The sequence below is a fragment of the Lissotriton helveticus genome, chromosome 2_1 (genome assembly GCF_964261635.1).
Source record: "Lissotriton helveticus chromosome 2_1, aLisHel1.1, whole genome shotgun sequence".
Lineage (NCBI taxonomy): Eukaryota > Metazoa > Chordata > Amphibia > Caudata > Salamandridae > Lissotriton > Lissotriton helveticus.
This window is the reverse complement of record NC_136059.1, coordinates 719962931-720035019: the sequence shown is the minus strand read 5'-3', so window position 1 is coordinate 720035019 and position 72089 is coordinate 719962931.

Here is a 72089-nt window from a genome sequence, read left to right as displayed (position 1 = left end):
TCGGCAGTTCTGGCTTCGTCATTACGAGCACTAGTAAACAAGACATTCTGGGCAATACCACCCTTGACGCAGCCCTTTATGCTACAAGATGGTGTCTTCCATTCAGAAAATATTGTTGGCAGCATTTTGAAAGGAAAGATAAACGGCCGTTCTCCTAGTGATTCTCACATTGTTACATTTATGAAGAATGTTGAAGAGTAGTATGTTGAAAATCTGAAGCCATCGTTCTACAAACTCTCAACCAGCCTTGGATGGAAAAATCCTGAAGAATGTACAAACTGAAAACCAGTTTTTGTCTACATAGCATCAGCAGCAACACTTGAGTCAGCTTTGTGTAAAGCCGCCATCTTGATCCAATCAATACCGTCCCCCTGCACACATTCAGGGACCAGGCTGCATTGCGAGGGCACCGCAAGACGTGTCTTCAGGTCAAACGGATTGTGGGACAAGGTCCAGAATGTAGAGTCACCAAAAGGCAAAAAGTTCTGCCGGACCCCGGGAGCCGGCCGCCTATGTCGGGGGCGATCTCAGGCCACACCAGGGCAACAAGACTTGGGGAGGGGGCAGGAGCCAAGCGCTCCCTCCCAGTCCACGCCACCACACCGCCCCTCGGGGGCCTCCGTCAAGCGGTTCAGGGAGGCACCGCAGGCAGCGGTTCTTCAGATCAGTGGCTCTCACCGGCAAGGCTCCCCTCCGTCAGCAGCGATCGTTGGCGCTGTGGTTGCGGCCGGAGGCCCCGCCTAGTCAACGCCCCGGCCTCTCCATGTCGTAGGCCGCAACAGTGGGCGCAACTCAGCTGGATGGCGGGTGAGACGCTGTAGCCGCAAGAGTAGGCGAAACTCAACCGGCCGAGTGAGGCACTGTGCCGCAAGAGCGGGCGGAACTCAGCTGGCCGAGCGAGACTTGGGGAAGGGGCAGGAGCCAAGCGCCCCCTCCCAGTCCGCGCCACCACACCGCCCCTTGGGGGCCTCCGTCAAGCGGTTCAGGGAGGCACCGCAGGCAGCGGTTCTTCAGATCAGTGGCTCTCACCGGCAAGGCTCCCCTCCGTCAGCAGCGATCGTTGGCGCTGTGGTTGCGGCCGGAGGCCCCGCCTAGTCAACGCCCCGGCCTCTCCATGTCGTAGGCCGCAACAGTGGGCGCAACTCAGCTGGATGGCGGGTGAGACGCTGTAGCCGCAAGAGTAGGCGAAACTCAACCGGCCGAGTGAGGCACTGTGCCGCAAGAGCGGGCGGAACTCAGCTGGCCGAGCGAGACTTGGGGAAGGGGCAGGAGCCAAGCTCCCCCTCCCAGTCCGCGCCACCACACCGCCCCTCGGGGGCCTCCGTCAAGCGGTTCAGGGAGGCACCGCAGGCAGCGGTTCTTCAGATCAGTGGCTCTCACCGGCAAGGCTCCCCTCCGTCAGCAGCGATCATTGGCGCTGTGGTTGCGGCCGGAGATCCCGCCTAGTCATTGCCCCGGCCTCTCCATGTCGCAGGCCGCAAGAGTGGGCGCAACTCAGCTGGCCGAGCGAGACTTGGGGAGGGGGCAGGAGCCAAGCGCCCCCTCCCAGTCCGCGCCACCACACCGCCCCTCGTGGGCCTCCGTCAAACGGTTCTGGGAGGCACCGCAGGCAGCGGTTCTTCAGATCACAACAGAGTCTCATGCTCGATCGATTGAGCTGGCCGAATCAGGCAACAAGAAGGTGGGGGGGGGCACCTCTTGCTCAACTACCACTTGAGGAGGTGGTACTCTCTTCCTAGGAGGTGGTGGTGGTGGTGGTGGGGATGCACCAGCTGAAGCTACAACACTTGCGATTGCTAAGTGATGAAAAAAGGTCTTCCTCTCACAAAGATGATAGTCAGAGTGAGGAAACAAGGAGGGGTTTTCATCATTTGGGACAAAAAATAGTTCTAAACCAATGAAAAGTGTTATTTTTAGGTCACATGACCTAGCCTTACATCATTAGGAACCCAAAAGTGAAATGAACCAATGAAAAGTTTTATTAACAAGTCACATGACCTGTTATGCTTACGTTACGCGCTCCGCGCCGCGCCGCGCCCCGGATCGCTTCCGGAAAGCTGCGCTTCGCACCTCGCGCATCGGAGCACTTCCGGGTGCGCTAACGCGGCTCGTCATATGACGCATTACGCGACAACGCGATATGTCGCGGTTACGCGACGCGTCACGATGTTGTTTTCTAACGCGGCAGTTACGCAAACAGAATGTTTATCGGCCGGGCATATGGAATACATACACATTCATACCATACAATCAGGGCATGTACGCTCAGTCACACCATACAATTTTTCACGTTCACAGTGATGGTCTGCACTCCATGCAATATCTCACAGCGCTTGTCTATGTCTTTCCCTACATGGAGCACGGTGCGGTCCATGTCCACTCCATTCTTCAGTCGGAACTCCGATGTAACCTACAGAGGAGAAAAGAAAGGGGGGGGATACAGCATTCAGAGGATGTCAGCGCGCGCAAACACGAAAAAGCTTCTACTTACCATGTATCAGACTAGCTGCAGGAACGTGTGATTCAACAGATCTTGGCTATCCCTTTCGCATTATTTTTCTGTGTAACATATCCTCCCCTTCTTATGATGCCAAAAAATGTTTCATTTTGTTTGTCTCTAAATTCGAGTTCCCTCTTCGTGTATTTGTTTCTCAATTAGTCTTATTTTATGGGACAAAATACCACACCTTACATTCGGCAGCTACCTTAAGCTACGGTCGACCATTTTCTAACAATTCTGGAAAAAGGGCAGGTGTGACGAATACAAATTTCAATCAATCCAAAATTCAGGCAAAGGGTCTGCATTATCTGTCTTCTATTGTTTGGGAATAACAGCCATTATTCTAAAATCCTACCAACCTAGACGATTGTTATGACGCTGATTCCATACTTCCTTATTTATTTATTTCATTTGTATAGCGCTACAGCTACCCAACAAAGGGTTTCCCGGCGCCTTCGGAAACTTTTTTTTTTGCAAAAATGTCAGTATACAAATACGGGCCTACAACCACGTGGGCCGGCCACGGAGCAAACTGGAATCGTATATGATGAGGGGACCTTTACACTGTAGAAAAACGTAACGGGCGGGCCATTAGGTTGCAGGAATTAAGGTGTCTAACAGTTGCGGAATCGGTGGACGTTAATTTTATAATGAAAGTACGACAGGACCAGTTACAATGAAATTATCTAGATATACATTTGCGGGCAAGTACCATGAGTAACGTTAATTCGATCTTTCAATAGTACAGTAATGAATAATACATCAGAACTTAATATCAATAGGGATGTGCAAATGTTCAATCAGTACCCGTCCCCGCCCGCCATGTGCTCCAAAACTGCATACATATCTCGTGATATCAAGGCTGAGCAACCAGTACACATCAAGGAGTTGCGAGTCTCATTTATACCGACGCCATTTCGGGCGAGGCCGGGCAGGTCCAGAATATAGTCAAAATGTCTCCACCAACCAGCGGTCGGAACAGAACCCCTTTCAGCAGTCCAAAAAGTTCCATTAAATGACAACAGAAGGGACAGGCAACAAGAACCATCAGTCAAAGAGGGGAGGGCAAGTTCTTCTCTACCGGGTCACGTTGGGGCTCCACCGGAACTGATCGAATTGGTAGTCTACAGTGTTTCTGGATGTTTCAGACTGAAGCTGGCGTCAGCATGAGAGCACCCCGTGGCTACGTCGTGGCCAATCCGCGAGCAATCATGGCAGTCGCTCCCCACCGGAAGTCTGCGGGAGTCGGGGGCCCCGGTGACTCTTGTAGAATCTTCAAGGCTGAGGGGACGCTTTTGGAAATGGGGCCCATGCCCTAGCAGTCAAGCGTTCGAGTTCCAGGGTTGCCCAGAGCCATCCTTGCAGGCCAGGCCCAAGTCTGTGGAGCCGACCGCCATTTCGTGAGCTCCGTTGCAGCCGCCTGTCGCTGTACCACAAGAGTGGGTGCAATTCAGCCGGATGGCGGGTGAGACGCTGTAATAGCAAGAGCAGGCGAAACTCAGGTGGCCGAGCGACGCACTGTGCCGCAAGAGCGGGCGCAATTCAGGTGGCCGAGTGAAGCGCTGGGGTGCAGCTGAGAAACCTCCACCTGGGGAGGTGGGGGAGGCTTGTTCGCGCCGCCTCTCCCTTCCAGTGCACCCCACGCCGTCTCCTGGCGCAGGTATATGTGATGGTCGGACCAGGGCACCGCAGGACGTGTCTTCAAGTCAAACGGATTGTGGGACAAGGTCCAGAATGGAAGAGTCACCAAAAGGCAAAAAGTTCCGCCGGACCCCGGGAGCCGGCCGCCTATGTCGGGGGCGATCTCAGGCCACACCAGGGCAGCAAGACTTGGGGAGGGGGCAGGAGCCAAGCGCCCCCTCCGAGTTCGCGCCACCACACCGCCCCTCGGGGGCCTCCGTCAAGCGGCTCAGGGAGGCACCGCAGGCAGCGGTTCTTCAGATCAGTGGTCTCACCGGCAAGGCTCCCCTCCGTCAGCAGCGATCGTTGGCGCTGTCGTTGCGGCCGGAGGCCCCGTCTAGTCAACGCCCCGGCCTCTCCATCTCGTAGGCCGCAGAGTAGTCGGGGAGAAATCCCGGGAACGGCGGCATGTATTTGGATCGATGTTGCAGCAGGCTGCCATGTAAATAGTTATTTAATAAAACGTTTTACCCTGTTACTTTGCTGGTGTGTTGTATATATTTATAATATTTGCATAGGGTTTGTCGTTATTTTGGGCAGGGTGGGTGGCGGAGCCGAGCTGTCTTGCAGCCATCATGGCGTCGAGCTCGGTTCCTCTCACTAGTTTCATATTTCTCATGAGGGGTTGTTCCTAATGTTTCTATTTTAGCGAGGTCAAAAAGAGATCCCATTAGTGGCCTACTGATTTTGCTTGATTCCTTTTGTTTTTTTCTAACGATTTTTCACTATCTGCAAAGACTAAACAGAGTATTGCGACTCTGTGCTTGTTTGTAAATAGAGAATGAACCAAAGAGAAGCAATTCCAAAACAGTAAATGCTTGGTTAACAATCAATCAAATGGAGAGGGAAGCAGGCACGACGGATTACAACGGGGGCAAAGGCCTGCGTTACCTACCCTTCACTATCTGCAAAGAGAGAATACTCCTAAAAGAAAAGAGGGGGGGGGGGCAGCGTTCAAAGCACATCAGCGTGCATAAACACGAAAATGTTTTTACCTTCCACGTACTTGACATTTTAAAGCTTTTGATATTTGCTAATAAAAAACCATTGAAATTCACTGAAAAAACCATAGGTTATAGACCATATATAGTTAGGAATTAGCATTTACAAAACCTTGAAAATTCACTGACAAAACCATGGGTTATAGACCATATATAGTTAGGAATTAGCATTTACAAAACCTTATTTTACTCACACAAAACCATTGAAATTCCATATATAGTTAGTTGCACTAACTATATATCGCGCACCCGCAATCCACTGCTGATGATGTCACATATTACATCATTCATGACATGGTCAGTGACATCACTGATGACATCACTGATGACATCTCAAATGAAATCACTGAACAAGCGACGTTCAGTTGCGAAACGCGTTGGTTTAATTTTTGCTATGCTGGAGTGATCACAAGGAAATAAAGAGAAGAGTGGGACAAACTTCGTGAGTGCCGACTTTTTCTTCCTTCAAGGAGATTTGTGCAATAAATTCAAGCGGGGCTCTGCTTGGTAGTCGTGCACCGGTAAAAAGAGCGCCATTGGACTGGGAAATTGAGCCGGATTTGTGAATATATATATATATATATATATCTCACAAGAAAACCTCTGACTGGGGAGCTCATGACCCTGCAGGGCGGGAGAAGCCCGGTTAAATTTTCTAGGCAAGAAACATCACACAAGAGGCCCACTCAAGGAGACAGCATGCATTTAATCAGGCAGAGTGAACAACAATTCCAACGTCCCAACTTGTTTCGGCTCAAAGCCTTGTTCACGGGCAGGAGTAACAACAAATGTCTGTGTTCACGCATATTTATGACGCGTATAGGTCACCTGACTGTTCTTGGACTACTGCACCCAGAATGCACCATACTGCACAGGTAAGTGATAGGAAAATTCCATCTGTTGTAGCTGTAAGCACGATGTACTAATCAGCATCCCGGTGCATTCACTGTAATAGGAAATGTAAAACCAAGTGGTGAGCAGACAGGGTTCCAAGTAAAAAGCCCAATGCTGAAATGACGTCCTGCTTGATGCTCGTGCTGCCGTCTCCCCAACGAATGAACGGAGAGTCATCTCCAGTCAAATCCCTTTCATGTCATCAGTGATGTCATTTGAGATGTCATCAGTGATGTCATCAGTGATGTCACTGACCATGTTATGAATGATGTATTATGTGACATCATCAGCAGTGGATTGCGGGCGCGCGAGTTATAGTGAGTACAACTAACTATAACATGGGAATTTCAATGGTTTTGTATGAGTAAAATGTTCAGCTAACTATAACTGGTGTGAAACCTATGTTTTTTTCAGTGAATTTCAAAGGATTTTTAAATGCTAATTCCTAACTATACAAGTGTCAAACCTATGGTTTTTTCAATGAATTTCAAAGGTTTTTTAAATGCAAATTCCTAACTATAACGAGTTTGAAACCTACGGTTTTTTAAGTGAATTATTAAGTTTTTTTAATAGCTAATTTTTATAGCTATTAATTATTATTATTTTTTTAATTATTCCAATATTCTATATTTTTATAATAATGTTTTTTTAATGTATTTTTCCTGTTTTTTTTATATTTAAACCCTGCAGCGCTCAGGGTATGCGCACCCGTAAACGCAGCCGTACACGTAGCGTGAGCGCTCTTCCCGCGAGCGAATTTTTTTTATGTATTTAAAGTAAATAATAATGCAAGACATTCAGTGGCATACTCATAAAAGTAGTATTTTTGATTTTTAATGACCGTATTTTACCTTTTAAACACATTTCCGAAAATCAAGCAAAACGTCATTCATTTGCGCCGTGTAAGCTCCCCCGGAAGCTCCTCCGTAAGCGCCTACGTATGTGCCGCGTAAGCGCCCCCGTAAGCGCCCTGGAGCGTGCAGCGTAAGCACGTGTCAAGCCATGTGACATTAAAACAACACTTTTGATTGTTTGATAACAGTTTTTTATCCAAATAATTTCGCAAGGGAGAGCATCAGGGACCTGGCAAGCAAACCCCCAAGAGATTGCGGCAGCACCCCTTTTTTTTTAATGAATGTGGCCTGTATAAATGAATGGATAAAATGCCTGAATGAAGGGGAGAAAGTGACTGAGGGAACAAATGACAGAAGGGGAGTGAGTGTGGGTGAGTTTATGACAGTGAGGGATGGAAGGTGAGTGAGGGTGAGTGAAGAGGGAGTGACAGAGTGAGGGGATGGAGGGACAGAGGGAGTGAGGGAAGAGGAGTGAGGAAGTGACAGGACAGAGGGAGTGAGAGAAGGAGTCAGTGAAGTGGAGTACGGTGAGAGAGGAAAGGAGATGAGTGAGGGAGCGAAGGAAGGGAAGAGAGGGGAAGGGAAGTGAAGCAGGGGGACTGAAAGAAGGTGAGTGTGGGAGGGGAGTAAGGGGAAGGGGAGTGGACATGGGGAATGAGGATAAGTGAGGGAACAGAGTAAGGGAACGGAGGTGAGGGAGGGTAAGAGAAGAGCAGTGAGGTTAAGGAAAGAGTGGTGATAGAGGGTGGATAAAGGCAAGTGAGTGTGAGACAAAGGGAGTGAGGGAGTGAGGAGACAGAGGGAGTGAAGGAAAGAGTGAGAGAAGGGGACTGAGTGAGGGAGCAAAGAAAGGTAAGTGAGGGAGTGTAGGAGAGTTAAAGGGAGTGAGAATGAGGAAATGGGACTGAGAGAGTGAGGGGATGGAGGGAGTGAGGCTAAGAGAGAGGGAGTGAGGGAAGGAGAGTGAGGATGTGAGAGGACAGAGAGACTGAGAGAAGGAGTGAGTGAAGTGGAGTAAGGCGAGTGAGGGAAGGGGAATGACTGAGGGAGCGAAGGAAGGGAATAGAGGGGAAGAGGACTGAAGCAGAGGTACTGAGAGAAGGTGAGTGGGGGATGAAAGTATAGGGAAGGGGAGTGAAGGATGGGGAATGAGGGATAGTGAGGGAACCGGAGTAAGGGAACGGGGGTGAGGGAGGGTGATAGAAGGGCAGTGAGCGTGAGTAAAGAGAAGTGAAAGAGGGTGAATAAAAGTGAGTGAGGGTAAGACAAGGGGAGTGAGGGAGTGAGGGGACAAAGGGAGTGAAGGAAGGAGTGACAGAAAGGGACTGATTGAGGGAGCCAAGAAAGGTAAGTGAGGGAGTATGGGTGAGTTATAGGGAGTGAGCGTGACGGAAGAGGAGTGAGAGAGTGAGGGGACGGAGAGAGTGAGGCTAAGAGAGAGGGAGTAAGGGAAGGGGAGTGAGGAAGTGAGAGGACAGAGGGAGCGAGAGAAAGAGTGAGTGAAGTGGAGTACGGTGAGAGAGGAAAGGAGAATGAGTGAGGGAGCGAAGGAAGGGAAGAGAGGGGAGGGAAGAAAAGCAGGGGGACTGAAAGAAGTTGAGTGTGGGAGCGGAGTGAGGGAAAGGGGAGTAAACATGGGGAATGAGAATAAGTGAGGGAAGCGGAGTAAGGGAACGGGGGTGAGGGAGGATGAGAGAAGAGTAGTGAGGTTAAGGAAAAGAGTGATGAGAAACTAAATTTTGTTTGTCAAACTTACCTTATAAGTAATGTAAACTTAATTACATTATTTTACTAAATGTAATATCTGTGGAAGAGGGAAAAAAATAAGTTATAATTTTTATAATATATATTTCAAAATACAAGAAACAAGGCAGGAGATTACAAGTCATAAAAGGGTACTAAGAGAAAAAGTAGGAGTGAAGGACACAGAAAGGGAAAGAAAAAAATGGTGAAGGACAGAGAGAGGGAAAAAGAAATAGAGGGAGAGCAAATTACTAAGAGGATAATGAGGCGGATAGATTCAGTGACACAGAGGAAGAGAGGGAGAGAGAAATGAACTGAAGGTGAGTAAGATACTAGAGGAATGTGAGTTATCAAAACTAAATGAGGGAAGGGAAGTAAGGAAAGGGGAGTGAGTGAGAGGGAAGGGGGAGTGAGTGAGGGTGCATTCACGACAATGAGGAATGGGAGGTGAGTGAGGGTGAGTGAAGGGGTGTGAGAGAGTGAGGGGACATTGGGAGTGAGACTAACAGAGAGGGAGTGAGGGAAGAGGAGTGAGGAAGTGAGAGGACAGAGGGAGTGAGAGAAGGAGTGAGTAAAGAGGAGTACGGTGAGAGAGGAAAAGAAAATGAGTGAGGGAGCAAAGGAAGGGAAGAGAGGGGAAGGGAAGTGAAGCATGGGAACTGAAAGAAGGTGAGTGTGGGAGGAAAGTGAGAGGAAGGGGAGTAAAGATGGGGAATGAGGATAGGTGAGGGAAGCGGAGTAAGGGACCGGGGATGAGGGAAGGTAAGAGAAGAGCAGTGAGGTTGAGGAAAGAGTGGTGATAGAGGGTGGATAAAGGGGAGTGAGCGTAAGACAAGGGGAGTGAGGGAGTGAGGACATAGAGGTAGTGACGGAAGGAGTGAGAGAAGGGGACTAAGTGAGGGTGCAAAGAAAGGTAAGTGAGGGAGTGTTGCTGAGTTAAAGGGAGTGAGTGTGAGGGAAGGGGGAGTGACAAAGTGAGGGGATGAGGGAGTGAGGGTAAGAGAGAGGGAGTGAGGGAAGGGGAGTTAGGATGTGAGAGGACATAGAGAGTAAGAGAAGGAGTTAGTGAAGTGGAGTAAGGTGAGTGAGGGAAGGGGAATTACTGAGGGAGCAAAGGAAGGAAAGAAGGGGAAGAGGAGTTAAGCAGAGAGACTGAGAGCTGGAAAGTGGTGAAGGGGAGAGAGGGGAAGGGGAGTGAAGGAATGGGGAATGAGGGGTAGTGAGGGAAGTGGAGTAAGGTAACGGGGCGAAGAAGGGTGAGAGAAGGGCAGTGAGGGTGAGTAAAGAGAGGTGATAGTGGGTGGATAAAGGTAAGTGAGCGTGAGACAAGGGGAGTATAATATATATTTCACTATACAAAATACAAAATAACTTGTACAACATGTTATATGGTTTATTTTTGCTGTTCTCAGAATATATTGAATTTCACTAAAAACAGTGAGTTCAATACTACTCATCATATGACAGCGGGCAAAAAAAACATAATCACAAAGATTGTGTTTAAAAAATGCATACAACATTTCAATAAATAATGTAAAACTTGGAAAAAAACATATCTTAAATGTTTTCTTCCAAATAAAAATTTCTTACGTACATATCAACAATCACAAATCAATAAAACATTAGTATGTCATTATTAAACTCTCAAAGTAAAGTAATATAGAAACATAAATTAACAACATTTACCCGAAATACTCATTTTTGATTCATTTACTTTTCCACGAGGCCAAATAGTATATGAAAAGTCCTTTTTTGGGAAATTACTTAATAGTACTTTTAAACTTCCATTTACCCGACTTTCTGAATGAAAAGCTCCAACATCTATTCGATCATCTAACAATAGTTATATTTCCACCTCTGGCTCACTCATGATCAACATTTCCTATAATACTGATATCACTCACTATGTGATACAGTTACACTACCTCTATGAGAACTACAAGTTTTTTATTATCTTGATCACTCTCACTCACAAAGTAATTTTGAACAGCAGACTAACTTTTATTAACTGCTCTAATCTTCCTAGGCCAATTACTTTTCCTAAAATTTGGGTTGTAAGAACACTAGGTAAGAATTTTGTAAGTCAGAAGGCAAACGTTGTTTGAAAGTCAATTGAGTATCGTTACAATAAGTCCAGCCATTTTGACGTTTTAAATAAGCTGTGTGCTGTGTCCTGATGTTGTAGAAGGACCATCATGGAAAATAATTGCTGCAGTTACAAAGGTTCTTCCTGAAATTGATAATTGAGAAGCCATAAAATTTTTAATTTAAGTTGTCAATTTAGTTCCATCAGGTCTACATCGTTGGAACATTAAAATTACATACTGTCCCTATCTTTGTATAAATAATGTTGATAACATTGCAGAGTTACATTGGGTACAGACCATGTTTTGATTTGCTTCTCTAACGAGATTATTGAATGACATTGATTTGGAGTCTGGTAAAGTCAAATATATAAATCTGTCAGTGTCTATTGTAGTACTACTTGAAAAGGAACAATTGTCGCAGTCATGCTGCCATTTATAAGAAAGGCCAAGAAGATTTTCAACATCTATACCTTCATCTTGCAATACAACAAGCATATACATTAGAAATTCCTGACAATCTTGCTGAATATTCTCTGAAAATTGATTTAGACCAGAACATATGTCTAAAACATTTCGAATATCAGAAACACTTTCTATTTTTGTTTTATCACTGCTACATTTCTCAAACACAGTATTCAACAAACAACAAAATCTTTGATCCCGATTTTCTACAATCTGGTCTTGTAAAGTTTGGAGAAAAAAAACATCATTAACCACTACATTAGCATAGCAGTTGACACCAGAACTGTTTTCAAACTGAAATCCAACAACATCTTCAACAGAATCCTTTTCCTTTCTGCTTACAATTACTGGTTGATCAAATTTTTTCTTTTTGCTACAACCTCGCTACATTAGCATAGCAGTTGACACCAGAACTGTTTTCAAACTGAAATCCAACAACATCTTCAACAGAATCCTTTTCTTTTCTGCTTACAATTACTGGTTCATCTAGTTTTTTTCTTTTTGCTACAACTTCGCTACAATTTTTCTCATTTCTTCTTTTTCGGCCTACCACACGCTTTTCAAAGAAAGGATATTGGGGTAAATTTGTAGCATATTCTCTTCTTAACCTATTACATTCTTTTACACAATTTAGATCTGCACTAATCTTTGTCTCATCAAAATCAATCAAGTATAATCCAGATAAAGTTCTGACTCGAGATAAAGCAACATATGCCATACCCTCCTTGAACACAGAACTTCCAATATTCACCAAAGCACTATCTACACTTAAACCTTGAGATTTATGAATAGTCACCGCATATGCCAAACAAACAGGAAACTGTTTTCTGCAGACATACAAATCTTTTACAAGCAAAAACCGAGGAGAACAACGACTCAATTGTTGTACTTCTTCAATTCCATCAAATTTAATTTTTAAAAATTCAATTTCATCTCTATTTCGGTAATTCACAAAATCAACAACATGACCCATTGCTCCATTTACTAAACCTCTTTCCACATCTAAAGTCCATCGTAAAATTATACGACAATTTAAACATGCATATAGACCCTTTTCAAAACCAGCAGTTTTAGATATTGTCTTCTCTAAAGAATCCAATTTTGATTTCAACTTTTCTGACTAAATAATAGTAGATCCTTCATGCTCTATCTTATCAATAGCTTCCAGTTTTACAATCTCTTGATTTTCTAACTTTAACATTTTGTTGTTGAAGATTGAACATTCTTGCAGAGTTGGCATCAAGCATATCACAGATTTGTTTTCAGCAATTTTAATATAAATATTCTCTGGGATAATATTTTCGTTTGGAAACAAATTTGAAAGTAATCGTGCCTGTAAAGCTTCTTTGCCATGTTCACTTACTTTTCCAATTCTTATATCTTCAAGAATATTATTATAATCTTCATCCTTTGCCTGTCGCATATTTCGAAGCAGTTCTGCATATTTAAAATATAACCATATATTAACATTTCCAATGCTCCCTAGGCACTTTCTGGTATCTTCATGCGTAAGCATTTTAAACACTGGTTGTCCTTTCACAGGAGTTAGCTGCAGTAGATCTCCAAAAACAATGATGTGTTTGCCTCCAAATAACACATCATACTCTGTTTTAAGAATTTGTTGCATTCTTAAATGCACATAAGCAAGCATTACATTTGATACCATGCTTACCTCATCAATGATAAGAAGTTTCATTTTCTTCAGGACTCGGGAAACTTCACAACAAGCTTCTCCAGATAGCTTGTGGTATTGTAATTTATTATCATGCTCTACTGGCAGCATCAATAAACGATGTAAAGTAATCCCTTTAATGTTATGTGCTGCCAAACCAGTTGGAGCGGTAACAACACAAGAGAGCGATGACTCAGTTCTTTTCTGTAGATAAGTTGCAATTCCTTTAATTAGAAAACTTTTTCCAGTTCCTGCTTCTCCACGCACGTACAGTCGGACAGGTTTAAATGACGTACATGAGCACTCTTTTTTCTCATGACATAAACCATGCTCAATCTGTTCTATGACTTCGTCATATATTTGTTTCTGCTCAACGTTTAGTTGTTTTTCCAATTATTCTAAGTTTACTACATCCTCCTGAGCTTGTTCCATTGCTCTTTCCACCTCATCCATGGCAGTGGCAGCTTCATTTTGGATAATTGGTCCTCCGAGTGGATCCTGACTCAACGAAGCAGAACTCTGACTGTCTTGATAACTGTCTCTAGCAATCTCTGCTGCAATTGTAGCTTCTTGCTGTATTTCATCGTTCAACATTTGCAGATAATTAGTGAAACCAGGACATTCTATAGTATTTTTGCTTGCATTGAAGGAAACTTCATAACTGAGAAAATCTCCAAGTAGTTCCTCTTCTGTACGCCATGGCTTAAAGATTTGCAAAAGAGATAAATAGTAAAATTCCCTTTTGTCAGGAGATTCGCAACTCAATTTTCGATGATTAATCAAATGTCCTTTTCTTTGTTTCACCAGACATCCTTCACATCCAATTACAGCATATACTCCTTTATTGATATCTTCTGTAATATTCCTCTTAAAAGTATAGGTTTGCAGTACTTCATAGAGACAAACATTGTCAAGATGAGTACTTCTATTTGGATAGTATAGTATCCAACATGTTTGTCTTCAAAATATCTGTACTGTTGGTTCTTTCTCTGCCAAATACTCAATTTCTTGTACAGATTTCAAAACTCGGTTTCGTGTTGCAGCAAGATTTAGACTCACCCAAATGATTGTTCTAGATTTGGCATATAGACTTGTTGATGATAACCGATCTGAACATTCGTGTTCTCCAATTTCTCGATGCGACAAAATCTTCAGACTGTAACTGTACAATTTCTTACTTAGGCTCTTTTCATGAGAAATTTCTTCCCACATTTCCTTTAGTTCTGTCTTTTCTGATTTTGTTATGTAAGACGTTACATATCGAGCCACAGCAATAGAATTGTCCACAACATATTGAATATCCATGTTAGCGTTCCACAAGGACAAAATGACTGAGTTATAGTCATTTATGTATTTGGACTCTTCATTTCCTTTTAAGTTGTATGTATTTTTTGGTGATTTTCTTGTCACAGTATGTCGTAAAGATGACATCAAATTGTTCACTCTTCCTTTCGATGTTACTGGACGTGGAAATGCAAAACGACATTTTGTGTAGAACTTGTCCTTATATTTGTATTCTCGACGACAGTATTTTCCACAACGATGGGTTTGAAATCGTAACACTTGTTGTCTTAAATTGTTTTCTTCTGTACTTTTTGGTACAGCACATGTAGCATATTGTTCAATAAAACTCATCACTGTCTCATCTGAATCTATTCCGAATTTGGGGGCATCTTTGATCCATAGCAGCATATGTATGTGAGGAGCACCTCTTGCTTGATACTCCTTTCTCCAAAAGAAATCCAGAACCTCTCCAAGAGGAGGATTTTTTTTGTTTGTGATAAAATACATCATAGCTTCAAATCTATGATTGAAATACCTGCATACATTAACTGGATCCAAAGAGCACAGTTCTCCAGGTGTCTTGTATTCTATATTTTCTATGTTTGCATTTGCCTCTCGAAGAAATTGAATTAAGTCTTCCCAAGCATACTCAGCACAGCTAAGAGTAAGGAACCATGTAGGAGTTCCTAATTTTCTTAGCATACATTTCAGTTCCCCATGACGACGGTACCAATACTCATTTGTACCACGCTGACATGCCATGAGATTAATTAGCTGAGACTCCAAAATAGTGTCTTGCTGTTGGACTTTATCCATAAAGTCCCTTGCCGAAACATTTTGCAGATGTACTCCACTTTTCAGTATATGGCTCACTGCATAAGAAAGTCCAGACAAGTCACTCTCAAACAGAAGATGAAACAAATATGGAATACATTGGCGAAACCTTGGATCTTCTGCATATAATCTTAAAGTCCGGTATTCAGATACAGGAATTTGAACAGATCGGTCATCATATCGACCACCTTTACCTGTTGGAAATAACTGAGGAAAACAACGAGCTTCCAAGCTTTCTTCCCATACACTAATGGGACTTCATTTTGCTTCTTTCATTTGGAACAAGTCAATAGCATTCCCCATTACTTCTTTGGAATGCAGAGGATGAACACTATAATGTTCATAAATTTCTTCACTTCTAGACACATCTAATTTTTCAATTTGCCCAGCTGAGAAATCACGGTCCTCTTCTACAGTTGTTTCCTCTTCCCCTACATATTCATTTTTGTAGTACTGATTGTTTTTTACCAAATACAACGTTGCCTTTTTGACTTTCCTAACATCCACTAATTCTTGCCAGATTTTCTTACTCTTTATAGGAACGCCATTAACTAGAATAACCAGAGGTTCCTCTTTCACTTTTTCAACACCAATTGTATCAATATTTTTCTTTAAATCTAAAGGCAAATAAACAACTCTTCCCTTTAATCCTCTCTGTAAATGTGAAGGAGGCAATTTCCCTGTCTTAGGCTCCATGCGAACAATAGCCTGAAATGGATGCACACATTGAATCAAAATAGACTCATAAGTATTTAAATCCATCAATTCAGAAGGAATGTTTACCAACTCAAGATTATTATGTACAGCTCTAGCAGGCATCTTGTTTTCATTTAATTTATTATAACAATATTTACGAATACGCAGATCAAAACCCAAATCAAAACAATTCTCTACCAACAAATATGTTGCAAAATCCTTCCACTCATTATTATTTTCCTTTTCACTTTTTACATATAAATCAACTAACCTAGTCTGATTCTTATAATGAGTTCGTCGACAACACACACAAGAAAAATTTGGCCTTTCACTTGAAATGACCTTAAACTTTGTAATTTCATGGTCAAAATTAATTGTACTTAAATTCTGTACATTCTCTTCCACATTGCCTTCTATTACTGTATCAGTTTCTGCACTGCCCTCTTTTTCACCAAAGTAACTTAACTCAATTTCTTCACAAACGTTGTTCACATCTAATACAGATCCATGCAAAAGAGCACTGTTCAACTTTTTTAACATTAGTGCTGGACTTTTTGCATGATACAACCTTCTCACTAATTTCCTCACTTTAGTATGACATCCTAAAATGATGAAAAACACTCTGACATACTTTTCTAGAAAGACAAGCAAGTGAATGCCCATGCAAACCTGTTTTTTCTCTTACTCTGCAAGGATCTAACTCTTGCAACATTTACATTTTTTGTTTTAGACTTTTCTTAGTATATGTACGTAAGAAATTGCGAAACAAATCAATTGAGTCCTGTCGCACACTACAAATACTACTACAATTCCAAGTGTACACTGGAGCCTTAGGATGTCTCCCTAAAACTTCATTAGCTAACACCTCTTCTGGATTTCTAGGCACAATTTTTTCTTTTTCAATCGGACAACTGTCCTTCACCCCATATACTCGACCACTGGTGTCAACTGCATGCACCAAATCATTATCCTGAAAATAACTCTCTTCATTAAAAAATGGCTCACAACTTGAACTAGGCTTCCATTCTCCATTAAAAACATCACAAAAATTAGTCCGATTAATTACTATTTTCCACTTACTTTTTGATTTCAAAACATTGATTCCCTTGTCTAGTGTACGAATTCTATTGATTACTAAAATAAATATTTTTTTTTCATTTCAAAAGCCTGATCAACTATCCTCTCTATACTTTTCTTTTTCTTATATAAATCAGTTTTCCTTTTGCAATTTTTAACATTTGTGAATACATTTTAAACAATTCTGTTATAAAACATTCGCCTACGAATGCCAATGAACTGATTTTTACGTCTATTAATATAGACAATATCATCTCCATATACTTTTTGTACATTTTTGCTGGGATTTTGCTTTTTCTTTGTAGTTGCAGAAACATTTTTTTTCTATTATGCATTATCTTGACTTTTTTTACATTGAGTTAATTTCCGTATGAAATGCTTCGTTGCCTTACCAGGAACATTCTTCTTTTTCTCCGTATTTTGTTTTTTACATACATCTTGTAATTGCATTTTCTTGGAAAAGTAAGTTTTCCTATAATTCTTTTTGACAAGATTTTGTAGGCATTTTGCTTCTTCTTTTTCTTGATAATTACAATCTGTTGTGAAGAAAAAATAACATATTATAGGCGACTACTAACATACTACATAGCAATTACAATACCTAAATGATATAAACACTAGTTTACAACATAAGTAATTTTATAGCAGAGCAACTGTGTCTCACCAGAGTAGGAAATCATGCAGTGGGTGCTGTTTCTCACTTTATGGCAGAGCAGAACAGGTTCAACATTAATGTCACTCTCTGACTGCATCATCTCTCTCTTTGTGTGTGTCATCTCACTCTCTGCCTGCGCCATCTTTCTCTTTGCGTGTGTCATCTGTCTCTTTCCGTATGTCATCTCACTCTCTGCCTGCACCTTCTTTCTCTTTGCATGTGTCATCTCTCTCTTTGCGTGTGTCATCTCACTCTCTGCCTGTGCCATCTCTCTCTTTGCGTATGTCATCTCTCTATTTGCCTGTGACATCTCACTCTCTGCCTGCACCATGTCTCTCTTTGCGTGTGTCATCTTACTCTCTGCCTGCACCATCTCCCCTCTGCCTGCATCATGTCTCCCTCCACCTACGTTATCTCTCTCTTTGCGTGTGTCATCTCATTCTCTGCCTGCACCATCTCTCTCTTTGCGTGTGTCATCTCACTCTTTGCCTGCGCCATCTCTCTCTTTGTGTGTGTCATCTCACAGAGAGAGAGATGCCACAGGCACAGGGAGCATCTCTCTCTTTACGTGTGTCATCTCACTCTCTGCCTGCGCCATCTCTCTCTTTGCATGTGTCATCTCACTCTCTACCTGCGTCATCTCTCTCTTTGCGTGTGTCATCTCACTCTCTGCCTGCACCATCTCTCTCTTTGCATGTGTTATCTCTCTCTGCCTGCACTATCTCACCCTCTGCCTGCATCATGTCTCTCACCGCCTGCATCATCTCTCTCTTTGTGTGTGTCATCTCACTCTCTGCCTGCATCATCTCTCTCTTTGTGTGTGTCATCTTACTCTCTGCCTGCACCATCTCTCTCTTTGTGTGTGTCATCTCACAGAGAGAGAGATGCCACAGGCACAGGGAACATCTCTCTTTATGCATGTGTTATCTCACTCTCTGCCTGCATCATCTCTCTCTTTGCGTGTGTCATCTCTCTCTGCCTGCGGTAGCTCACCCTCTGCCTGCATTATGTCTCTCACCGCCTGCATCATCTCTCTGTTTGCGTGTGTCATCTCACTCTCTACCTGCGTCATCTCTCTCTTTGCGTGTGTCATCTCGCTCTCTGCCTGCAACATCTCTCTCTTTGCATGTGTCATCTCTCTCTGCCTGCGCTATCTCACCCTCTGCCTGCATCATGTCTCTCACCGCCTGCATCATCTCTCTCTTTGTGTGTGTCATCTCACTCTCTGCCTGCATCATCTCTCTCTTTGCATGTGTCATGTCACTCTCTGCCTGCACCATCTCTCTCTTTGAGTGTGTCATCTCTCTCTTTGCATGTGAGATAGTACAGGCAGAGAGTGAGATGACACACGCAAAGAAAGACATGGTGCTGGCACAGAGTGAGATGTCACACGCAAAGAGAGAGATGACACAAGCAAAGAGAGAGATGGTGCAGGCAGAGAGAATATACAAAATAATCTACCATGTCATTTCAGTCTCTACCTGCGTCATCTCAATACTGTCATCTCACTCTCTGCCTGCGCTATCTCACACGCAAAGAGTGAGATGACACACGCAAAGAGAGAGATGGTGCAGGCAGAGAGTGAGATGACACTTGCAAAGAGAGAGATGATGCAGGCAGAGAGTGAGATGACACACACAAAGAGAGTGATGATGCAGGCGGTGAGTGAGATGACACACGCAAAGAGAGAGATGACGCAGGTGGTGAGAGACATGATGCAGAGAGTGTTTTGTCTGTGCTCATACCATCTCACGTCTCTCTGCTCCATCTTTACAGATTAAAGAAAAACGTGCAAATATAATTCTTTCTTTCACCCAGACACTCTCTGTGATCCTGGTCAAAATAGTCCGACACTTGTACTAGAAAAGTAGGTGCATTCTGTTAGTTAGGCCCTTCTGGGCATGTGAGAAGTGGAGTATGTTAAACATAGTTTGTCTCTAGACAGGCTACTAGGACATTTAACAGAAAGGTAGGAGACAGCACATGGAAAAGAAAATGGCTGCCATAAATACAAAATGGCTTCCAGCTCATGCCAACAAATCTGTCTAATATTCAACACATGGGCTGAGTTCTCTGTCTTAAAGAAATGACTGTGATAAATTGTTTTAGTAAAATGAGCATTTTTAAATGTTTTCGCCAGGATTTTACATGTAATCTACCATGTCTGTCTCTGCCTCCACTATGTGTGTCTGTGCTCATACTATCTCACTGTCTCTACTGGCAAAAAACAGACCATATATATATAAGCAAGACATAACATTCCTTATTCATTTCATCAGCACACCCTCGATCTGTATTGCACAGCTTAGAGCCTATTTGGGAACTGAGAGGCCTGACAGACATGCTGCCTAAGATTCTCTACTAGTACATATCCTAAAGCCTAAGTGACTTCAAGAATACATGTATTCCCATATTTTTAAACACATCAACTAAGCAAATTATTCACCCAGATTCATTTAAAATCAAGCTTGATTCACAGTGTGATCTTAAACACATGACCAGGATGTTACATGTAATCTACCATGCCTGTCTCTGACTCCACTATGTGTGTCTGTGCTCATACTATCTCACTGTCTCTACTGGCAAAAACAGACCATATATATATACAAGCAAGACATAACATTCCTTATTCATTTCAACAGCACACCCTGGATCTTTATTACACAGCTTAGAGCCTATTTGTGAACTAAGAGGCCTGACAGACATGCTGCCTAAGATTCTCCACTAGTACATATCCTAAAGCCTAACTGACTTCAAGAATACACGTATTCCCATATTTTTAAACACATCAACTAAGCAAATTATTCACCCAGATTCATTTAAAATCAAGCTTGACTCACAGTGTGATTTTAGACACATGACCAGGATGTTACATGTAATCTACCATGTCTGTCTCTGCCTCCACTATGTGTGCCTGTGCTCATACTATCTCACTGTCTCTACTGGCAAAAAACAGACCATATATATATTCAAGCAAGACAAAACATTCCTTATTCATTTCAACAGCACACCCTGGATCTTTATTACACAGCTTAGAGCCTATTTGTGAACTAAGAGGCCTGACAGACATTCTGCCTAAGATTCTCTACTAGTACATATCCTAAAGCCTAACTGACTTCAAGAATGCATGTATTCCCATCTTTTTAAACACATCAACTAAGCAAATTATTCACCCAGATTCATTTAAAATCAAGCTTGACTCACAGTGTGATCTTAGACACATGACCAGGATGTTACATGTAATCTACCATGTCTGTCTCTGCCTCCACTATGTGTGTCTGTGCTCATACTATCTCACTGTCTCTACTGGCAAAAAACAGACCATATATATATACAAGCAAGACATAACATTCCCTTGTCATTTCAACAGCACACCCTGGATCTTTATTACACAGCTTAGAGCCTATTTGTGAACTAAGAGGCTTGACAGACATGCTGCCTAAGATTCTCTACTAGTACATATCCAAAAGCCTAACTGACTTCAAGAATACACGTATTCCCATCTTTTTAAACACATCAACTAAGCAAATTATTCACCCAGATTCATTTAAAATCAAGCTTGACTCACAGTGTGATCTTAGACACATGACCAGGATGTTACATGTAATCTACCATGTCTGTCTCTGCCTCCACTATGTGTGTCTGTGCTCATACTATCTCACTGTCTCTACTGGCAAAAAACAGACCATATATATATACAAGCAAGACATAACATTCCTTATTCATTTCAACAGCACACCCTGGATCTTTATTACACAGCTTAGAGCCTATTTGTGAACTAAGAGGCCTGACAGACATGCTGCCTAAGATTCTCTACTAGTACATATCCTAAAGCCTAACTGACTTCAAGAATACATGTATTCCCATCTGTTTAAACACGTCAACTAAGCAAATATTTCACCCAGATTCATTTAAAATCAAGCTTGACTCACAGTGTGATCTTAGACACATGACCAGGATGTTACATGTAATCTACCATGTCTGTCTCTGCCTCCACTATGTGTGTCTGTGCTCATACTATCTCACTGTCTCTACTGGCAAAAAACAGACCATATATATATAAGCAAGACATAACATTCCTTATTCATTTCAACAGCACACCCTCGATATTTATTGCACAGCTTAGAGCCTATTTGGGAACTAAGAGGCCTGACAGACATGCTGCCTAAGATTCTCTACTAGTACATATCCTAAAGCCTAAGTGACTTCAAGAATACACGTATTCCCATATTTTTAAACACATCAACTAAGCAAATTATTCACCCGAGATTCATTTAAAATCAAGCTTGACTCACAGTGTGATCTTAGACACATGACAAGGATGTTACATGTAATCTACCATGTCTGTCTCTGCCTCCACTATGTGTGTCTGTGCTCATACTATCTCACTGTCTCTACTGGCAAAAAACAGACCATAAATATATATATATAAGCAAAACATAACATTCCTTATTCATTTCAACAGCACACCCTGGATCTTTATTACACAGCTTAGAGCCTATTTGTGAACTAAGAGGCCTGACAGACATGCTGCCTAAGATTCTCTACTAGTACATATCCTAAAGCCTAACTGACTTCAAGAATACATGTATTCGGAGGAGCCAAGTCGGAGTCCAAGATGGCAGCCTAGGAGCCCGGCTCCGCCGCTCGCCCTCTCCCTCCCTAGCATCCTGACATTTATCCTGCATCTCTACTGTACCCCCGCATAGCAGAAGTGGTGCGGTTCCCGATCGTGCAACTCCGAGTTCGCGGTCGCCTCGGGTGGCCGAGAAACGTCGACGCGAAGATTGTGGCCTGCGCTGATGGTAATCCGGGACCTCGAATTGGGAAGTGGCCGGCGGGGAGTCGAACAACAGCGGCCGCGGCTGGACGGGTGGGACCGATGGACCCCGGCGGTCATCGCAACATGCCGATTTCTCCGGCGGACGCAGACGGAGCATAATGCCTGTGCCCCGGGCCTCACAACGCACGTTTGGCTGATCTCCCTGTAATACGCGACCCGGGCGCCGAAGACGGCTCTGCCGCCCGTATCAGACTTTGTCTGGTGAACTGCCCGGGGTGGCCTGCCCCTCAATGTGATCGTCCGCCGGCCGCGGCGAATGTCGTACTATGGACCCCCTACTTTCTTTTCCTTGGCATGGTTTGTAGGATGTTGATGGTACTGTAATACGATGTGCCTTGACATGCTCTGCTCCGACCCCAACGCATACTATTCGGAGACACTGGGACCCCGGATGCCTGCTACGATGTGTACTGTTCTGTTCGGGGGGCCCCCGAGGACGAGGAGCATTGTCACCGCCGACGGCGGAGGAAGGGAGTACACACTCGGAGATGTCCTCCTGGCTATTACTGACGTCCACTCCTTTTTGAGCTGTAGTCTGTTCACTCTCCTTGACTCGCTGGCGTCTATTGTTTCTGAAACGGAGACTGTTGGCATGAACGAGAGTATGATATGTTGGGTGCCCGGCTACGCTCGGCCATTGGACACCGGGGACCCCCTGGGTTGCATAGTGATGGATTTTGAGGACAGTGAACTCGCCGGCCGGATTTGCACAACTGACTTTCTTTTGGTTCCCCCGACTCATGTGTTAGCCGCCGACCAACAACACGGGATGCTTTTGTTACTGGAAAGCGACTACTGGAGAGGAGGTGCCGTCACTGTCCTGCGGCCTCCGCGGAGCACTTGGGGGGCTCGTACAAAGCGAGTTTGGTCTCCAGGCTCGCCTGCCCGTGGAACTGTTGGGCTGGGGAATTGGCCTAATCCAGCTCGCACTGGCCAAGATGACTATTGCCTGATTTGTTACTGTGTCGGTGATTCCGGTGACTATGCAGGACTCGGCTCGGTATTGTAATTGTGGGGGACGTGAGATGGACTTATGAAGATGGCCGCTTCCCATTTGGGAGCTTCCATATTCCTCTGAGATGCGGTGGGAGGGGGCGGGTGTGAGGGTCCTCCTCCTCTTTTTCCTTACTTGGGGTTTTAGTTGCTGGGGCGACAGGCATGCCTATAGGGGGGGGGGCCGTAGCCTTCTGCTGGTATGCAGGGTGGGGGGATGGGAGATGGGGTTTGATTTTGGTTCTCTTTTGTTTCTATGGCCCTTTTTTCTCTTTTTCTCCTCGTATTTCTTTCTTCTTTCTTATATACCTGGGATCGGGTGGGGGGTCAAGTCTTGTTCTTTTTGGAAGAATTGGGTGACTCTTGCAATGTGCGCGTATGTTTCTCACAGTTTTTGTTGACACTATGGGTAGGACACCGAGTTAGCGCATGGTTATTGTATGCTTGCATATTCTGAATTTCGCGCTCTCCACTGACTTCATCGTCTTGATTACACTAATAGCGAATATCCGACTGCACGACTTGCTCCGAGTATGACTTTGCTAGACTGTTTGTCATTGGATCCTTATTCTCATATTATACAATGGAATCCTCTTTAATCCTGTTATTTGGTGGACAAGCATCAATGTACATCCTGCTGTTACGCTTTATTATGTCTTCGGACCGAATAACACTGACCTGTGTTGATTTTTGCTTTGCATGACTTTGTTCTGTCTAACGGCCGGCCCTTGGGGTTGTAGGCCCGTGTCTGTATTTCTTTGCAGCTACGTATATAAGGTTTTCCAAATAAAAATAATAATAAAAAAAAAAAGAATACATGCATTCCCATATTTTTAAACACATCAACTAAGCAAATTATTCACCCAGATTCATTTAAAATCAAGCTTGACTCACAGTGTGATCTTAGACACATGACCAGGATGTTACATGTAATCTACCATGTCTGTCTCAGCATGCACTATGTGTGTCTCTGCTCATACCATCTCACCGTCTCTCTGCACTATCTTTACAGATTAAAGAAAAACGTGCAAATATAATTCTTTCTTTCACCCAGACACTCTCTGTGATCCTGGTCAAAATAGTCTGACACTTATACTAGAGAAGTAGGTGCGTTCTGTTAGTTAGGCCCTTCTGGGCATGTGAGAAGTGGAGTATGTTAAACATAGTTTGTCTCTAGACAGGCTACAATGACAGTTAACAGAAAGGTAGGAGAGAGCACATGGAAAAGAAAATGGCTGCCATAAATACAAAATGGCTTCCAGCTCATGCCAACAAATCTGTCTAATATTCAACACATGGGCTGAGTTCTCTGTCTTAAAGAAATGACTGTGATGAATGGTTTTAGTAAAATGAGCACTTTTAAAGTGTTTCACCAGGATTTTACATGTAATCTACCATGTCTGTCTTTGCATGCACTATGTGTGTCTGTGCTCATACTATCTCACTGTCTCTACTGGCAAAAAACAGACCATATATATATAAGCAAGACATAACATTCCTTTTTCATTTCAACAGCACACCCTGGATCTTTATTACACAGCTTAGAGCCTATTTGTGAACTAAGAGGCCTGACAGACATGTGATCCTAGTCAAAAATGTTAAAGCCATACATTTTACGAAAAAACATTTAGCATAGTAAATCGTTTAAGACACAGAGCACAGCCCATATAAATGTCCACTACATTACAATGCAGAAACCGGACTCATTTCCAAAATACATTTCCAATATGCACCATTCGTTTTTTGCCAGCATTACATTCAAACATGAGACACAATGCATAAAGAAACAGTACCCTATAAGCAAACATATGCAAACTGTGAGGAGACATTATAAAATAATGTGCAAATATAATTCTTTAATTTACACAGACACTCAGTGTGATCCTAGTTAAAAATTTTAAAAACAATCATTTTACCTACAAACATGTACCACAATAAATCATTTAAAAGATAGAGCACAGTCCATATAAATAAGCACTACATTACAGTGCAGAAACCTGACTCATTTCCAAAATACATTTCCAATATGCGCCATTAATTTTTTTCTAGCCATACAAAAAAAAATGAGACACAATGCAAGAATAAAGAAGCCCAATATGCTTGTTAATCTTCCCCATAGTGTATACAGCACTCTATCTATATTAAATGAATCATTACTCACCTTTAAAAATGCTTTTGAAGATTTAGAACTGTGGCAGTCACAAACCAGATTTCCTTATGCAGAATCTCTGAATACTGCTTCTTTCACTGCAGCCTCAGAATAAAGGCACAGATTCCCTCTGATTTCAGACCCATTTTCATGTACATACCCAATTAAATTTCTTCCCACACAAATTCAAAACCAAACTAACATTTTAATTGGTTCTACATTTCAACACTTTGAAACTCACATCATATTCACCCATCCCCCTACTGCTCTTTCTGCCTGTTACCATGGTAACACTCCACACATTACCTAACTGAGCACACAGGTGAAAAGTTCATGATACTATGTTGAAAATGAACCCAGCAAGGGTGTTTGACTTCTCAATATAGCAGCTTATCCTGTGCAATGTTTCTTTCAATGACTTTTTCTCAACCATTAGAATTACTTCTTTCAAAAAACAGAAGCATGCACCCTAATTTTCAGTGGAGAATTTTAAGAAACCACCAATCATTTCTTCTTTTTCAAGTGCACTGAATCTCAACCACTTTTTTTTCATAACTCCTACTTTCAAACTGCCATTTCATTTCCACAATTCATCTGAATACAACCACACCTACCTTCAAGATGCCTAAAGTCTGGATTGTGGGTCATGTTAATGTTAATGTTAATGTTAAAATATTTATATAGCGCAACGTTCACCTGGTCGGTTTCTTGGCGCTTCTGGGATAGAGCTCCAAGGATTGGAGGATTAGGAGGAGTAGGCTTGCTGGAATAGCCACGTTTTAAGCAGCTTCCTAAAGTGAAAATGTGAATCAGTGGAACGGATTGAGAGGGGGAAGGAGTTCCAGATTTGGGGGGAGAGGGTGGAAAAGCGAGTGCCGCCATATTTTTGGCGCTTATATCTAGGGATGGTCAGTAAATGTTGTCCGGAGGAATGAAGGGTACGGGAGGGGATGTATTTTTTGATCCGGTTGGAGATGAACCTAGGGCCTGTGTCTGATAGTGCTTTATGAGTAAGGCAGCTGAGCTTGAAGATGCTACGCTATTCCACGGGGAGCCAGCGAAGTTTTTTGAGCAGTGGTTTTGTGTGGTGGCGAGCCGGGAGTTGGAAGATCAGTCTGGCCGCCTGGTTTTGAATCAGCTGTAAATGATGTGTCTGGTACGCAGGAAGACCTGCGTACAGTGCGTTGGCATAATCCAGCCGTGAGATGATAAGCGCAAGAACGACCAGAGTGAGAGCTTCCATAGATAAAAATCTTTTTATTTTTTTATTTTCCGTAACATGAGAAAGCAGGCTGACACAACAGAACTGATCTGAGGGTTCATCGAAAGATCACTGCTAATTTTAACGCCCAGGCTTTTTGCCGAGGAAACTGGGGTGGGCGGAGAGCCCAAAGCGGGAGGCCAAAAGCTGGCATTCCAGGGGTTAGAAGGCGTGAGTGTCAGGACCAACTCTGTCTTGTCAGGGTTAAGCTTCAATTGGTTGGTATTCATCCATGTGCTAATGTAGGTCATAGTAGACTGTAGATTGATTTCAGAGAGTCTAGTAGGTTGGATGTTAAATATGAGTTGCAGGTCATCTGCGTAGTTGTAGACCAGAGCTCCCATTTCCTTCAGGGCTGATATTAAAGGTTGCATGTATAGGTTAAATAAAAGGGGGGATAATGAAGAGCCCTGTGGGACTCCGCAGGAGAGCCGACCTTTTTTTGAGCAAAAATTGCCCTATCTGACAGATTGAGGTGTGTCCGTCAGGAAGGAGCGTAACCACCTCAGGGCCTTGCCTCCGACGCCGGCGCTGTGTTTCCGTCTGAGCAATTTGAGTAGTTGAGAGTGCAGTGAACTGGTGTTTTTTGTGGATAATTGCAGCCACACCCCCTCCTTTTTTGTCCGCGTCCCTATCGACATGGAGGATGTAGTAGGTAGCGTGGATGGCTGCTAGGATATCCGGAGAGGAGTCGTCACGCAACCAAGTCTCAGACAGGAATAAGATATCCGGCCTGTTCATCTCGATCAGGGAGAATATCTCTGACTGATGCTTGCCAAGGGAACGAGTATTGAGGTAATATATCGTTAATTCGTCGCTTTTGTTATCAGGGAAATCCGAGGAGGGATCATGGGCAATAACGCAATGCAAGTCAGTGGGGGCAAAAGGTGCCCTCCTTGGAGAAGAGATGTCAGAGGTGCCTGAAGTAAAATCAGAGGGCAGGAGGCCATAGTGTTCAGTCGATGTAGCTGAGCGGTGCCTAGCTCGTAGTTGCTGCGAAGTGCTTTTAGTTGGTTAGCTGTGTAAGACAGTGGCCGAGCATAGTGATCTGCCCCCGGCCTGGCGCGGCCTGGCGCAGACCGGCCTTGCCTTTGGCGTGCCCGCTGCGCACGTCCGCTGCGCGACGGCCAGCACATCCATTTTATGAGGAGAGGAGCGTCTTTGCACTAGACCGCTCACCCGTGGCCCCGCCGGAAGTGTGGGAAAAGTGAGAATAGCAAGCCGCCTCCCTCCACAACAATCGAGCAAGCTCCTGGTGGACCGGGGAGGTAAGGAGAAAGTAGAGGGGTATTAGGCAATTCTTAAGTCAATTCCCAAGTTCCCCCAGTGCAAAATATGCAAATGGTTAAAATACAATCAATGCACATTAGCAGCTACATGAGTATTTTTTAAAAAAATGATAAAATCAAGGTGCACTAACGCCTAAATCGTGTTAGCCTACTCCAAGGAAGCCTGCCAGAAAGGTAGAGCACGTCCGCTGCGCGACGGCCAGCACATCTGTTTTATGGGGAGAGGAGCGTATTTGCACTAGACCGCTCACCCGTGGCCCCGCCGGAAGTGTGGGAAAAGTGAGAATAGCAAGCCGCCTCCCTCCACAACAATCGAGCAAGCTCGTGGTGGACCGGGGAGGTAAGGAGAAAGTAGAGGGGTATTAGGCAATTCTTAAGTCAATTCCCAAGTTCCCCCAGTGCAAAATAAGCAAATGGTTAAAATACAATCAATGCACAATTAGCAGCTACATGAGTATTTTTTTTAAAATGATAAAATCAAGGTGCACTAACGTCTAAATCGCGTTAGCCTACTCCAAGGAAGCCTGCCAGAAAGGTAAAGCATAGCTTTGTTCACTGGAGTGAAAAGTATGCAGCAAACAGAGGTATTCCCAACCTTGATTTACCAAATGTGGCTATTATGTGGATTGGCCAGAGAGGATTAAGATGTCACCAATTGATACCATTGGTAAAATCCTTTATGCATCTACCACACCCTGACCTCATAATTGTGCACTGTGGTGGCAATGACCTGGGCACTTTGACTGGGGTAGGTCTGGAAATGCTTTTAAAGGACATCTTTGGGCAATAGATGTCACTTTTTCCAAAAACTGCCTTGGTTCTATTCTAATATATGCCAAAGGCAAAAATGGAACTGGTCCAACCAATTTTGTCCACAGATTGAGAAAGCAAGGAAACATGTGAATAAATCTGTTTCTGCTTTCCTCAGAGACTATAGTATGGGTTCTATATACCACAACAACTTGCATTACAACATGCAAGGCATCTATAGGAGAGATGGTGTACATTTTACAGATGAGGGGAATAGAGTCTTCCTCTTGAATTTTAGACTCTGCATCGGTACCTACTTGTAGGTACAAAAAACTCCCACATAACACAACTGCTTTTTTCAGAGCTACCCTACCTCTAAGCACTCTAAATTCTTTTTTACTCAAATTTTTTCACTGTTTTTCCCCGTGGTGCGCTCAGGGTACGCGTACCTGTAAACGCCCATGTACGCGCACCCTGAGCTAACTCCGCGAAATTTACAAAAAAAAATATTTTGTTTTTGCCCTTCGTGGTCCTTCTACGCCCCCCTGAAAAAAACCTAGGGGGTCAGAGGGTCTCTACCCTTCCCCCTTTCAACGTTTTCCCCTTTTATTTTTCACCTCTTCTGTCTCGGTTCTACCGAGACACAAAATGGCAGACTCTCCGAGAGCCAATCAGCTTTCCGCTCGCGCACTTCCGTGGCGCGCCGGGTCCGCTTACCGGTACGCGTACCCAAAGCGCTCGGAGCGCGCATATAGATATATATGTGTTTTTTCAGTTAATTTTCATAAAAACCACTGGAGCGATTTTCGCCAAATATAGAAAAGGCACTACTACGTACCAGTCCCTACCATTTTGCCAAGTTTGGTGTAATTCCGTTCAGCGGTTCGGGCTGTAGGCGTGTCTAATCGTCCTATGGAAATTAACATGGGGAAAACACATTTCGGGACACCCTTTTTTCTCGGCCCCCGCTTCCGGAATCCCCCGACACTTTCAGGGAAGGAGCGTAACGGGCCATCTTCTTTGAGAAATTCACAAAGATTCGTCCACCGACGCCAAAGTTATACCCAATAGAATGTTGCGGATTAACTGTACAATTTAAACAGCGTAAACAACCACACAGAGAGATACTCGTAGGGCTGCAAATTACCAATAAAAGAAAAATGCTCATGTACCCCAAATACGTCAAAAATGCGCCGTAGAGCAGGGTAAAAGACCGGAGGACTCCGGACTAAGAACAGTTGTTAGTGCTGTCTCTGGAATTAAAGAGACAGTACATAATTAATCATCAACTGAAAATGCCCAAAAGAATTGTCTAGACGTTGGCATATAAGAATCGGCAAATATCAGAAAAAGTCACGATACATGCCAAACGGAGAATGCAGCATAAAATACATTACTTGCATTAATAGTCCAGGTCAAAGTCAGAACAAGGTTGCATACATGCCCAAAGTCCGCATAACAGTCCAGGTAGTGGCGCAGAACGTTACCATGTACCCTGCTCTACGGCGCATTTTTGCCATATTCGGGGTACATGAGCATTTTTCTTTTATTGGTAATTTGCAGCCCTACGAGTATCTCTCTGTGTGGTTGTTTACGCTGTTTAAATTGTACAGTTATTACTTTGTTTCCTTACTTATTTGTATGGTAACGTTTTGACAATCATTTGTGTTTTATAATTTGGAGTGGGTATCAACATGGATTTCATGTCAGCCCTCTGGCAGCACTGCTCATGTTTCTACTTTGAAGCCAGGTCACTTGTATGACTCACTTAAGATGTCTGCCATTTACTTTTCCCGCAGCCCTACTTCCATTTCTGTATGACTCAGTTAAGATGTCTGCTATGCATTTTTCCCGCAGTCCTATCTCCACTTATGTTGTATTTCACTAGATTTAAACGTTTTGCACATTCACTTTCATTTGCGTGATCAAGGCTTGTGAGAAGCCGAAACATGTAGCAATTGATTAAACACCCTTGGATTGTATCCTGACTGGCGTTTTTGTGGCGGCTACTGAGAGCATGTGTATGCAGCTGTTTGGAGCTAATTTAATTTTCCGGCTTGGTCGTCCGGAGTACACGCTACCTCCCTAGGGGCATCTGGCATACCCACAGAGCTTTCTTCTGGAATTAATAATGGAGGTTGCATCTGGCCCGGCTACAGCTATACTGGACTTTTCTGTACTTTACGGCAAGGAGAAGGCGAATTCACGCGGTGAGTATTTGGTTGTGGGTCGTGGGCTCTACGTCTGTCCTTAGGGAGCGGGGTGTTGGCTGGCTTTGCTTTCCGGCATCGCGTTTCTGTGGGTTAACGGCGCAGCGCTCTTTTCCCTTTACCAGAGCTCCCGCGATTAGCACGGGCGTCTTTTATCTTTGACGAAATACACGCCGTGCAGTGAAAACTCATTTCGCCATTACATTTTCACCTTCCTTCACTCTTCCAGTAATATATTAGCAGGAGGAACTTTGTATTCACAAAGGGCGGCTGCCACTTATCGCTACAGGGAGTCATCTCATCCAAGGGAGTTCTCACATGGAGGAAGAAGATGAGAGAAGAGCAGCAGCACATTCGCTGTTTGCCAGAACCAAGAAGGGGGCCCCCACGGGCAGTATTGCCAAGAAAGACCCCCCACAAACCATCAAGGACAAAATTAACAAACTTGAGAAACTTAAGAAAGGTGAAATATCCACGTGGTGGGAGGCAACCTCCCTGCAGAATAATATAGATCAGGAGATGGTGCCAAGGGGACTACGCATTTACACCACTCCCACCTATGAAGCACCTAACCCCGACATGTTGACCAAATGGTCTATCAATTCCGCCAACAGTTCCAGAAAGATGTTGGAAATTCTGGTCAAGTATGCTTAGCTAGACCGAGAAAGTCTACTTAAAGAAATAACTGCACTAATGGAAGACATTAGTACACATGCGGATGAAGAGAATGTCAAAAAATTGGTGGCAGAAATGAAAGAACGCTTAAAGCGCCATGAGGAGGATATAAAGGCAGGCAAAGAGAGACAACTTCAGAGAGACTACAGAGATTACGACACTGGGAGTATCTTGACCTTCAGTCGTAAATATGATCTCCTTTATGCCAATTCAGCCGAGACTACACAAGATGAAGGTGCAACAAGGGGAGAAGATGATTCTATAACAATAAGTGAGACTGAATCGGAAGTCTCAAATGCATCCATTGAGGAAACTGCTCAAGTGAAAACCCCAGCTCGGAAGCCGAATTTTTTAGACGAGTATCGTCATCTGCGCCGGAGCAGACGGACGAATCATGCAACTCCGGCACCACCACCACCAGCACCAATCCCAGCAAGAGGCCGGGGATGACCCAGGGGACGTGGAAACGCAGGAACTGGGGCAAGAGGCTTCGCCAGCGCTGGGAGAGGAGGCAACACAAGGGGCGACGTGGGAAGAGCCAATACACGCTCCAGAAAAGGCCAATAATGGATGACAATACGGTAAAGAAAACTGTTATTAATTTATCTAAACGAACAATTACTGAAACAGAATTGACTATTCTCAGTCTGGGGCTTTCTTTTTGCCCCTCCATGTACTTCAACTACAGTGAATCTAGGATTGATGTTTTTAAGTATGTTCGTAAACTAAAACTTAAAAAATGGCACAAACTGAAAGGCCGGGGGTGACAACAACAGACACAAAAATCGTTGGCCTATTTAGAGGATCCCTTCAGGATAGGTGATGTGGATGCCCTTATTGACATTATACATCTTGAAAAGGAAAATGACAGTGATCCTTTGGCATCGAATATTCGTGCTCATGAAGATTTTGCTGATACCACTAGCGATACCCAGCTTCTGATAGAAGCTAATTTCTCTACTGACTACAGTGCTGCATCTGGTTTTAAACCTAAATCAACTTTCATTCCCCTGATGGCCCATGACGCTATTGACACGTTCCATGAATGTGTCAATAAAGAACTCAATAGTTTCAGACATAACAAAAAAAGACATTTCAGATCTGGACAAGATAACTTATCCCTCAACCAGAGGAAAGCTTTGAAATCGCTGACAGAAGACAACACCATCGTCATCTGTCCTGCTGACAAAGGTGGCAATATTGTCATCATGGACAGGGACCAATACGTGGCAGAGGCCTATAGACAACTTTCGGAAGGAAACTATTATACCACCACCACTTTTGAACTATATAACAACAGTATAGTCGAACTATGGGACAAACTAACTGTTTGGAAAGATAAGGGGATTTTAGAGTGGGAAGAGTACAGATTTCTGAAAAATGACAACCCTACCCTCCCTGTGCTCTATCTGCTCCCTAAGATCCACAAAAACATGGACCACCCGCCGGGTAGACCCATTGTGTCTTCCCGCGGGAGTGTGGCGGAACATGTCTCTCAATACGTGGATCATTACTTGAGGGATTGGGTTCAGGGACTTGCGAGTTATTCAAAGACACCAAAGACTTTCTTTCTAAACTCAACAATCTTCCCTGGGATGCAAATTATCTACTCATCACCATGGATGTCCAAGCCCTTTATACTATTATAGACCATAAGCAAGGCTTGGAAGCGTGCCAACACTTTCTTGATGGACGTGCCTTACGTTTCCGGGAGCATAGTAAAATGATCCTCGAAATGATGGAGTTCTGCTTAAAAAACAACTTTTTTCTCTTTGATGGTGCCATCTATAAACAAGAGATTGGTACCGCGATGGGTTCGTGTTTTGCGCCAAGCATCGCAAATCTTTTCATGGGGCATTGGGAGGAAGCCATCTTCACGGACCCATCGCTTACCAAACATACTAGTCTGGTGGTTTCCTGGTGGAGGTACATTGATGACCTCTTTATGGTCTGGAAAGGCACTGAAGATGAAGCGTCAAGCTTCATTGAGATTCTTAACAACAATAGTCATAACATCAGACTTACCAGTAACATTGACAAGAAAACGGCGGAGTATCTTGATGTCAAAATTGACATCAAAGATAATAAAATCACCACCTCCCTGTTCAGAAAAGCCACTGCTGTCAACAGTATTCTCCATGCCCTCAGCAGTCACCCGGAACCTCTGCAATGGAATATTCCTTACGGTGAACTGCTGAGGGCAAAAAGAAACTGTAGTACCGAAAGCAATTACCAACTGGTTGCATCTGAAATGATGGAACGGTTTAAACTTAGGAGCTATCCGGCTTGGGTTCTCAAGAAAGCTAAAAATAGAGCTGATTCTATTTTGCGCATTGACACCTTGCGTGAAAAACCATCAGAAGAGATCAGTAGTGAGGATGATAAAACGAGACTCATCCTTACATACAGTAGAGAATCGCAAGAAATACATAGGATTGTTTCCAAAAATTGGAATATTCTCAAGAGTGATGCGACCATTGGCCATTTAATTGCCAATAAGCATAGTATCACCTACAGAAAAGGTAGGAACATCAGAGATATCTGTGTCCGCAGTGACATCACGATTTACCCTAACAACCAAGATCTCGGTTTGAAAGGGTTTTTTCCGTGTAGCCACTGCAAGGCCTGTAAATCTAGTACCTCAGTCAAGAAAGCCACCTATAATGGGGTCAGTAAAATCATAAACCAATTCCTTACCTGTACTACCATATTCGTGGTCTATGTTATTGTTTGTCCCTGCGAATTATGGTATATTGGCAGCACCACTGCATATGCCAAAAAACGCATTCTTGAACATTACCGTGCCATCATACACAAAGATGCTAAATACCCTGTGGCCAGACATTTCAGTTAGTATCATTTTTCCAATCCAGCTTTGATGACATTTTTCATCTTAGAGCAGGTAACCAAAAACCCCAGGGGCGGAAATAGACTTCTGAAATTAAGACAGATGGAGTCGAAATATATCATTTCCTTCCATACTAAGGCCCCGGGAGGATTGAACCAAGATGAAAAGCTTGCGGTTCACCTCAAAGATGATTATACCTAGTTATGTTTCTCTTGGTCCATCAGCTAAACTATACTGTTTGTCCCCATGCTGTAGAACTAGTTTATTTGTATGTGCACATGATATTGTCATGTTTATTTTAACATTGTTCCTTTTCTTTTAGAGCACTTCAGGAACTGTCCCTTCAATTTTTTTTTGGACAATCTGTCTCTTGTTCCTGTTATTGTTTAAGGGCACGCCCACTTGGGCATCACTGAACACTACCTGGACTGTTATGCGGACTTTGGGCATGTATGCAACCTTGTTCTGACTTTGACCTGGACTATTAATGCAAGTAATGTATTTTATGCTGCATTCTCCGTTTGGCATGTATCGTGACTTTTTCTGATATTTGCCGATTCTTATATGCCAACGTCTAGACAATTCTTTTGGGCATTTTCAGTTGATGATTAATTATGTACTGTCTCTTTAATTCCAGAGACAGCACTAACAACTGTTCTTAGTCCGGAGTCCTCCGGTCTTTTACCCTGCTCTACGGCGCATTTTTGCCGTATTCGGGGTACATGAGCATTTTTCTTTTATTGGTGATTTGCAGCCCTACGAGTATCTCTCTGTGTGGTTGTTTACGCTGTTTAAATTGTACAGTTATTACTTTGTTCCCTTACTTATTTGTATGGTAAGGTTTTGACAATCATTTGTGTTTTATAATTTGGAGTGGGTATCACCATGTATTTCATGTCGGCCCTCTGGCAGCACTGTTCATGTTTCTACTTTCGAGCCAGGTCACTTGTATGACTCACTTAAGATGTATGCCATTTACTTTTCCCGCAGCCCTACTTCCATTTCTGTATGACTCAGTTAAGATGTCTGCTATGCATTTTTCCCGCAGTCCTATCTCCACTTCTGTTGTATTTCACTAGATTTAAACGTTTTGCACATTCACTTTCATTTGCATGATCAAGGATTGTGAGAAGCCGAAACAAGTAGCAATTGATTAAATACCCTTGGATTGTATCCTGACTGGCATTTTTGTGGCGGCTACTGAGAGCGTGTGTATGCAGCTGTTTGGAGCGAATTTAATTTTCCGGCTTGCTCGTCCGGAGTACACGTCACCTCCCTAGGGGCCTCTGGCATACCCACGGAGCTTTCTTCTGAAATATATATATATATATATATATATATATATATATATATATATATATATATATATATATATATATATATATATATGATCCACACACGCTGTCACGATCCAAAGAACTTCGATGGAACAAACAGCTACTATGAACTCAAAATTGCCATCAAAGCTGTATTTTATTAAGCAAAAAACGGCAACTCTACGCGTTTCGGGACAGCGTCCCTTGGTCACGAGTGTATATATATATATAGGAATTGCGTTATATCCTGAAATTAAGAACAATGCATGGTCTTAACCAATCGGAAGAACTTTACATCCATCTTTAAGGAGAATAGTACCAGTAAGAAACTCTAAGAAAGGCTTCAAAACAAAAAGGAAAACATAAGGAAGTAACAGCAAATAAAAATATAAATGCAAGAAACCAAAGAATAAAAAATAAGAAAATGTCAAAAATCAACATAGGAATTAGTAGAATCCGTGTCAAAAGAGAAAACAAGAAGAGTGATGTGAAAAAGAAATAACATCTGAAGGATCGATCACTGGAGGTCAGGAAGTCATAAGAAGAAAAATGCATCAAGAATAAAAATAAGAGAATAAGGAAAATCGTATTAGGTTTACCCACTGGGGGGACCAAAGAATATTGGAGAAGTAAAAGAACCCTGAAATAATTATAAAATTGAAAACCACTCAAGAAAAATGATGATGGACACGGTCTACATGACGAAATGAAATATCATGATTCACATCAAGTGTGCGGGGCAGTTGTTAACGAAAAGGTAAAGCAACTGTAGAGACTAATTAAAGACAAAAGAGTAATATAATTCCTTAAGAGACACAAACACAACATCATCCAAAAAGACAGAAACTGTTGGTACATTCAATTTTTAGTCATTAAAAAGAAATATAAAAAAAAAGTGAAACATGAGTGATGTCACTGACCATGTCATGAGTGATGTAATATATGACATCATCAGCAGTGGATTGCGGGCGCGCGAGTTATAGTTAGCTGAACTAACTATAACGGGGGAATTTCAAAGGTTTTGTATGAGTGAAATGTCCAGCTAACTATAACATGTGTGAAACCTATGGTTTTTTCAATGGATTTGCAAGGATTTTTAAATGCTAATTCCTAACTATAACGTTTGTGAAACCTATGGTTTTTTCAGTGAATTTGCAAGGTTTTTAAATGCTTATTCCTAACTATAACGTGAGTGAAACCTATGGTTTTTTCAGTGAATATATATATATATATATATATATATATATATATATGCGCACTGGAAAACTAAACACCCACTTCCCTTACAAAGAAGTGGAAAGTTTGCATGTCTGCAGCCTTTCTTATTTTTCACCTTATTCATCTTCCACTCAATCAACACATCATCCACACATACACACACCTACTTGCTGCCTTTCTTGGCTCGGGTTATCAATTATTCTTCTTTAATTCAAATTCAAAGTGCAGGCCCTTTATTCAACCTTCTTGGTAACTTATACCCGTGAATGGCAGTGAGTAATTTGTACACTTGCGTCCTTTCTTGCATCCTTTCTACCGCACACTGTGTGTACTTCGTGGACTAGCTTGCTTCCTTAAATGTGGTACTCGTTTCTCTCGCTCCCACTGCAGAATCCAACACCCTATCTGTGTAATGATTTGGAAATCCAAAGATCCACTTCACTGACAAGGCAGTGGGTAGTTTGCGTGTCTCCAGACTTTCTTATTTTTCACCTTTTTCATCTTCCACTCAATCAACACATCATCCACACATACACACAACTACTTGCTGCATTTCTTAGCTGTGATTATCAACTATTCTTCTATTTCATATTCCTATTCAAAGTGCAGGCCTTTATCGAGCCTTTTTATTGTAACAACTACCCCGGCCGAAGGCACTGTGAAATTTGCACACTTGCTCCCTTTCTTGGCTGGGGTTATCAATTATTCTTCAATTTCATATTCGGATTCAAACTCAAAGCCCTTTATCGAGCCTTTTTGTTGTAACTACTGTTGCAGGTATTCTACTCCTACACAGAACTGTGCATAAAGACTTAGGACCTCAGTGAATTACGGTGTTCAAAAACCCACCTTATTACCCAAACCCCCTAACAGACTAGCAATCAGTGACTCATTGGTTCTTCGTCCTATAGCAAAACACCAAATACTAGTCAACCCAGAACATGCGACTTAGATTACCTCAAGTAAGGTGGATAACAAGAGCACTCTTTCGTTATAGTCTTACACCAGTCCAAAACAAGGAGTAAATAAAGACACGTGCAAGTTTGAAATATTTAGTTCTAACGCCGTAATCTCATGCGCAGTACCTTAGATAATACAAGAAAACATATTATCAGAAACAAGGTTGTCAGCATTGTTACTATTCTATAAAATACAAAGGGAGAAAGCATCTTATAATGCTAAAGGGAAACAGATTTAAAATATACCTAGATTTCACCCTCTCTACCTAGCAGGTTAGTTTATAACTACAGAAGGTCTCATAGGATTACATGGGCGGACCCATACCTCTGGCACTCAGCAGCTGTGGATCACATTGAGTTCTGCAAAAACTGTCAGGATACGAATGTTCTCCCACTGTGTGTAATCATGCCTGCACAGTGCATTATGAAATGCGCCAGTATCAGAGGCGGCCACAGCTGAATATGTGTTATTGCTCAAAAGTGCGAGGATCATTCCAAATAACAGACACAGTGTCAAGATAACCTTGATGTTCCATGCTCTCACTATACACACTAAACTAGCGAGGCAGTCTACAAATGTAGCATAGCAAATTATTCTCATGTGAAGCAAAATAATATCGCAAGTGTGTGTCGTGTGCAAAGCAGAGCAGGAAAGCAAAAATGGCGTTTAAGCTTCTAATAAAAACATGCTAACTTAACACGGTGTGAGTGCAAGGCACAGCCCCACGACACCCTCCCTTGATCGAAGCACGTGATATAAACGTGGGCGAATTACGAATGCAGAGTCCAAGCCTGAAAAGCAGAGTCAAGTTAAAATTTACAAAAAAAATTATTCGCTGTTTGATAGAAAGCAGTAACTAAATAATAAAGAATAGGTAGAAAAATTCCAACAGCGTATAAGCACAGTATGTGGCAACAGCCTCCAAGAGGAAGTCATTGTTCTCAACTGAAAATATTTCAGCAATCCAATTCAATAGTGGGTATGAACATACATGTTTCTCAACGGCCAGAGCCTCTATCACCATCGGAGGAAAACTCGGGTCATCTTCAATATAACTGCGTGCCAAGAAGTCATGCGCCGCTGCAAAAACATTCTAACGTCCCATTATTCCATTTATCACTGCTAAGGCCATAATCCCGCCGCCAGAACAGAGTAAGTCATGAACCACTAAGGGGCTCATCAGCTGGTCATAATCCGCGTTGGGAGACACCGTACTGCAGAGACACAAATCCAGGGCCCAGTCGAAATCTCTGCTCAGGCAATGGAAGACAGGTTGAATGCATGTGAAAAAGGAAAATCTAAACGATAATCCATAAGCTGCACTCAATGTAGCCAGAGGCAGCGCTCCGTATTAACTAAGCATTCGCTTGTGGTGCAGCAAACGCCGAGAAATATTGTCGTGTGCTGCAGGATGTGCATCCATATTTAAGTAAACAAATTAATAGAAGCACACCGGCAACTAATGCGAGTATTAAGGGGAATCCACCAAAGATGCTTGAAAAAATCGAATGAAAAAATGCCGAGAAGACACCAAATATAGTTTGAAAAGAAGTCACAAGGCCACTGCTTATACCATTAAAAAAGTAAGGTAACCCTGTAGTCAAAGATGCATTAAAGATAGTCTGAATTAGCTCCCCAAAATGCAGGGGCACGTCTGTATTTAATAAAGCATGCACTTCTGTGCGGATGTTTGCTACAAGAAGGACAAATGTTTCTCTAGCAGATGTAAGAGCAACCTCTTTTTGAGACAATAGCGCTCTTTTACGGCTCATTTGGTTGACTCTGCTTTCAAGGTCGGAATCGACGGCCAGATGGAAACATCCAGCTTCCCATGCAGAGGAGTAAACACAACTTTTTTATAGCAAACCACACGCTCAGTTACCGTAATCATGTAAGCGATGCCTGCTAACATCGCACAACAATCTGCATTATTTCAAAGTAAATAACTCCCGTTTGCCAGTAAACTGAACATTGGTATGATAACAGGTGTCGGAGTGCCTTTCAAAACTCAGGCCAAATTAGCCGCGCCTTGATTACAAGAGCCATGCAATTGTATGTGTCTACAAAATAAAGAGTGATCTGGTACTATTGAGCAATCCTCGCCATTCAGATGAACTTATTTTCCCTCCCTCACCTATATGTAAATGGTAATAACCAAGCTTCATGGAGATAAGCGCTGCCTAAAGATCCATATCTCCCTATAGCATAGTATTTCATACAAACCTCAAACTTGAACAGGCTAAAAGGTAACGTTATGATACCGTGAATAAGCCACACAGCTGAATCGCATCTCCAATGAGTGACCACTTTTAACCATTCTCATAGCGCGCCCTGTGCTTTGATTTGACAGTGAGAGAGTGATCGCACCATAGTTTGTACTGCTAATCATTTTCAGCATACGCTACGAATACGCTTTCACGTTACGCGTCGTATCAAAGCTTCCGTGTGACGTCATGTACGACGCCCCATACGCGAAAGACGCGAATGTTTTTAATTGTTTAAAAACATATATTTATGTATTTAATGAACATACTAACAGAATACATTATGTAGGGTACTTAGGAAAATAGTTTTTTAAAACTTTGAACAATCGTATATTACTTTTAAAAGCAATCACACAAATCACGGTGGAACGTCATGCGTACTCGCATCGTAAGAGCACCGTAAGCACAGCGTAAGCATACGCAAAGCCATGTGACTTTAAAAGAAGAGATTTGATTGGTTCATAACACTTCCTATTCCAGCTGTTGAAAGTTCCATCCCATTTTAATAATTCTACTTTGTCTTTCTAAGAAGAAGCATCTCTTCTGAGAATCTTGTCAAATAGAAGGAAGATTACCTTAATAACAGCAATGGACTAATCTTCCAGCCATTCTTCAGAGGAATATTTCACTCCTGAAGAACCTCCAAAGAAGAAGAAAGAAGCTCTAATTTGGCAGTTTTTTACTTTTCCAGAAGGGCAAAAAAAGGTTAAATGCTCCAAAAGTAACCTGTAAAATTTGCCAAACAACTCCTTCAAGGGGTAATCCATCTAAAAAATACTCCTTTGGCAAAGCAAATATGGAGCGACACGTGAAGAACTTGCACCCCAACAACTTTGCTCGAGCTGCAACATGGAGGTTGCAGGACAACCCACCTGCTGCTGCACCAGCATTTTCAGCAAGTAGTCCACACCACCAAATTGATCCTGATTTTGCTAAAGTTAAAATTCCATGCATTTATTGCAATAAACTTTTGTGTTGTGGGGAACAGTCTATTGACCTGATAAAATGCAGGAAGCAGGAGCATCGCTGTCCTCGACATTCGTTTTTTTTTCATTCTTTTGTTCCTGTTGGGCACTTTTTGAGTTGAAGTTCCTTTTTTTTGGTTTTAAAAAACACTTGTTGACAAAACACAAAAAAATAGAAAACTAAAACACAAAAAAAACCAGAATTATAACGATCTGCTCCTAATAACCACACGGACACGGAGTTAAGAATGTGAGGATTTAATGTCCCGAGTGCCGGGAACACTACTTGCCCATTGCTAGACTCGCGGCAACTCCTGTGGCCGCCTTCGTTCCCAGAATGTACTGGGCGCACGCTCTGGTAAACTAGAGCGCGTCGCCACACGAATGTGTAAGGAGCTGCAAAGGGACCCCATCCCACGGGTCTCAAAAAATAACATTGGGGACCGTGTGGGGAACCCCAATACCCCCACGGTCCCAGCCAGCTCCCCGCGTCGTTCGAGAGCCGGCATTGCTTTGTCAGAGAGAGCAGTTGATATGCTCCTCTCTCTAACAAAAAGCAATCTGCTTTCCTACTTAAAAAAAGACAGCATGTTAACTTGCTCTCTCTTTAAAATAGGAAAGCGGTTTGCTGTGCTAAAGTGGAAGCTGCGACTCTCCCGCCCTATCATAGCAAACAGCAGTATCCCGGGGGTAGGTAACCAAGGACACTACAGGAGCCGGCCCTGGGAGGTGTCGGACCCCAGGGCCATCAAGAGCTCCAGGAGGGAGGCCGCACGACCCCCTCCCAACATTAAAAAGCCCAGAGAGGTGGTGGTCCCCTGGGCTGGAGGGTCTGTGCCGTCACGGACCCCCCCTATTTTAAATATTACTGCCCCAGGAAGGTGGCAGTCCCCGGGGTGTGTGGGGGGCCGTGAGCCCCCCCCGCATACTTCAAAATAAAACCCCGGGGGATGGCATTCCCCGGGGCACCTTATAAGCCCCCCATTATAAAAAAAATTGCCCCGGAATCTCCCCCCCCCCGGGAGCTAATTAAGAATAAAACGGACTTCTAGTTTTTTTTTCCTTTTCCACCGCGTACGAGTATCATACGCGTACCCCGCATCTTTTTTATTTAAAAAAATAATAATTTGGGGGCCTAAAGATCCATGTGGGACCCCCTGAGCAGGCCTAGAGGGTCAACATGTTTCTACCCTGCCCCCTTTCCTTATTTTTTAACTTTCTTTTACAGTTTTCTTGTGACTCGGTGCTACCGAGGCACAAGGTGGCTGCCAACACTTCCTGGTTTGGAGTATTGACAGACAGTTGACATCCAATCAGCATGCAGCTCTTGCTCATAATTGTACGAATTTCCGTACGCGTGCCGTAAATTCATCTCTAGATATCACTATACCCTACCTCTCTGGCAAATTGGTTGTAATTCCGTTCATCCGTTCGGGCTGTAGCCCTGGCTAAAGGTCCCTTTGGATAATTGCATGGGGAAAACACATTTTGGGACCCCCCTTATATCTCAGCCCCCACTTGACGAATCACCCCAACGGAGCAGGCCATTTTCTTGGAGAAATTAGCGAAGATTCGTCCACCAGCGCCAAATTTATTCCAAATAGAATGTTGTGGATTTCCTATGGAAAGTAGGTCCTAACTATAACTACCTACTGGCGACCACCAATAGTCAATATATATATATATATATATATATATATATATATATATATATATATATATATATATATATATATATATATATATATTTATTACCTACTGGCGGTCGCCAGTAGGTATATATAGTTAGGATTTTTTCTCTATGGGATTTTTGAAAATTCTATGTCTAATAACTTTGGCGTTTGTGGACGGAATTGGCTGAAATTTTCAGGAAAATGGCACATTTTGTTTCTGAGCAGCCCTTGAAAATTTGGGGGCGGTTCGTCAAGGGGGGGCCGAGAAAAAAGGGGGGTCCCAAAACGTGTTTTTAACATTGAGTTTTCCATAGGGCGGTTGGCCTCACTTTTAGCCCGAACGGCTGAATGGATTTGCACGAAACTTGGCAAAATTGTAGGGACTGGTAGCCCGATGTGCCTTTGCTAGGTCTCAATATATGTGCTCCAGTGGATTTTGAGAAATTAACGTTCAAAAAAAGATATATATCTGTAACAGCGGACCGGGCAGCGCTCCGGTTCGCGGACTTTACGCGTAACGGAACTTCGCGTAGCGAAGCTGATTGGCTCTCCGGCGTCTGTGAACATTCCAAACAGTCCGTAGCGGCCGCCATCTTGTCTCTCGGTAGGATCGAGAGACAAGAGGAGGCCAAAGCGAAGGGGCAAATGACCATAAGGGGGCATAGTAGATCCTCGCTGACCCCCTAGGTTTGATGTGGAGGTTTTAAAAGGGTCCCGCGGGGCAAAAAAAAAAAATAATAATAATAATCGAACGGCTGAATGGATTTGCACGAAACTTGGTAAAATATTAGGGACTGGTAGCCCGATGTGCCTTTGCTAGGTCTCAATATATGTGCTCCAGTGGATTTTGAGAAATTAACGTTCAAAAAAAGATATATATCTGTAACAGCGCTCCGCTTCGCGTAACGGAGGTTTGCGAAGCTGATTGGTTCTCCGGCGTCTGTAAACATTGCAAACAGTCCGTAGCGGCCGCCATCTTGTCTCTCGGTAGGATCGAGAGACAAGAGGAGGCCAAAGCGAAGGGGCAAATGACCATAAGGGGGCATAGTAGATCCTCCTTGACCTCTTAGGTTTGATGTGGAGGTTTTAAAAGGGCCCCGCGGAAAAAAAAATAATAATAATAATAATCGAACGGCTGAATGGATTTGCACGAAACTTGGCAAAATTGTAGGGACTGGTAGCTCGATGTGCCTTTGCTAGGTCTCAATATATGTGCTTCAGTGGATTTTGAGAAATTAACGTTCAAAAACAAGATATATATCTGTAACAGCGCCCCGCTTCGCGGAGATAAAATTATATCTGTATTACCTAGCTGTTGCTAACACCAGTTAGCGACGGCTAGTAGGAGATAGCGACCATCTTGGGCCCCACATCGCTATCTCCTATTATCAACTTTTGGAAATATTCGAGATAAGCGCGAATATCTCCAAAAGCTAGCACCTGCCCTGAGCAGTTCTTAGCCATGTTATCCAATGGGAGGTGGATAACATGGCTAAGAGCATTAGCTCGGTAATGCATGAATATCGCTGAGTTTTCAGCGATATTAATGCATTGCGGTCGTTTATTATCGTATTTGCGATAAACCTTGATAATAGCAAGGTTTATCTGCGATAATTTCTGACGATGCTTAGCGGTAAAAAAATCGTTGCTAAGCATCGTTAGGGATAAATATCGCTTAACTTTGGTAATATGCCCCAACGTCTGTTAACGTTCGATTCGAAGGAAATCAGGAAGTGTTGAAAAACATTGTCTGCGCCATCTTGTCTTTTTTCAAATGCCACACTTTTGTCGTGCACGGCAGCCATTTTAGATGCCTTGACCAGACCCACTCTGTGCACGCTGTCGATCCTTAGCATGGCTCCCCACCCTCGCAAGCCTCTCCCCCAGGCAGTGGTCACCCCCGCTCTCTGTCTTATGCATGGGTAATAAACCTCCCCCCATCTGCGCTGCTCTTCCCTGAGAATCACACCCTGTGCCCGCCCGACACCTCCCTTTCGCCCTATTCACTACCGCACCCTCTGACACTCCTTTTCCTCTGTGTCCGATTGTCCAGGCTGGTCCTAGGGTATCAGCTAGCCCTGCAGATGTAGTTTATGGCCCCAGCTGTAAAGAATCACCCCTCTTCAAAGGAGTTATAGTAGATCAAGGCCCACACTCGATGAGATCCGTCACAGCAGACGCGTTCCTATTATCTGAAAACCATCCTGTATTGTGATTGGGGAGGGGACCGAGCCTGAAGCGGAAGATTCCAGGGATGACTCTTTGTACATCAAAGTTTTTACAATTATGTGTCACATTAAAAATATATAGCACTCCGACAAAGTAGTAAGATTATAAAACTTTAATAACTTATAAATATATACAAGAAAACAAAAATAGTAATAACATACAAACATTTTTAGGGAAAAACAATGAAGTAGCGGTCGGCTGTGCGAATAGTCCCAACGCAGCACAACGTCCAGATTTCCGGCGTGGGGCGTCGCGGGGGGTGGGTCATCAGTAGCAAACTGTTGTGCGAATAGTTCCAAGGCAGCAGAACGATGGCACCAAGGTGATGTCCAGTAAGTTGCCGCACTGGTTTTGGTATCCTACAATGCTGCTCCGAATAACGGCGTGGGGCGCCCCGGGGGAGGCGGCGTGAACGGGCCTCTCCAGGTGGAGTGTCATCTGTTGTAGTGGGGCGCCCCTTTACCGTTTCAGTTGCCATTCCGTCCGTTTTTGGTCCACTGTGTCAAAATCCGCCATTCAGCTGAGTTGCGCCCACTCTTGCGGTGCAGCGATAGGCGGCTGTCACAGGACTCTCAAAATGGCGGCAGGCTCTTTCCTTTTTGGGCCTGGTCCACTGAAATGGCCCTGGGACACCTTGGAAATCGGACGCTTGTCTGCTAGGTCTTGGACCCCATTCTCGAAAGCGTCCCCTCCGCCTTGAGGATTCATCAAAAGTTTTGGGGGCCCCCGACTCCTGTAGGCTTCTGGTGGGGAGCGGTTGCCATGATTGCTCGCGGAATGACCACGACGGAGCTACGAGATGGTGGTGCTCTCATGCTGACGCCAGCTTCAGTCTGAAACATCCAGAAACAAGGTGGGGCTTTCATCGTTTGGGAAAAAAAAAAAGTTTTCATCCAATGAAAAGTGTTGTTTTTAGGTCATATGATCAAGCCTTCCATCATTAGGAAACCAAAAGTAAAATGAACCAATGAAAAGTTTTATAAACAAGTCACATGACCTGTTATGCGGCATAGGGTATAAAATGCGGAGAAAATACGTTGGCACGTGAGGCGGCGTCAGTAGCGGACCGATGTGCGAATAGGCCGAAGGCAATACAACGCGCCAAGATCCGGATGGCACCGAGGTGGTGTCCAGCAAGTTGCAGCACTGGTGTGGCCATCCTACAATGCTGAAAGTCGGCGTGGGGCGCCCCGTTGGCCTGTGAGTTTGCGTCAGTAGCGGACCGATGTGCGAATAGGCCGAAGGCAGCACAACGCGCCAAGATCCGGATGGTACCGAGGTGGTGTCTAGTAAGTTGCCGCACTGGTATGGCCATCCTACAATGTTGAAAGTCGGCGTGGGGCGCCCCGTTGGCCTGTGAGATGGCGGCAGTAGCGGACCGATGTGCGAATGGGGCCAAAGGCAGCGCAACAATATTTTCGGAATAGAAGACACCACAAGGCGCTGAGATGCCAAGATCCGGATGGCACCGAGGTGGTGTCTAGCAAGTTGTGGCACTGGTGTGGCCATCCTACAATGGTAAAAGTCGGCGTGGGGCGCCCTGTTGGCCTGTGAGATGGTGTCAGTAGCGGACTGATGTGCGAATGGGGCCAAAGGCAGCGCAACAATATTTTCTGACTGACACCACAAGGCGCTGAGATGCCAAGATCCGGATGGCACCGAGGCTATGTCTAAGTTGCGGACCGATGTGCGAATGGGGCCAAAGGCAGCGCAACAATATTTTCTGTATGGAAGATACCACTAGGCGTTGAGATGCCAAGATCCGGATGGCACCGAGGTGATGTCTAGCAAGTTGCTGTACTGGTGTGGTCATCCTACAATGCTGAAACTCGGCGTGGGGCGCCCCATTAGTCTGTGAGATGGCATCAGTAGCGGACCGATGTGCGAATAGGCCGAAGGCAGCACAACGCGCCAAGATCCGGATGTCACTGTGGTGGTTTCATAGTTGAGAGGCACTTCATCTGCAGTGGGGCGCCGAGATCCGGATGGCACCGAGGTGATGTCTAGCAAGTTGCTGTACTGGTGTGGTCATCCTACAATGCTGAAACTCGGCGTGGGGCGCCCCATTAGCCTGTGAGATGGCGTCAGTAGCGGACCGATGTGCAAATAGGCCGAAGGCAGCACAACGCGCCAAGATCCGGATGTCACCGTGGTGGTTTCATAGTTGAGAGGCACTTCATCTGCAGTGGGGCGCCGAGATCCGGATGGCACCGAGGTGATGTCTAGCAAGTTGCTGTACTGGTGTGGTCATCCTACAATGCTGAAAGTCGGCGTGGGGCGCCCCATTAGCCTGTGAGATGGCGTCAGTAGCGGACCGATGTGCGAATGGGGCCAAAGGCAGCGCAACAATATTTTCTGAAGAGAAGACACCAAAAGGCGCTGAGATTCCAAGATCCGGATGGCATCGAGGTGGTGTCTAGCAAGCTATGCAGTTGAGTTGTGTGCGCACTTGCGGCGAATAGGTCGAAGGCAGCATAACAATGTTTTCTGAATAGAAGACACCACAAGGCGTTGAGATTCGGTTACCACCGAGGTGATGTCTAGCAAGTTGCCGCACTGGTGTGGCCATCCTACAATACTGCTCCGAATAACGGCGTGGGGTGCCCGAAGGGGGGGAGGGGAGGCGGCGTGAATGGGCCTTCCTAGGTGGAGGCTCGTCTGCTGTAGTGGGGCGCCCCTTTACCGTTTCAGTTGCCATTCAGCTGAGTTTCGGCTGCTCTTGATGCTACAGCGACAGGCGGCTGCAACAGGACTCTCAAAATGGCGGCCTGTTCTTCGGATTTGGGCCTGGTCCACTAAAATGGCCCTGGGACACCTTAGAACTCGGACGCTCGATTTTTTTTTCCTTTCCTGTACATGCAAAAAAAGGTAAATGCCCGGTACGTTACACGCTTCATCTGCCACGATGAACTCTCCAGAGGAACCGAAAAAAAATATAGTTATGGTAACTATACCATGCATCGTCATATGGAGAGGTGGCACCAATTAATTATAGTGCTGCATAAAAGAGAGATTTGGAGGAGAACCCCTGACCTGCTAGTACATTCATCAAAGAAGTGGCACTGACAGCATCAGAGGCAAGGGAAACGGTCCCAAATATTTAGAAGAACTTTGGAAAGATTAAAATGACATGTTTAGATTGTGGCAAATTAATTTCATGTGGACAGATGAGTGTTACTCTAATAAATACAGCATATGAACATCATCATAGTCAATGGTTGGTACAGACATTTTGACTATATCCTGGACCTGCCCGTCCTCGCCCAAAATGGCGCCGGAATAAATGGGACTCGTAACTCCTTGTTGTGTACTGGTTGCAGAACCTTGAAATCACGAGATACGTATGCAGTTTTGAAGCACATGGCGGGCGGGGACGAGAATTGATTGAATATTTCGACATCCCTATTGATATTAAGTTCTGATGTGTTATTGATTACTGTACTATTGAAAGTTCGAATTAACGTCACCCATGGTACTTGCCCGCAAATGTATATCTAGATAATTTTATTGTAACTGGCCCTGTCGTATTTTAATTATAAAATGTACGTCCACCGATTCCGTAACTGTTAGACACCTTAGTTCTTGCAACCTAATGGCCCGCCCGTTACGTTCCTCTACAGTGTAAATGTCTACTCATCATATACGATTACAGTTTGCTCCGTGGCCGGCCCACGTGGTTATAGGCTCGTATTTGTATAATGAAATTTTCACAATAAAGGTTTTTAAAAGAAAACATGGTAGTAGTATATACATTGGTAAAGTTTTTAATAATAGTCACTGTTTTAGAATCATTAAAAGGCAAGTGAAATAAAGCAGACCAATTACATGAAGGGTAAAAGGTATAATACGAAGGAACGCAGTAAAGATAAATGGTCAAGGGCTGTTGTGTTTTCTATTTCTGCAACATAAAGTGATCGATAAGAATCTCATATTCAGGCGTATCGGGGACTAAGACAGCAGGTCGACCCTCTTTTGCTCAACGGCTCCTTCATGGGACGAAGAAACGCTCTTTTTTTCGAAAAAAGAATATATTTTACTTGCAGGACAGTTGTAAATTTTCCGGGAAAGTACATTAGCCTGGAACATTATAACATATATTTAAGAAAAAATAATGTTCGGAAGTAATAAAAAGCGTAATTTTTAGGTCATATGACCAAGCCTTTCATCATTAGAATAAGAAAAGTAAAATGAACCAATGAAAAGTTTTATTAACAAGTCACATGACTTGTTATGCTTACGTTACGCGCTGCGCGCCCCGGATGACTTCCGGATGCGCTAACGCGGCGCGTCATATGACGCATTACGCGACAACGCAGGTCCAGAATATAGTCAAAATGTCTCCACCAACCAGCGGTCGGAACACAACCCCTTTCAGCAGGCTAAATAGTTCTGTTAAATGACAACAGAAGGGACAGGCAACAAGAACCATCAGTCAAAGAGGGGAGGGCTAGTTCTTCTGTACCGGGTTACATTGGGGCGCTACCGGAACTGATCGAATTGGTAGTCTACAGTGTTTCTGGATGTTTCAGACTGAAGCTGGGGTTAGCATGAGAGCAGTACCATTTCGTAGCTCCGTCGTGGCCATTCCGCAACCAATCATGGCAGCTGCTCTTTATCGTTATTTTGGGCGGGGTGAGTGGCGGAGCCGAGCTGTTTTGCAGCCATCATTGTGTGGAGTTCAGTTCATCTCACTAGTTTTGTATTTGTCATGAGGGGTTGTTCCTAATGTTTCTATTTTAGCGAGGTCAAAAAGAGATCCCGTTAGTGGCCTACTGATTTTGCTCGATTCCTTTTCTTTTTTTTTTTACACGATTTTTCGTTATCTGCAAAGACTAAACAGAGTATTGCGACTCTGTGTTTGTTTGTAAATAGAGAATGAACCAAAGAGAACCAATTCTAAAACAGTAAATACTTGGATAACAATCAATCAAATGGAGAGAGAAGCAGGCACGACGTATTACAACGGGGGCAAAGGCCTGCGTTAACTACCCTTCACTATGTGCAAAGAGAGAGTACTCCTAATAGAAATGAGGGGGGGGCACCATTCAAAGCAGATCAGTGTGCATAAACACGAAAATGTTTTCACTTACCACGTACTTGACATTCGACAGCTTATGATATTTGCTATTAAAAAACCATTGAAATTCACTGAAAAAACCATAGGTTATAGATCATATATAGTTAGGAATTAGCATTTACAAAACCTTGAAAATTCACTGAAAAAACCATAGGTTATAGACCATATATAGTTAGGAATTAGCATTTACAAAACCTTATTTTACTCACACAAAACCATTGAAATTCCATATATAGTTAGTTGCACTAACTATATATCGCGCACCCGCAATCCACTGCTGATGATGTCACATATTACATCATTCATGACATGGTCAGTGACATCACTGATGACATCACTGATGACATCTCAAATGACATCACTGATGACATCACTGATGACATCTGAAATGACATCACTGATAACATCTCAAATGACATCACTGATGACATCTCAAATGACATCACTGATGACATCACTGATGACATCTCATTTGACATCAATGACCACATCACTGATGATATCATTCATGTGACAATACAATGCATCTCCTCACACTTTAATATAACCTCTGTTACACCCAGTGTTAAATACAGAGTATAATTTTTGAAACCATTGACACACCAATACTAGTTACTACATACGCACTCAGTGATTCCTATGTTTACACACACATTCACTCATTTACCCATACAATCATTCATACATACAATCACTCATCTTTACAACACTATCATATGCACTCATACACCTATACAGACTCTCACACTCTGTCACTCATCCATGGAGTTACTCACACACCTAGTCAGTCCTGTAAATAATCAATCACTCTTCCATTTTCTAATCTATACAGTTAAACATAGAGCACCTTACATTTTGAAACATATACTAACACATACTTACTCTCTTATACAATCATTGATACAAGTACACATTGATCTGCACAGAGTCACACACCTCCCAGCCAGCCACACACACACTCAGTCTCCCATACAAATACTTGGGCAATCAATCAATAACCCATATAGTTACTCATATAGCTACTGACCAACACATGCAGCAGTTTACAGAACAAAAGACATAATGATGCACAAATTAAGACAGTTTAGTCACTAACCCATGCACTCAGTGAGACACATTTAATCACTCACTCATACAGTCAGTCACGCACCTACTAAATCCTTCATCCAGACACTTCTACATCTACTCATTCTTCAATATGTAAAACATATTTAAACTTTACAGAAACACACAGTCACTGGATGATGTCATCAGTGATGTCATTTGAGATGTCATCAGTGATGTCATCAGTGATGTCACTGACCATGTCATGAATGATGTAATATGTGACATCATCAGCAGTGGATTGCGGGTGCGCGATATATAGTTAGTGCAACTAACTATATATGGAATTTCAATGGTTTTGTGTGAGTAAAATAAGGTTTTTTAAATGCTAATTCCTAACTATATATGGTCTATAACCTATGGTTTTTTCAGTGAATTTTCAAGGTTTTGTAAATGCTAATTCCTAACTATATATGGTCTATAACCTATGGTTTTTTCAGTGAATTTTCAAGGTTTTGTAAATGCTAATTCCTAACTATATATGATCTATAACCTATGGTTTTTTCAGTGAATATATATATATAAATTCACTGAAAAAACCATAGGTTATAGACCATATATAGTTAGGAATTAGCATTTAAAAAACCTTATTTTACTCACACAAAACCATTGAAATTCCATATATAGTTAGTTGCACTAACTATATATCGCGCACCCGCAATCCACTGCTGATGATGTCACATATTACATCATTCATGACATGGTCAGTGACATCACTGATGACATCACTGATGACATCTCAAATGACATCACTGATGACATCACTGATGACATCTCAAATGACATCACTGATGACATCATGACACACCAATACCAGTTACTACATACGCACTCACTGATTCCTATGTCTACACACACATTCACTCATTCACCCATACAATCACTCATACATACAGTCACTCATTATTACAACACTATCATATGCACTCATACACCTATGCAGACAGTCACACACTGCCACTCATCCATGGAGTTACTCACACACCAAGTCAGTCCTGTAAAGAATCAATCACACTTCCATTTCCTCATCTATACAGTTAAACACAGAACACCATACTTCAGTGACATCACTGATGACATCACTAATGACATCTCAAATGACATCACTGATGACATCTCAAATGACATCACTGATGACATCTTGACACACCAATACCAGTTACTACATACGCACTCACTGATTCCTACGTCTACACACACATTCACTCATTCACCCATACAATCACTCATACATACAGTCACTCATTATTACAACACTATCATATGCACTCATACACCTAGTCAGTCCTGTGAAGAATCAATCACACTTCGATTTCCTCATCTATAGTTAAACACAGAACACCATACTTTTCACACATATACTAACACATACTTACTCTCTTATACAATCACTGATACAAGTACACATTGATATGCACAGAGTCACACACCTCCAAGCCAGCCACACACACACTCAGTCTTCCATACATCCACTCATTCTTCAATATGTAAAACGTATTTAAACTTTACAAAAACACACAGACACTAGATGATGTCATCAGTGATGTCATTTGAGATGTCATCAGTGATGTCATTTGAGATGTTATCAGTGATGTCATTTGAGATGTCATCAGTGATGTCATCAGTGATGTCACTGACCATGTCATGAATGATGTAATATGTGACATCATCAGCAGTGGATTGCGGGTGCGCGATATATAGTTAGTGCAACTAACTATATATGGAATTTCAATGGTTTTGTGTGAGTAAAATAAGGTTTTTTAAATGCTAATTCCTAACTATATATGGTCTATAACCTATGGTTTTTTCAGTGAATTTTCAAGGTTTTGTAAATGCTAATTCCTAACTATATATGGTCTATAACCTATGGTTTTTTCAGTGAATTTCATTGGTTTTTTAACAGCTAATATCTGTAGCTGTAAAATGTATTCTTATTTAAATCCAAAAATATATTTTATATGTTTATTAAGAAATAGACCGCGAGCCGGTAAACGTTCCTTTACCGCACCTGCCGCGTTAGAAAACAACATCGTGACGCCTCCCGTCCGCATGACGTTTCGCGTTGTCGCGTGATACGTCATATGACGTGCTACGTTAGCGAATTGGTACGCTTACCGAGGCGCAAAGCGCAGGTTTCTGGAAGCAAACCGGGAGGCCCTGCAAAGCGCGTAACGTAAACACAGCAGGTCATGTGACTTGGTAATAACACTTTTCATTGGTTCATTTCACTTTTGGTTTCCTAATGATGTAAGACTAGGTCATATAATCTAAAATGAACACTTTTCATTGGTTGAGAACTATTGTTTTTCCCAAATGATGAAAATCCCTCCTTCTTTCCTCACTCTGACTTTCATCATTGTGAGAGAAAGACCCTTTGTTACCAGTGAGCAATGGCTTCTTTAGTAGCTTCAGCTGGTGCTTCCCCACCACCTCCACCACATCCAAGGAAGAGTGGACCACCTGCTGAAGTTATAATTCAGCAAGAAGAGGAAGAAGAGGAACAGGAGGAAGAGCACGAAGAGAGGCACTTTTTGCCTGAGGAGCCCAGGACGTCTCACCGGAAAGAAAACTTCATTTGGCAATTTTTTAAAATTCCCAAAGGTCAGAAAAAAGTAAATGCAAGATACGTAACTTGCCTTATATGTCAAGATAGACTGTCCAGAGGGACCGACAAAAAATACAGTTTCGGAAACTACACAATGCATCGCCATATGACTAGGTGGCATCCTAACAACTACAGTGCTGCACAGTTTCGTAACGACCTAGATAATCTCCCTATTATGGCCAGAAGATCTGTTGTACCGGAAGTAACGGGACCAGAGGGCAGGGAGATGGTGCCAAATATACAAACGAGATTTCGTGAAGTAAAACAAGTCTGCGTACATTGCAGTGGATTCATTTGCTACGGAGAAAGTAGCATCACTCTGATCAACAGAGCTATTGACTATCATATGCAAGTTTGTACGAAACGCCCCAAATAATAAATTCTTTTTTTTTGTTTTGTTGCTCCTGTTGAGCCCTTTACAATGAATCGTTTTCGTTGCCCCCTCTGAAAAAAAAACCAAAAAAATATAAAACTGTTCAGAAAAATTCAAAAAAAGTAAAAAAATGTTCAGAAAAATAATAAAAAAAATATAAAACAACAAAAACAATTAAAAAAAAAGTTCTTTTCAGAACTACCTCCCCGTTATTAAAAAATTGGTACAATATTTGGAACTGTGCCAACCTCTATTTCTCTTAGTTCGCTTCCCAGTTCGCTCGCCGGTACGCGAACCGGAAGCGAACCCCAAAAATTTTTTTTTTAAAAAGAACAGTAAGTATAAGGGAAGGAAACAGACAGTTATGTTAAAAGAAAGACAGCTATAGGGGAGTAAACTAGAGATACTATTACCCGTAATCCACTGCTGATGATGTCACATATTACATCATTCATGACATGCTCAGTGACATCATCAGCAGAGGATTGCGGGTAACAGTATCCCTAGTTTATTCCCTATAGCTGTCTTTCTTTTAACATAACTGTCTGTTTCCTTCCCTTATACTTACTGTTCTTTTTAAAAAAAATTTTTTAGATCAGTCAGAAACAGTGAAAGTAATGAAATATAAAAGACTACGTAGAATATGAGCACTGTATGCAACAACTTTGACACTTACAGAAGCCTCACCTTCTCCATGCCTCCTACACAGTTCTACATGTACATCATAAATGCAAACAGAACAGAATTAATTATACATGTTAAATGGTTTATTTTTGCTGTTCTCAGAATGTATCAAATTTCACTAAAACAGTGACTTGAAGGTATTCATCATATAACAGCGGGGAAAAAAAAACACAATCAAAATGATTGTGTTTAAAAAACCCATACAACATAACAAATCAGAATTCAGAACTCCTTAAAGTTAACTTACTTTCCATGACGGCCAAGGATGTCCTATGAACAGCTTATACTCTGTTGTGCTGTTATTACTTTCAACCCGCCACTTTCTGAAAGAAAACCTCCATCGTTTTCAAAAACATGTTACATACAATAAATGACTTCTCGCTCTCTACCACACGTTTCCACAAGGCCAAATCGTGTCTGAGCCATTTATAATTCTTAGAATTCTTTTAAGCCAATCCCGTCATGTTGTATTTCCGCAACTTTCACAATTAAAATGTTGAAGATCATTTTCACAATCCTGGACTACTAATATCTTCCCCTTCTTGCTCAATCATGTTCTACATTTCCTATCACACTGATACTGCTTACTATGAAGCAGACTTACACTACCTTTATGACTAGTACAATTATTTAATTCTCTACATCACTTTTAATCACAAAGCAATGTAAAACAGTAGACAGCATTGCAGACTTACATTCCCTCTACTCCATGTTTTGATTGGCTGCTTCAATTAGCTTATAAAATGAAACAGTTTTTCTGAACTCATTCAAAGTGCACGTATTTCTCCATGACGTCCAGTGTTATGGTAAGAAGTTATGTCTCTGTACTACACTTATCCTCAAGGCCAAATCGTGTAGGAGCCATTAGAACTTCTTGAAATTCCTCAGAGCACATCCCGAGATTCTTTCCCTAAAATTTTGGTTTTAAAAACACCAGGTAAGAGTTTTTAAGGTCATACGGCAAATTTTTTTTTTTAATTAAAACAGAATCATTGCAGAATGACCAGCCATTTCTACACTTTAAATAAGCTGTATAATGTCCTGATGTTATTGAAGGACCATCATGATATATAATTGCTACAGTTACAAAAGTCCTTCCTGATATTGACAACTGTGAAGCCACAACATTTTTAATTAAAGTTGTCAATTTTGTTCCATCAGGCCTACATCGTTGGAACATTAAAATGACATACTGGCCATATGTTCGTATAAATAATGTGGACATCATTTCAGATTTACATTGGCTACACTCCATGTTGTGATCAGCTGCTTTTACTAGCTTATTAAAAGAGACTGATTTACTGTCTGGCAAAGTTAAATATATAAATCTTTCTGAGTCTACACTAGTACTACTTGATACCCTACAGTTCTCGCAGTCATGCTGCCATTGATAAGAAAGCCTAAACAGGTGATCTACATCTACACCTTCATCATGCAATACATCAAGCATATACATTAAAAACTCCTGACAATCTTGCTGACTATTTTGAGAGAATTGTGTTTGGCCTGAACATCTGTCTAACAGATTTCGAATTTCAGACACACTTTCTATGTTTCTTCTATCAGTGCTACATTTCTCTAACACAGAATTTAACAAAATGCAAAATCTTTGATCAGAATTGACCACAATCTCTTCTTTTACATTTTCTAGAGAAAACAAAACATTAACCACTACATTAGCATAGCAGTTGACACCAGAACTGTTTTCAAATTGAAAACCAACAACATCTTCAACAGAATCCTTTTTGTTTCTGCTTATAATTTCAGGTTCATCGACTTTTCGTCTTTTTGCTACAACCTCCCCAGTATTGGTCACATTTCTTCGTTTCCGGCCTACCACACGTTTCTCAAACAAAGGATACTGAGGCAAATGTGGCGCATACTCTCTTCTTAACCTATTGTATTCCTTAACACAATCTAGATCCGCACAAATGTTTGTGACATCACACTCAATCAAGTACAATCCCGATAAAGTTCTAACTCGTGACAATGCCACATATGCCATACCATCCTTGAACACAGAACTGCCAATATTCACCAATGCACAGTCTACACTTAAACCTTGCGATTTATGGATTGTCACCGCATATGCCAAGCAAACAGGAAACTGCTTACGACGAACATATAAGTCTTTTACAAGCAAAAATCTAGCAGAACAACGACCAATTAGCTGTACTTCCTCAATGCCATCAAATTTAATTTTTTAAAATTCAATTCCATCTCTATTTCTGTATTTCACAAAATCAACAACATTACCCATTGATCCATTTACCAGACCTCTTTCGACATGTAAATTCCTTCTTAAAATTATACGGCAGTTCAAGCACACATTCAGAGTCTTTTCAAAACCCGCAGTTTTAGATATACTCTTCTCTAATGAATCCAATTTTGTTTTCAGATTCTCAGACAAAATAATTGTTGATCCCATATGCTCTACTCTGTCAATAGCTTCCAGTTTCACAATCTCTTGCTTTTCTAAATGCAACATTTTGTTGTTGAATTTGGCACATTCTGCAAGAGTTGGCATCAAACATATTCCAGATTTTTTCTCAGTAACTTTGTGAAAAATATTCTCAGGCACAACATCTTCGTCTGGATATAAATTTGTCAGTAATCGTGCATGTAAAGCTTCTTTCCCATGCTCGGTCACTTTTCCAATTCTAACATCTTGTAGAATAGTCTTGTAAACTTCATCCTTTGCCTGACGCATATTTTCATGCAGTTCAGCATAATTGAAGTTTAACCATATATTGACGTTGCCAATGCTCCCTAAGCACTTCCTGGTATCTTCATGCGTGAGCATTTTGAACACAGGTTGCCCTTTCACTGGTGTCAGCTGCAGAAGATCTCCGAAAACAATGATGTGCTTGCCACCAAATAACACATCATACTCTGTTTTGAGAACTTCTTGCATTCTCAAATGCACAAAGGCAAGCATGACATTGGAAACCATGCTTACTTCGTCAATGATAAGAAGTTTCATTTTCCTCAAGACTCTTGAAACTTCAAAACAAGCATCTCCAGATAGCTTGTGATATTCTAATTTGTTGTCATGCTCCACTGGCAGCATCAGTAAACGATGTAAAGTAATCCCTTTAATGTTATGTGCTGCCAGTCCAGTTGGAGCGGTGACAACACAAGACAGCGATGACTCTGTCCTTTCCTGCAAATAACATGAAATTGCTTTAATAAGGAAACTTTTTCCAGTTCCCGCTTCTCCACTCACGTACAGTCGGACAGGCTTCAACGACGTACATGAGCACTCTTTCTTGTCATGACTTAATCCATGATCAATTTGCATGGTAAGTTCATCATATATTTTCCTCTGCTCAACGTTGAGTTGTCTTTCCAACTCTTCTAAGTTAACCGCATCCTCCTGAGCATGTGCCATGGCTCTTTCCACTTCATTCATAGCAGTGGCAGCTTCATTTTCGATAAGAGGTCCTCCTAGTGGATCCTGACTCAATGAAGCAGAACTCTGACTGTCCTGAGAACTGTCTCTGGCAATCTCGGCTGCAATCGTTGCTTCCTGCTCAATTTCCACATTCAACATTTCTACATATTTGGGAAAAGCAGGACATTCTATGGTCTCCTTGGCAGCATTGAATGAGTCTTCGTAACAAAGGAAATCTCCAAGCAGTTCCTCTTCTGCACACCAAGGCTTAAAAAGTTGCAAAAGTGCTAAATAGAAAAACTCCTTTTTTTCAGGAGATTCGCCACTCAATTTTCGATGGTTTATCAAGTGGCATTTTCTTTGCTTGACCAGACATCCCTCACTTCCTATTACAGCATACACTCCTTTCTCAGTATCTTCTTTGATGTTCCTCTTGAATATGTAATTTTGCAGAACCTCATACAGACAAACATTCTCGAGGTGACTGCTTCGATTTGGATAATATGTATCCAACATGTTGCTCTTCAAAATGTCAGTACTGTTTGGCTCCTTTTCCGCCAAATGCTCAATTTCCCGCACAGGTTTGAGAACTCGATTACGCGTTGCAGCAAGACCAACACTCGCCCAAACGATACTCCTGGACTTGGCATAGAGACTTGCTGAAGACAACCGGTCAGAACATTCGTAAGCTCCAATTTCTCGATGCGACAACATCTTCAGACTGAAACTGTACAACTTCTTGCTGAGGCTCTTTTCATGGGAAATGTCCTCCCACATATCCTTCAATTCTGTCTTCTCTTTTTTGGTGATGTAAGATGTCACATACCGAGCCACAGCCATACAGTTATCAGCCACAAACTGTATATCCATGTTAGCATTCCACATGGACAAAATCACCGGGTTGTAGTCGTTGATGTACTTAGACTCTTCGTTCCTCTTCAAATTGTATGTGTTTTTAGGTGATTTCTTCATCACATTATGTCGCAGCGAAGACATCAAACTGTTCACTCTTCCTTTAGAAATCACCGGTCGTGGAAAGCCGAAACGACATTTGGTGTAGAACTTGTCTTTGTTCCGGAATTTACGACGACAGTACTTTCCACATCGATGGCTTTGGAAACGTAGAACTTTTTCTCTTAGGCTTTTTTTCTCCTTTGCGTTTGGAACAGCACACGTAGAATACTGTTCTATGAAACTCATCACTGAGTCTTCTGCATCCGTTCCAAATTTAGGTGCATCCTTGATCCACAGCAACATATGTATATGAGGAGCACCTCTTGCTTGGTACTCCTTCCTCCAGAAGAAATCCAACACCTCTCCAAGAGGTGGATTCTTCTTATTCATGATGAAAGACATCATACCTTCAAATCTATGATTGAAGTACCTACATACATTGACTGGATCCAAAGAGCACAGTTCTCCGGGTGTCTTGAATTCGATGTTTTCTACGTTAGCATTTGCCTCTCGTAGAAATTCAAGTAAGTCTTCCCAGCCATACTCAGCACAGCTCAAAGTGAGGAACCATGTGGGAGTTCCTAAGTTCCTCAGCATACATTTTAAATCACCATGACGACGGTACCAGTACTCATTAGTACCACGCTGACACGCCATGAGATTAATCAGGTGAGAATCCAAAATACTGTCTTGGACATTGACTTTATCCATAAAGTCACTTGCCGAGATGTTTTGCATGTGTATACCACTTTTCAAGATGTGGTTCACTGCATATGACAGTCCAGACAGATCGCTTTCAAACAGGAGATGAAACAAATAAGGAATGCATTGTCGAAACCTAGGATCTCCTGCATACAATCGCAAAGTCCGGTATTCAGAAGCAGGAATTTGATGAGGTCGCTCATCATATCTTCCTCCCTGACCTGTTGGAAAAAGCTGTGGGAAACACCGAGCTTCCAAACTTTCCTCCCAAACACTAATGGGACTCCCTTTCGCTTGTTTCATTTGAAACAACTCAATAGCATTCCCCATGACTTCCTTGGAATGCAAAGGATGAACACTATAATGTTCATATATTTCTTCACTAGTACAGGGTTCTACTTTCTCAATTTGACCAGCACACAATTCGCTATCCTCTTCCTCACTTACTTCCTCTTCTGCAACATATACATTTTTATAGTATTTATTATATTTTTTCAAATACAATGTTGCCCTTTTGACTTTCCTAACATCTACTAAATCTTGCCATATTTTCTTATTCTTTGTCGGAACCCCATTAACTAAGATAACAAGAGGTTCCTCTTCCACTTTTTCTACTCCAATTGTGTTAATGTTTTTCTTCAAATCTAGAGGCAAATAAACAACTCTTCCCTTTAATCCTCTCTGTAAATCTGATGGAGGCAATTTCCCTGTCTTTGGCTCCATTCTTACAATAGCCTGAAAGGGATGGATACTTTGAATCAAAATAGATTCATAAGTATTTAAATCCTTCAATTCAGAAGGAATCTCAACCAATTCCAGATTATTATGAACTGCTCTAGCAGGCATCTGGTTTTGATTTAATTTGTTACAACAATAAGTACACACACGTTGATCCAATCCCAAATCAAAACAATTTTCTACCATCAAGTATGTTGTAAAATCCTTCCATTCACTATTATTTTCCCTTTCACTTTTTCCATATAAATCCACTAACTTAGTCTGATTCCAATAATAAGTGCGTCGACAACACACACAAGTGAAATTTGGCCTCTCACTTGATTTCACCTCAAACGTCGCAATTTCCCTCTGGAAATTATCTGTACTGGAAACCTGTACACTATCTTCCACATTACTCTCTTCTTCTTGGTCAATTTCAACATTCTCCTCTTTACTTCCAAAGTAACAAAACTCAATTTCTTCACATATATTCTTCACATCTATTTCAGAACCATGCAAAAGAGCAGCGCATAATTGTTTAAGCATAATTGCTGGACTCTTAGCATAATACAACATTCTAACTAATTTCCTCACTTTATTATGATGCACTGCTAGCATCCTGAAATGATGAAAAACACTCTGGCATACTCTCCTGGAAAGACAAGCCAGTGAATGACCATGCAAACCTATCACTTCTCTCACTCTGCAAGGATCTAATTCTTGCAACAACTTCATTTTCTGCTTCAAACTTTTCTTATTAAATGACCGTATAAAATCACAAAGCAAATTGATGGAATCCTGTCGTACACTGCAAATACTACTACACTTCCAGGTGTACACAGGACCCTTAGGACGTCTCCCTAAAACCTCATTACCTAACACCTCTTCTATCTCTGTTGTCACAAGTTTTTCTTTTTCAACTGGACAACCATCTTTCACTTCATAAGCTCGACCACTGGTGTCAACTGCATGCACCAAATCATTATCCTGGAAATAACTCTCCTCATTAAAAAATGCCTCAGAGCTTGAACTATGCATCCATTCTCCAGAAAAAACTTCACAAAAATTACTACGATTAACTATTCTCTTCCATCTACTATTTCTTTTGAAATCATAAATTGCCTTGTTTAGCTTCCTAATTCTATTGATTGTCAAAATAAATAACTTACGTTTAATTTCAAATGCCTGATCAATAACTTTCTCAACTATTTTTTTTCTCTTATAAAAAAACACTTTCTGTTGACCTTTCTTAATATTTTTTAACAAATTGCCAATTATCCTGTTGCGGAACATTCGTTTACGAATGTCCCTAAACTGTTGTTTCCTTCTACTTTCATGCATAGAGTTATCTCTTACTCTAGCAGTAACATTTTTCATTGGCCTTTCCTTACCGTTTGAATTGCTTCTCCTTTTCTGGACTGAAACATTTTCTGTAGTAATATTTTTTTTACTACAGATATTTCTTATGAATGTTTTTGTACTCTTACCCGGTGCTTTCTTGGTGACTTGACAAATCTTTTTGTTAGAGGACTGCTGCTTTTTTTCATTCACCTGCTGTCTTTGATGTTTTGCAGCCTTTCTCACTCTTTCTTTGCTTGGCATCCTAAAATCTTGAAATAATCTGCAGTTGAATCTGTGGTAAAATATAATAAAAAATGTTATTAACCACTATTACCCAACAGTAAATTAATAACAGTCATCAAAAACTTAACACATTACTTAACATTTTTACATAGAACATTTTTTTGTACATGGCAAATTTAGAATACAGAAATAGCAGAAAAGAAATGGAATTTATATTCATTTTACCTGTGCTGTTTTATATATGAATCTGATCTAATTTTATGACCATATTTTAATATTTTATTGAAGACACTACACATAACCTGTTTTTGAAGGTGTCTTTATTTTTAAATTAAACGGTTTAAATATTTACTTTTTATTTATTATAAATTTATAAAATAAATGTTTATAGTTCCATAGGCTCAAGCACGTCAGCTTCCCATCCTATGTCATACAATTCTGACAAATCTGCATCCTCATCACGTTCTTCTTCATCCTCAGGATTGAAATCATCCAAGGGATCAACATCCACTGATGTTTCAATTACGAGTTCAATGATGAGGTCGAAATCAACTGATTGCTGATTGTCGCTCATGTTGATGTTGTCTTTATCTTTAAAGAAAGATAACAACAATGAGATGTTGCAGAGTAAGAGACAAATCTCAGAGATTATAATACTAAAATTGTTTAATAAGAGTAACATTTTGCAGCTATTATTTAACCATGTCCAACGATGCTGAGGAGGCAGCCGCGGGCCGTGGAGGGAGTTACGGTGGGGCAGGGAGGCGGGTAGGGGGAGGGGCAGGGTGGAGGGACCTAAAAACTGGCATATAAATAATTGCAGGTAAGTACACAATTTAATTATTCAAACGAATTTCGTAGCGCGCACAGCATCGCAAAATGCGATGCTGTGCGCGCTACGAATTTCGTTTAAATAATTAAATTGTGTACTTACCTGCAATTATCCATATGCCAGTTTTTAGGTCCCTCCACCCTGCCCCTCCCCCTCCCCGCCTCCCTGCCCCACCGTAACTCCCTCCACGGCCTGCGGCTGTGAGGAGGTGAAGCCTATCTCCAATTTTTCACTGAACAGGACTCATCTCTTCTTAACCTTGGATAAACCTCACCGACTCTGTGTCCCCTGCACATAATTAAATGTAAAGGGGCAGATTTATATTAACTAGCACATCCCCAGGGATGCACCAGTTAACGTGCACCGCTGCTCTGCCACCCACGGTGTGCCGCATTTACAATCAGATAGGACAAAGCTGCATCAAAACCCTGCGCCTGCTTGAAGCAGGCATAGATCTTGACGCAGGTAGGCTGAAAGCTAAAGCAACAACTAAGTGTCGTGTGCAGAAGTTGCAAAAAAGGAAAAATGGCGTTTAAACCAGTAATGAGCCCATGCTAACTTAACACAGTGTAAAGATATCCAGGATCTACATCAGTTTGGGGTTCACGAACCTGGCAGGTACAAGGCACTGAGGCTTTGCACCGTGCATGTCTCATCCCAAATCATATGTTGTTTGTGAATGAAACAATTTCCCAGACCAAATGCTTTGGATTGGCTACTTCTAAAAAATTAAACACCCCTACTATCCCGGAGTTAGAGGAATATGATGGTTGGAGTAATTTTACTCGGTTGTCCATTAAAGATTTACAGGCCCTACTCCGTAATTCTTCCTTTAACATTTCCAGTATAAATCCAAAAGGTTGGCTGCTTTGGCAACGTGCCTTATCCACGGTTTAATAACGCTGCCTTTTGCTTTATATAAGTTTTCAAATTGTATGAAATATATACCAATAGGTCGTTATGAACCTTTAGGTAGTGGTTTTCTTCATGAGGTCTGGTCGCTTCCATACACATACAGATTTTCAAAGATGATCAAGAAGTTTATCTGAATGGAGAGGAATGCACTGAGACGCCAGATAATTCACTAATGTGTAGGCACATACAGTTACACGGTTCATGCAACAAACACCGACCCAATATGGCTTGCGTGTTGCAAGGCACGCCAGTTCCTGCTATCATCCCCACGTTCAAGTTGTTGGAAAATGGTAGTTATTTGATGCTCAATAATGAAGATTGTTCGGGGTTAATTAAAAGTATTCCTTTTATCGTAACAGTAAGTGAACGGGTTATTTGCTGCAGAAATGTTCTATTTCCTCCCACACATGAACATAGGGAGTTTTCATCTGGCCACAAATACCAACCTTGGGAGCACATTTCAACGGCATGGCAAGAATAAGAGCTCTTTTGTCTCAGAGAGAGGTGGCCTTGAGTTCGGCCCGTGAAACTTTCGTGCTTCACAAAGCGAACACCCGTACAGAGGTGCAGACCCTTTTAAATACTGATTCGCCTTTGCATTTCAGCGACATGGTTCGGACTATCTTTAACGCGTCCTGCACAAAGGGCCTGGCGCACTTTTTTAAAGTTGTTACCAGTGGTCTCGTGACTTCATTTGAGAAAATCTTTGGAGTCATCCCTGCTTTCTTTCATTCTATTTTTTCCACTGTGCTTGGTGGATTCCCATTTTTACTTGCATTACCAACGGACGCTCTTGTGCTTTTTTACATTTTTAAATATGGATGTCCCTCCTGTGCAAGCTCCCGCCCTGCAGCTGCTGACGCTGTTCCGCAATCGCATGCTTGAATATTATGGCACAATGCCGTTGGCGATATTAAGCACGGCATATGGATTATCTTTTCGATTCTCCTACTTCACCTGTGTCCAGCCTGTATTTCACTGCCTGACCTGTGATTTCGATTGGGCCATTGATTTGTGTCTCTGCGGACCGGTTTCTCCTGACGTCGACTTTAATCAGCTGATGACTCCTATCATTACTCACGAGTTGGTTTGTCCTGGCGAAAGGATTATGGCTGTGGCATTGATGCATGGACTAATTGGTCCCTGGAATTTACTGGCGGCAACACAGTCTTTCTTGGAACAGAGCTTTCTTGAAAACCCACCGAGCTGTCCTCTGATGGTGATAGAGGATCCGGTGCTGGGAGAGCACGTATGTTCTTTTCCGCTTTTAAATTGGATGGCTGAACTCTTTTCGGATGAAGACGGTGACTTCCTATTAGAGGCTGTTGCAGCTTATTTTGCATACACAGTTATGTCATAGACCTTTTTCATGTTTGATATGCTGAGTACTAGCATTTCATTGACAATTCATTGACTTATTTGTCAAGTTTTTATTATTTAGCTTGCCTATTGGCTTAAGCCTCGATAAAGTAGTTGGCTGTTTTATTTTTCTTTAGCATTAAATTTTCCTAGTTTTTAATGTTTTACCTTGCGGACCGTCCACATATAAAGTTGCAATCTGCTCTCATGAGATGGCACTTCTATTATCTTATTCAGTTCGTTTCCGGAGGATCATGGGGAGGTGTCATCTAGATCCTGGATATCTTTACACCGTGTTAAGTTAGCATGGGCTCATTACCGGTTTAAACGCCATTTTTCCTTTTTTGCAACTTCTGCACACGACACTTAGTTGTTGCTTTAGCTTTCAACCTAATAGTTCATCGTGATTTACATGAGAATAATATGTTATTGCTCTACTATCTGCTTTACTTGTTAAACTATATCTGTACAGCGAGTGCTGAAGTTTCAAGAACAACACGATACAGAATTGTTATGAGGTCTGATCTCCACGACTTCATACTCATAACATAAGTGCAGCTTCTGCCAATTCTGGGCATGAGGCGGGTTTTATATTGCTTTGCCGAACACACATACACAACACTTGATGCGGTTCACATGAAGAGAGAGCTGGTGTATGCTGATGTGATTCCTTCAAATCTAAGACACTAAAGTATGGGCACGCCCTAAACCAACACAAAGAGACCTTCTTAGCAAATAATATAATATGTGTATTAGGGAGGGTGAGATATAAGCAGCCGCGGGCCGTGGAGGGAGTTACGGTGGGGCAGGGAGGCGGGGAGGGGGAGGGGCAGGGTGGAGCCCTCTCCACCCTGCCCCTCCCCCTCCCGCCTCCCTGCCCCACCGTAACTCCCTCCACGGCCCGCGGCTGCTTATAAGTGTTGCTAACTCTTATTCATTTACAGCATGTTAACATACTGTCACCATTCGCTTTTTATGTACTAGTAACTATGCTGGTAATTTTGCTACTGATAATATGTGTACTTGTATTATCTAAGATACTACGCCTGAGAAGACGGCATTAGTAAATAAACATTTCAAATACACATGTGTTCTTCTTAACTCCATGTTCTGGTCTCTAAGAAATATATAACGACCGACTGTTCATGAGTTCCACGTATCCTGAGGTACTATAAGTTCATATTCTGGATTGTCTAAACATTGAGAGTTTGTTATATCCAATGTGACACTGTACCTAGCTTGCTAAGGGGTTTTTGAGTACTAAGGTGAGTTTTGGGGCACCCTAATTCGCCGAGGTTCCAATCCTCTGTCCACAGTTCTGTGTGAGAACAGAAACCCTGCGACAGGGGCACCCCTGAGCCTTGCTGGAGCTTCATCACACTTGCGATACAACTCCAGCAATGCGCCACCTTTACGGCACAGATACGTCACGCATCTGTGCTGTTTTTGCCCCATGATGCGCCGCATTGTAAATGCAGCACACCATAGGTGACGGAACAGCGGCACAGAATGACTAACACATCCCTGGTGATGCGCCAGTCATCATAAATCTATCCCTATGCTTCTTATCTTGTTAGAGATGAACCGCCATATGTATCATCAAAGTTTTTTGCATTTCCTAAATAGCGAACTTTAAGGAATAAATAGCGATTCTTTACCATTCCTAGTTTGCGATGAGCTATTTGCTAATTACAAATTACCCATTCATTTCCATGCAGCAGGAGGCCCATAGGAATGAAGGTGCAATTTGCGATTAGCAATTACCTCATCGCAAATTACGAATTTTTCCGAGGGTGCAGGGGTGTCTTAAGAACACCCTGCTGCACCCCTGAAAAAGAAATTTGGGGGCATATGGCGCACATAAATTTTGAAAACATTCCTTTACCTCAAAAACGATTTTCAACTCATAATTTGAAAACACTGCACATGGGGAAATGACTTAAAATGTCCTTAAGACACATAAAAGCGTTTTTTGATTGCCTTTGCAGCATGTTTCAGTCACCTTTAACATGCCTATGTAACGCAAACATTCAAAATCTAAATTTGCCATGCACAGGTGGGAGCATATTTACAAGCAATTAGCTCCACAGACAAACTTCTTACATTGAAATGGGAAAAATAACATCAGAGACTCTCAATTACCTTATAAAGAAGCAGACACCATTATGTCCTTGTCATCAATATTAAAACCATTGCTTTTTCTCAAAAACGATTTACAAGTCATAATTTGAAAACACTCCACAGCTCCTATGCACATAAAAACCCTGTCAGTACTAATACTTCACATTTTCTCCAATTACAATTTCTCAAAGAAACAAAATCTATTTGTAAAACACTTGAGACAAAGCAACAGTTGAAAAACACAACTTTCTTCATAATTTTCTCCTTAAAGCACACTATTTTCTATCTAAATTAAAGAAATCTTTTCTCACCTTAGCAAATACTTTGAGTTTCAAAACAGTCTCAGAAACACACCAATTTGTCTTCAGCAGAGCAAAAGGTGTGCACTCCAGAGTCTGCAGCTATCAAAAGCACAGAAATGCTGTAATTCTTCACACATATCTCTCATGTCACCCAATCAAAACTCTTCCCTCACTTTTTTCAAATTAAAACCCTTCCCCCCTCTGCCCCCTCTCTGCTTTTTCTGCATAGCAACCACCTCTTGCAAGACCTCTGGTGTTTCCAAGTTCACACAACAATGTTGCAATTGAACTCTGAACTCTCAGTGCACCTGCATATCCAGTGCAATCTTTCATTTAATGATTTTTTCTTCGCCACTCAAAATACATCTTTCAACGAACTCATCCATGCACCCTAACTTTCTGTTTTCAGCAATCAAAATCCACCAATCACTCTTACTGCTTCATTAACACAGAAACTCCTCAGTTTTTTTCATTTTACACTCTCATTTTTTCAACTGCCATTTCATTGCCACACATCATCTGACTGCAGGAGAACCTTCTCTCGCCATGTTTTCTGTCTGGATTGTTGGACATAGTTACATCTATTGGGCTCAGAGGTACGCTGAAAACAGGAATTTACCTAACCTCAATTTACAAGATGTGGAAATTAAGTGGTTTGGCCACAGAGGATTAAAATGTCACCAATTGATACCATTGGTGAAAACCTTTATGCATTTGCCAAAACCTGACCTGTTAATTGTGCACTGTGGAGGTAATGATTTGGGCACTTTGACTGGGGTAGGTCTGGAAATGCTTTTAAAGGACACCTTTGAGCAATTGATGGCACTTTTTCCTCAGACTGCCTTGGTATATTCAAATATATGCCAAAGACAGAAATGGAGGTGGTCGAACCAATTTTGTCCACAAATTGAGAAATCGAGGAAGCATGTAAACAAATCTGTTTCAGCTTACATGAGAGACCATGGAATGGGCTCCCTGTACAACAATAACTTGCGTTACTACATGCAAGATATCTACAGAGGAGATGGAGTTCACTTCTCAGATGAGGGCAACAGAATTTTCACTCTGAATTTAAGACTGTGCATTGGTACCTACTTATAAGTACCTAAATGTACCATAAACCCAAAAGCTCTTCTCAGAGCTACCCTACATCTGATCACTCACAATTATTATTTTACTCTAACTTTTTTCACTAATTTTCAAGAAAGTACGCTCCCCAGAACGCTTCCCGGTTCGCGAACCGGGCGCACTCCACGCAAATAAAACTAAAAAAACGATATTTTTTTTTTTTGCCCTGCGAGACCCTTTTAAAGCCTCCACATCAAACCTAGGGGGTCAGGGAGGATCTACTATGCCCCCTTATGGTCATTTGCCCCTTCGCTTTGGCCTCCTCTTGTCTCTCGATCCTACCGAGAGACAAGATGGCGGCCGCTACGGACTGTTTGGAATGTTTACAGACGCCGAAGAACCAATCAGCTTCGCAAAGCTCCGTAACGCGAAAAGTACGCGAAGCGGAGCGCTGTTACAGATATATATCTTTTTTTGAACATTAATTTCTCAAAATCCACTGGAGCACATATATTGAGACCTAGCAAAGGCACATCGGGCTACCAGTCCCTACAATTTTGCCAATTTCGTGCAAATCCATTCAGCCGTTCCATTATTATTATTTTTTATTTTTTTTGCCCCGCGGGGCCCTTTTAAAACCTCCACATCAAACCTAGAGGGTCAGGGAGGATCTACTATGCCCCCTTATGGTCATTTGCCCCTTCGGTTTGGCCTCCGCTTGTCTCTCGATCCTACCGAGAGACAAGATGGCGGCCGCTACGGACTGTTTGGAATGTTTACAGACGCCGGAGAACCAATCAGCTTCGCTTCACAAAGCTCCGTACCGCGTAAAGTCCGCGAACCGGAGCGCTGCCCGGTCCGCTGTTACAGATATATATCTTTTTTTGAACGTTAATTTCTCAAAATCCACTGAAGCACATATATTGAGACCTACAAAAGGCACATCGGGCTACCAGTCCCTACAATTTTGCCAAGTTTCGTGCAAATCCATTCAGCCGTTCGGGCTAAAAGTGAGGCCAACCGCCCTATGGAAAACTCAATGTTAAAAACATGTTTTGGGACCCCCCTTTTTTCTCGGCCCCCCCTTGACGAACCCCCCCCAAATTTTCAGGGGCTGCTCAGAAACAAAATGTGCCATTTTCCTGAAAATTTCAGCCAATTCCGTCCACAAACGCCAAAGTTATTAGACATAGAATTTTCAAAAATCCCATAGAGAAAAAATCCTAACTATATATACCTACTGGTGACCGCCAGTAGGTAATATATATATATATATATATATATATATATATATATATATATCTCCAACACAAATGCCCCAAGCATTTGAAGGGCAACTCGACCTCACTCCAGCCATCCAGCAGTATATGCATCTCGCCGTGATTCTCCCTTTCATTATAAATTTGCCGACGCGTTTCATGGCACTGTGGCCCCTTCTTCCTGGGCAACTCGAAAACATATTCACATAACTCCAACTCTTTCAATCCACATGAAAGCAACGGAGCACGGACCACAAGTAAGTAAAGATTTCTTTTTTTTTTCCATTCTCAAAAGCACTAGCCGCATCACGCGTTTCGGCTCCAAGGAGCCTTGATCACATGATGCGCAATGACGGTACAGAGTGTGTTTTTATACAACCTTTTTACATTTATTCACTTTTTTTGACTTTTTTATCTGTTCATTCTAAAAGTGACATGTGCCCAAGGCGCAAAGTTTGGCATAGACATAGACAACATACTATTCACTGTTGATTTAAAACGGTTAACATAATTTTTCTAATCAGGCTTTAATACCTTTAAAATCATATAATGTTACTGGCATGCTGCTCTGTTTGTTTTAGCATACATACATATATATATATATATAGCCAAAGTTCTGGAAAAATGTGTGCAACAGCAGCTGAGCTTACACATCTCTAACTTCCACTTACTAGATGACTTCCAATCCGGGTTCAGACCTAGACACAGCACCGAAACCACCCTCCTCCACATTGTGGATGATGCTCTGCAAGCCCTGGACCAAGGCAATACCTGTCTCCTGATCCTCCTAGAACTATCTTCGGCCTTCAATACGGTCAACCACGAAACACTCCTTTAACGGCTCAGACTCAGGATGGGTTTGGATGGCATCGTTCTTGAATGGTTCAGGTCCTTCCTCCAGAATCGGTCACAGAGAATCCTAATTAACTGCAACTTATACGCTTCCTCCCCGATCACGGTGGGAGTTCCTCAAGGCTCAACCCTGACCCCTACCCTTTTCAATCTTTACCTGGAACCACTCGCGGAGGTGCTGCGCACCGCCAATATTGCCTACCACATGTATGCTGACGACACACACATCTACATAAAAATCTCTTCTCCTAAGGACATTCTCTCCCTGAATGAGGCCTTGAAGCTGACTGTCCACTGGCTCACCTTTAACCAGCTCAAACTTAACGCAAAAAAACCTGAGTTTCTTCTTATCTCCCCACACAAAACTAATCCAGACATCCAAGAATGGATCAAGGCCATCACAGCACTAAACTGCTCTTCTACCATTGTGGACTCTGCTAAATCCCTGGGAATAACTCTAGACGGCAGCCTGAACATGCGTGGCCATATCAATTCGATGTCCAAAGCTGCCAGATTTCACCTGAGTTACCTAAGAAACTTAAAACCCTTCCTCGACCCTCCCGATCTAAAAATGGCAACCCAGGCACTAGTCATCTCTAGACTAGAATATGCTGCTCTACTCTTGCAGGTCTTCCTAAGAACTCTCTGGCCCCACTGAAAGCCTGCCTCAACGCCGCCGCCAGGCTCCTAACCGGTTCAAGGAAATTCGACCACATCTCCCCCACCTGAAAGCCCTGAATTGGCTTCCTCTCAAAGCCAGAATCCAACTTAAGATGGCTTGCATTACTCACAAGGCTTTATACTCTAATTCCCCTGCTTTCCTTGCCCAGAAACTCATAATATCCGGAGGGACCAGAAACTCACGATTTACCAGAGACCTTCTCCTCCAACCAGCTCGGGCCTTCTCTGGGGCCACTCCAAGAATATGGGACTCTCTTCTGCCCACCATCAGAAAACTGTCATCTTTTTCACGCTTCAAAAAGGAGACAAAAATTTCCTTATGGGCAAATTCCTTGCCTAACGACCGCATTTCAATCTACTCTACGACCTTGCACCACCCGCCATGACGACTTTATCCTTGACTTTCCCGGATGATACCTCCCGG